General features: G+C 45.0%; 1 protein-coding gene and 1 long non-coding RNA gene across 5 annotated transcripts; both read right to left on the reverse strand.

Moving 5' to 3' along the window:
• Nucleotides 1–1,963: 1,963 nt before the first annotated feature.
• Nucleotides 1,964–2,345, reverse strand: LOC105470671 (small ribosomal subunit protein eS12-like). The gene has a single exon (XM_071080907.1). The coding sequence runs from the start codon at nt 2,327–2,329 to the stop codon at nt 1,964–1,966; it is 366 nt and encodes a 121-aa protein (XP_070937008.1). The 5' UTR covers nt 2,330–2,345.
• A 7,929-nt stretch (nt 2,346–10,274) lies between these two features.
• Nucleotides 10,275–55,531, reverse strand: LOC105470670 (uncharacterized). Of its 4 annotated transcripts, none has more exons than XR_980686.2 (6): nt 55,462–55,531; nt 42,117–42,268; nt 40,276–40,384; nt 20,772–20,976; nt 19,855–19,976; nt 10,275–10,407 (listed from the first exon to the last, which is right to left on the reverse strand). It is a non-coding gene; the product is annotated as an uncharacterized lncRNA (long non-coding RNA). The 4 variants fall into 4 exon arrangements; XR_011614307.1 differs by lacking the exon at nt 19,855–19,976 and adding an exon at nt 22,650–22,749; XR_011614306.1 differs by lacking the exon at nt 19,855–19,976.
• Nucleotides 55,532–72,089: the final 16,558 nt, after the last annotated feature.

The raw sequence follows: 72,089 nt of genomic DNA on the forward strand, positions 1-72,089 counted from the left end.
AGAAATCTTTTCTTGCCCCAAAGTCATAAAGATATTCTCCTATCTTCCAGTGGCTTCATTGTTTTACCTTTCATATTTAGATTTAAAATCCACCTGGGGCTGGACACGGTGGCTCGTGCCTGTAATCCCAGCACTTCGGGAGGCCAAAGCGGGCAGATCACAAGGTCCAGATCAAGATCTCCTGGCCTACATGGTAAAAGCCCATCTCTACTAAAAATACACAAATTAACTGGGCATGGTGGCAGGCGCCTGTAGTCCCAGCTACTCGGGAGGCTGAGGCAGGAGAATCGCTAGAACCCGGGAGGCGGAGGTTGCAGTGAGCTGAGATCACACCACTGCACTATACCCTGGTAACAGAGTAAGACTCCGTCAAAAAAAAAAAAAAAAAAAAAGAAAAGAAAAAAAGAAAAAAAATTCTACCTGGAACTGATTATTCTCATATAGGGTCAAGTTTCACTACTTTCCTTATGGATAGCTGATTTACCCAGCTATATCTGTTGAAAAGACCACTCTTTCCCCCTCTACTCCGAAAGGCCACCTTTGTCATAAATCATGTTACTTTAGATTTGTAGGTCTGTTTCTAGAAACTTCTATTCTTTTTGGCTGGTCTCCTTGTGTATCCTTGCACAAATATTACACTCTGTTCGTTATTGTTATTTGTTAGTAAGTCTTTCCTCCAACTTTGTTCGTTCTGTGGTTGTCTTGATTGTCCCTGGACTTTTTTGTATAGACATTTTTGTATAAATTTAAGAATCAACTTATCAATTTCCACACACAAAAAAGAAAGCTGTTGAGATTGTGAGGATTGCACTGTACCTGTAGATTTGGTGAGAACTGATAGCTTTACAATATCGAACCTTCCAATTCATGAATATAGTATCTCTCTCCATTTAGTTATGTCTTTTAACATTTCTCTCCCTAACATTTTAGAGGTTTCTGCAGAGACTCTGACATATCTTTCAGTGGATTCATGCCTAGGTATTTGATTTTTGATACTATTGTAAATAGCATTGCTTTTAAAACCTCATTCTATAATTGTTCCCCTTTGTTATATAGAAATGAGGTCAATTTTTGTATGTTAAACTTGTATCTAGGGACTTTGATAAAATAAATTATTCCAATAATTTATTGGCAGATTCTTCCAGATGTTCTGATTATGCAAATATGTCATCTGTTGATCATTTTATTTCTTCCTTTCTAACCTTTATACATTTTTGGTCTGTTTTATTGCACTGACTAGGACCTTCAGTACAATATTGTGTACCAGTCATGATAGCAGGCATCCATTCTTTCAACATTTTGGAAGGTTTTTATAGATACACCCTATCAGACTAAGAAAGTTCCCCTCTATTCCTGGTTTGCTAAGACAGTTCCCCTTCTACTCTTAGTTTGCTAAGAATTTTTATACTAATGAATGTTGGAATTTAACAAAAGCTTTTTCTGTTTATATTGAGATAATCAAATAATTGTGTGCCTTTATTATATTAATATGGGAAATTACATTGATGAATTTTAAATGTTAAACTATCTTTGCATTTCTAAAATATTTCCAACTGGTCATGACATATTACTTTTTTTACTTAATTTACTGCACAAATTAACATATTACTCTTAATATATACCAGATTTTAAAATGTGTTAATATGTTTAGAGTATTTGCACCTATACTTAAAAGAGAGATTGGTCTAAAATTTTCCTTTCTTATAGTGTTCCCATCAGATTTTGTTATCAGGGTTATAATAGCTTCCTAAAATGAGTTAGAAAGGAGTCTTTATTATCCTCTGGAAGGATTTGTCTATTTGTATTATTTCTTCCATAGATGTTTAAAAATTTTTTGCCAGAGAAGCCATCTAGACTTTCTTGAAGTTTCCTTTGTTAAATGGTTTAAATTAGATTCAATTTGTGTGTGTGTGTGTGTGTGTGTGTGTGTGTGTGTGTGTGTGTGTGCCAAAGATTTATTTCTTCACTTCTTGCATTTGAAGTACTCTTCGATAACATCCTTGGCCTGAGACTCTTTGCCATAGTCCTTAACTACTACACAACTGCAACCAACCACTTTATGGGGTTTCCCGTCTCTGTCAATTTTACAGAGGCCTACCCATTCTCCTAGTTTCTTGTCGTGGTCAACCTTAATTAGGTTGACTTGGTGTTCAGCACAAAGGGCCTCCACCAACTTGACATACATAGTCTCATCACAGTTGGATGCAAGCACACAAAGATGGGCTTGGCGCTTGTCTAAGGCTTTGGCAGCTCCGCGAATTCCACGTACTAGGCCATCGTGGATGAGGGCGGTCTTCAGCACCTCTTGTAAAGCAGTATTAACGTCCATTACACCTCCAGCGGCAATCCCTCCTCGGCCATGGCGGTGGGTTACGGGTGAAGCTGAATCTTGAACGCACCCAAGCCTCCGCCTCCGCGCTAATCAGCGGCGGCAGGGAAAGAGCAGATTCAATTTTCTTAGTAAAGGACTCTATATCTTTACTTTTTTCTTGTATCAGATTTATGATGTGTTTTTTTAAAGGAATTTGTTCATGTTATCTAAACTTACTGTCCTAAAGTTGTTCATAATATCCTCTTGTTATATTTTTTCATGTTCATTTGACCTATAGTGATACCCTTTTTAAATTCCTGATCCGGATCATTTTAGGCCTTTTCAGTTTTTCCTCATCGGTTGCTAAGGATCAAAAATTAATAAAAACGTTATTAGTCTTTTCAACAAGCTTTGGGCTTTGTGGCCTTGCCTTAGTATATTTGTTTTTAATTTCATTATTTGCTACTCCTATGATCATTATCTCCTTATTTTTATTTTCTTTGTGTGTAAGTTGCTGCACTTTCTCAAATTTATGAAAACAGATGCTTAGATCTGATTTCTACTTTTCATTATTTTATTAATATATGTATTTAAAGCTATACATTTCCTTCTAAGTACAGCTTTAGATATCTCCAATAAGACTTTTCTCCTTTTTTTTTTTTTTTTTTTTTTTTTTTTGAGATGGAGTTTCGCTCTTGTTTCCCAGGCTGGAGTGCAATGGCGTCACCTCGGCTTGCCACAACCTCTGCCTCCCCGGTTCAAGCGATTCTCCTGCCTCAGCCTCGGGAGTAGCTGGGATTACAGGCATGCACCACCATGCCCAGCTAATTTTGTATTTTTTTTTTTCTTTTTTAGTGTTTAGGGGATCAGGGATTCTCCATATTGATCAGGCTGGTCTTGAACTCCCGACCTCAGGTGATCTGCCCATCTTAGCCTCCCAGAGTGCTGGGATTACAGGTGTGAGCCACTGTGCCCAGTCTGTTTCCCATTTTTTATGAAGGTATAATCTACATAAAATGATAATCATACTTTTTAGTGTTCAGCTCCAAGTTTTGACAGATGTATATAATTGTGTAACTACCACCATGATGAAGATAGAGAAGAGCTCTATCACTTCCCAAAAATAACCTTATGCCCCTGTATCCAGGGCAATAATTTTCTCTTTAGCTGCATCTAAGCGGCTATCAAACCCATCCACTGAGTTCTCATTTTTGTACACTTGTTTCTGTTATAGAAATTTAATTAATCATATAATCACCATTATATGTGATCATGTATGTTGTTTCATTTGTTTTTCTATTTTTTAGTAGTTTAAAGCAGAAGGGTAAATCCAGTCCCTGCACTTCATCTTGACCAGAGTAAAAATTCTGACAAGTTTTTATATGTAATCTTTTCATTATCATTTGGTTGAAAATACATTCTAATTTTCATTGTAATTTCTTCTTTGACTCATCAGTTATTTAAAAGTGTATGGTTTATTTTCCAAACATATGGGAAATTTTCTACTTATCTTTGGATTAATTTCTAGCTTAAATATACTATAGCCAGAGAACATATTCTGTGTGATTTCAGTTCTTTGAAATTTGTTGAGACTTGCCTTATGGCCCAACATATGGTCTGCTTTGTTAAATGTTCCATCAGCTCCTCAAAATAATGTGTATTCTGTAGTTGTTGGGTGCAATGTTGTATGTATATCAATTAGGCCAACTTATTAATCATGTTGATCAAGTATTGTAAATCCTTACCTTTTTATTTCATCGGATCATATTAAAATCCCTTAATGTGATCGTGGGCTTATCTATTTTCTTTTCAGTTTTGTTGACTTTGAGATTACATTATTTGATACAAATGAATTTTAAATTGCCAAATCTTCCTTACGAATTATACTTTTTATCATTATGAAGTATCTCTTTTGCTGGGCACAGTGGCTCATGCCTGTAATCCCAGCCATTTGGGAGGCTGAGGTGGGCAGATCATCTGAGGTCGTGAGTTCGAGACCAGCCTGGCCAACATGGAGAATACAAAAAATTCTAGAATTTTTTCTAGAATTTTAGAATACTAAAAATACAAAAAATTAGCTGGGTGTGGTGGCACATACCTGTAATCCAGCTACTTGGGAGGCTGAGGCAGGACAATTACTTGAACCTGGGAGGCGGAGGTTTCTGTGAGCCGAGATCGCGCCATTGCATTCCAGCCTGGGCAATAAGAGCAAAACTCCGTCTCAAAAAAAATTAAAAAAGAAATATCACTCTTTATCTCTAGTAATATTTTTGCCTGAAAGTATACTTTGTCTGATATTCACAAAGCTATTTTAGCTTTCTTTTAATCTATCCTTTTCTATCCATTTATTTTCAATCTATCCTTCTGTTTATGATAGTCCTTGTAAGCAGCATATTGTTGGATTTGTTTTTCTATCCAGTCTAATAATCTTCATCTCTTAATTAAAATATGTAATTCATCTGATTTTAAATATATTATCATCTTGTTACCTTTCTTTTGTATCATCCAGTATAGGCCTTTTTCCCATCTTCATTATTTTCTTTTTGAAAATATTCAATATGTATTATTACATAACACTCTCAATTATCTTATTATTTATACATTCTGTTACTGTCTTATGGATTTACCTAGAGATTGCAACATATATCCGTGATGTATCACAAAAAATAAACCTAGCCTGGGCAACATGTGAGATCCCATCTCTGCAAAAAAAATTTAAAATTTGCTGGATGTGTTGGAATGCATCTGTGGTCCCAGCTACTTAGGAGGCTGAGTTGGAAGAATCACTTCTTGAGCCCAAGAAGTCGAGGCTGCAGTGAGCCATATTTGTGCCACTGCACTCCAGCCTGGGCAACAGAGCAATACCCTATCTCAAAAAATAGTATATACATACACACACACATATACACACATACACACATATATACACACATTTATTTCATTCTGAATCCCTAAGTTGCATCTACACACACACATATTTATATATATACACACACACACACATACACATGCATATATATGTGCATGTGTGTGTGCTTTACCATTTGCCAGAAAACAAAAGGTCCTTGGAAAACTTTAACTCCATTTACTACCTCCTAATTTAAATGTTTTTATTGTCATGTGTTTCAATTCTATGTACAGTTGACTCTTGAACAACGTGCGTTTGAACTGCATAGGTCTACTTATACATAGATTTTCTTTCACTTCTGCCACTGCTGAGAGAGCAAGACCAACCCCTCCTCTTCCTCTTGCTCCTCAGCCTACTCAGTGTGAAGACGGCAAGGATGAAGACCTTTATGATGATCCACATACCACTTACCAAATAGTAAATATATTTTCTCTTCCTTATGATTTTCTTAATAACATTTTCTTTTCCCTAGCTTACTTGATTATAAGAATATGGCATATAATCCATGTAACTTGTAAAATATGTGTTAACCAACTATTTATGTTTTCAGTAAGGCTTCTGATCAGCAATAGGCTATTAGTAGTTAAGTTTTTGAGGAATCAAAAGTTATACATGGATTTTTGGCCAGGTGCGGTAGCTCATACCTGTAATCCCAGCACTTTTGGAGGCTGAGGCGGGTGGATTGCTTGAGCCCATGAGTTTGAGACCAGCCTGGGCAACATGGTAAAAATCTATCTCTTAAATTAAAAAAATTTTGGTTAAAAATTAATCAATAAAAAGTTATACATGGATTTTTAACTGTGCAGCAGGTCACCACCACTAACCCCAGTGTTGTTTAAGAGTCAGCTGTATATTATCTTAATGTAATAATTATAAACATACTACAATAATAAATGTATTATCATTATAAACCTATCATATAAAAAGATAAACATATTAATTTATGCAATCAGTGTTCATTTAGATCTATCCATTTATTTACCCTCTGCATTGTTCTTTATTTCATCCTGAATTCCTAAATTGCCATTGAGGATCACTTTTCTACCTGGAAAATACTATTTATTATTTTCTTTAGTGTTAATCTTCTGGTGAAAAATTATCTTGGCTTTTGTCAAAGAATGTTTCCATTTCTCCTTCATTTTTAAAAGTAGTATTCTGGATAGAGAATCTAAGTTGACAGTTTTTTTTTCCTGCACTTTGAAGCTATCATTTTATTGCCTTTTGGCTTCCATTATTTTTAGCTGTTATCTTTGTCTCTTTGAAAGTAACATATCTAATTTCTGGATGCTTTATAAGTTTTTCTCTTTGTCTTTACCTTTAAGCAGTTTGACTATGATGTGACTAGGGATGATTTTCTTTGCATTTGCTGCATAGGGTTCTTAAAGATCCTTTAATATATGGATGAATGTCTTTTATCATTTTTGAATAATTCTCAGCGAATGTCTTTAATTGTATTTCTTCCATATTCGCTCTGTCCTCTCCTCTGTGATTCCAATTCCATGTTTTAGACTGTTGCACCTTATATTGTGTGTCTCATGTTCTTTCATTTTCCACCTTTTGTCTCTCTTTGCTTCATTTACATATGTTCTTCTGATTTATTTTTCAGATTACTAATTTTTCAGCTGCATCTAATCTACTATCAAAAACACATCCACTGAGCTCTCATTTTCAAGCATTTCTCAGTTGTAGGAATTTTATTTGATTCTCTTCTATAGTTTGTTATTCTCCACCAAAATTCTCATCTTGTCACCTAGTGCTTTGAACATTTTAATAATTATTATTTTAAAGTCCCTGTCAGACAATGCCAATATCTGAATTCCCTATAGTCCTATTTCTGTTGACTGTATTTTTCTTGGTTTTTGTTCTAATCTTGCCTTTTTGTCTTTCCAGGATTTTTGTAATTGTATGCTAGACCTTGTATATTTAAAGTGTAGAATATTTTAACCCCCTACATTGTATTTGTCTTAGCCTGGATTCCCCCAGAAAGGAGAACCTGAGACCTTGATTTGTGTGCAGGTAGTTAATTTTGTTAGTAATCCAAGCGCACAGGAGTGGGATTCTGAGAAGAATATGACAGGGAAAGAGAGAAAGCCAATTCATGGGTACACACTTGAATTGGTCATTACTGGGGGTAACTGAGGATTGATCCAAACTAAGACCTCCTAAACAAACACAACAAAAATCTAATTGCATCTCAAAATGTCCTGCCTAAAGAATGAAGAAGCACTTATTCCCCAACTCGCATTCCCCATTGATCAAGGGTTGCTTATGGGTGGTTAATTCTGTTTCACTTCCAGGATGCATGTACATGATCGAAAGGTAGATTCCCATGGCCAGAGGCATCAGAGTAGCCCTGACATGGGAAGTTAGAGACAGCAAAGGCTGAGGCAGGTGATGCAGAGTTACACCTGCACAAAGTTAGTTGTGGCAACAGTGGCTGGAATAAAATACAGAGCAGTGAGATATGAGGAGGGATGGAAAAAACTTCCAGTCTCTTTCCAAAGAGGATGTATTTTGCTTCTAGCAGGCAACTGGGTTAGGAAAAGATGAACCTGATTCAATCACGGATTTTAATGGCTCAGAGCCGAGCTTCAGTCCTTCTGAAGGATGGTCTGTTCCTAGTTCTCCCTTACTTCTAAGCGGCAGCTCTCCGGGGTCCTAAATCAATCCTAGGGTGTTGACCAGGGCCCTCCTTCTGTGGCTGGCTCTGAATGCCCGTATTTGTTGCCCCAGCTCCATAAATCTGCCTTCAAATCAATGAATGCCTTAGGGGGAAAAGTGGTTTGAAATATCAGACTGAGCGTTAAGGGTTTATTTTCCTTCTGGGGTCTTGGCCCCTTGAATCCTGGTTGCCTTTGGTAGTTTTCCAAAGCCTTAAATCAGATCTTCTTTTTTATGCCCAGACTTTCTAGTTGTTCTCAGAAGGAGGATTTGTCTAAAACAAGTTAGCTGCCATTGCTGAAAGCAAAACCTTCCCATTTGTTTATGAAAAGTTTTTGGAGGTAGACGTGTACCTTCAAGTGTTAAAAACAGCCTTAAAAAACAATCGCCTCAAAGTCAGGGTTGATTTTTGCATCCATGCTCTCCTCTTTCTAGGACCCCTGCCCCCAGCCCCACCATAGCTGTCACAGTGTCTGTCACTTGGCACACACTTAATATGTGTTCAGTGAATGCATACCCTTCAGAGTTCCTTGCTGTGTCCGTGGAGGATGCTGTGGGGGTTGGGAAGACCATCCTCTTCCTTCAAAGTCCCCATGGAGCTGACAAGAAGCTAAGGTGGGGATGAGAGGTCCCACAGACCTTAACACTCATAAGACCCCCCAGGAGAAGACTGATATGAGCTCATTTCTGGACCCCATCCTGGAGTTTTAATTTAAATCTAAGGCCAACATCTACTGGGAAAATATACCCTAAGCAACAATGGCTCCAGCACTAATAATTGCCCAAGACCTGGAATTCTTAATTCAAGGAGGACCCAATTTGGGGACCTCCTATAGAGGATCTCCAGGCCAGAACGAGTGGGATCTGAAGATACAGTATGTGCTGGAATGGTGTTTCCCAAAGCTTGGGAACCCAGGTGACTTTGCATGGTAGAGGGGCCACCACTTGAAACAGCATTGAATCCCAGAGTAAGTAACTCTTTTTCTATCCTCCTTCAGTCCATTCAACTAAATCAAGGAGAAAGGCTCAGGATGGTGCTAGGAGGTCCTTAACCCTTCTCCAACACATGTCCATGATCCTTCTTAACAAAAGACGGGCAGGTCTCAGGTTAAGAGCCTTCTTAGGCAAAAGTATTAGCTAGTAGACAATAACATGATTTTCACTGTATTTCTGTTTACTTGTAAAGTCTATTTATAGAGCATGATATTGGCTTTCCATTTACCTTAGTGACATAAGCTTAAGTAAACTTTTGAGAGTTTATGTCAACAAAAATATTAAGTTAATAGTCGCTTTAATTGTACACAACTGGAGCAAAAACCATGAAGGTTGTGTGCAAAGAAGTGAAATTTGAGGAACAGTGCCCTGAAGCAGTTCTTCTTCACTGGGAACAGACAGATGATGATGAGAACAAAAGATGTGACCCCAGGGAACCTAGGAAGCCAGAAACCCACACCAAGGGGCCTGGCCATTTAGTTCCTACCACCCAACCAGGAAGGAATGAGGGTCAGTCAGGAGCAGACGGGCACCAGCCTGCCCGACCTCCGCCAGAGATAAGTTCCTTGGGGTCAGGACCAGCCATTTCCTAATGATGCTTGTTTCCAGTATAAACACTCCTTTAAGGAATCCAACATTTTTTCTAGCACCTCTTGAGACTGAAAGAGACGGATGTGAGAGTCTGAAGGAGAAGGTGAGAAGCAGGTGGGGGCAGTGAGAACTTTCACATGGTACTCAAGAGAAGTGGAAAGAAGTTTGTAAAAGGAGCCACGTGCGTTTAGGCATTCACAAGACGTTTTCTATGGGCTCTGTTTTCTTTTCCCTCTGTGTGTGTGTGTGTTGTGAGACAGTCTCACTCTGCTGCCAGGCAGTGAGTGCAGTGGTGCAATCTTGGCTCTACTGCAACCTCCACCTCCCCAGTTCAAGAGATTCTCCTGCCTCAGCCTCCCACGTAGCTGGGACTACAGGCATCCACCACCATACCTAGCTAATTTTTGTATTTTTAGTAGAGACGGGGTCTTGCTATATTGTCCAGGCTGGTCTTGAACTCCTAACCTCAAGTGATCTGCCCACCTCAACCTCCCAAAGTGCTGGGATTACAGGCGTGATTACACCACGCCTGGCTTGTATGGGCTCTTGAACCTTCCTAGAGGGATACCTAATACTCATCAACAGTGAGGCAAATAGTCCCACTTCCAAAACCTTCCTAGGTTGCCTGACATGAAGGCCACTGATTGGTTCTTTAAAAATTTGCTGCACAAACGTAAGGCCTGCATAGACCACCGCCATGGGAAGGCAGCCCAGAGGTGACGGAAGGCCAATGGTCCTGCCTGTCACATTTGCCTGAGATGAATGGCTTTCATTTCCCTAAGCCACTAAGACATAATCACCCACCGCAACTCTGCCCAAGTTTAATTTCACATCATGCAGCTTTCACAGATAAGTGATTGGGGGCAGTGTTTATCGAGGAAATCTTTTTGTAGCCACCAAACCTGTGGAACCATTTTCTCCTTTAATTTCCGTCCCGTACTTCCTGCAGAAACAAATAAGATTGAGTGAGGGAGCCGCTCTACGAAGACAGGAAATACGTATGTATCCAAACCAAGAAACATCCCATCCGTTATGTAAGTGGGAGGGGCTGAGAAGAACGAGGAAAAAGTTGTAAAATGGCAGCCCGAGGGCCCACACTGGCAGGCAAAGGTGTTTTGTTTGGACTACGCAGTGTTTTGTTGTTTTGTTTTATAACATTAAAAATATGTAAAAATTCAGAGATTTAACATAAAAATCCAGCTGTCAAGCTTCTCCTGGAAAAATCAGATCTGAACATACTGGGCCAACAATATGGCACCAACCAGATGGAACCAAATGACCGGGGCACAGGCTCCCCAGTTTGCCTCAATCCCTACCCCCACTTCGCTCCTGTGTGTTTCCAATGGAGTAACCAACTCATCCTGGTTGGCATCAGATGGTTCTGGCCTTAACACTGAAAGTCTCATGTCCTGGGAGCCTTCTCAGTCCCAGATGAAATGAGATGGTCAGTTATCTTGGGTAGCACCTGGCCCCAATAAACATAGTGGACGATATTCATACTATTTGCATCTTCTGCTAAGCACAGCTCTACGCGTTGTAAGTGAGTTAGCTTGCTTAATCCTTGCAGCAACTCTATGAGGCAGGTACTATATCATCCCAGTTTTACAGGTGAGAAACTGAGGCACAGTCCGCTGAAGTATATGCAGCCTAGAGGACTCAGCTATGAGTTGGGACTTCAGTCTCTTTCCCTGGGTGGGGTCTCTCTAATCCAGGGAGTCAGGGCATCTTATTTTAGGTCCATGCAAGAGGAGGAAATTGACTGATCTGCTTCTAATCCACGTATCACGATGGCCCTCTTGGTGGCAGAGGTGGTTCCTACTCACCCAACATGTAGTCCCTCCTCTTCCTGCTTAAGATTACAGGGCCTCGATTTTGTGCAGGGCCCATCATGTACAGGGAAGGTGAGCGCCTCCCCTACCCAACCCAAAAGAATGACAGTAGATGGTCCGCAGCATGGTAATTTTACCCCCCTTAGCTTGGTTTGATTGGTTTAGGATTTATGGCCTAGTTCTGCATAATGAGACATTAAGAGGAGATGTGGTGAGGTTTTTGTTCCTTGGAAGGTTTTCACTTCCTGATAAAAGTAGCCATAGGGATGAGACCTTCTCCTATATTCTGCCTTGAATGAGGTTGTGTAAGGATGGGATGCTTGGAGCTGTGGCAGCCGTTTTGTGACCAAGGCACAAACCTAAGGGTGAAAAGTCAACAGATTCAGCAGGGTGGGCCTGAGGGGCAGAAAGAGCCTTGGTCCTTGGTGACACAGTGAAGCCACCAAGCCAACCCTGGAGTAACCCACCTCCAAACTCCTTTACTGATTGCTTAGGTCACTGTTAGTTCATTACATTGTAACTTGCAGCTAAACGTATCCTAACTGATATACCATGGGACCCTCAAGAACACCTTTGCTTTTCCCATAAAGTCTAGAGCAGCCCGTGCCCTAGTTTCCTCCTGTCTGAGCCCTCCCCCGACCCTGTAGGGACTTCCAAGGTTTAGGAGGCACCCCCAAGCATGAGGCACCCCCAGGGCCAGTCTCACCATGTCGGCCACATGGAAGTGAACAAAACAGAGAAATATCGATTGGCTGAGGAGCCAAAAGCTCACCATGTGGAAGAAAGATGGGTCAAGAGAAGTGGCGTGTTTCTCCCAATGTATTCTGCAAGTAATGGAGTGAGCGCTAGTGAGGGTGAGACCTGTCCCTGCGACGGTTCCTTCCCATCTCCCCCAAGTGCTCTCCCCCATCATAGCCTCTGCAGGTCCTGGCTTTGACACTCACTCACCGTGTGACTTTAACGGGGTCCTTTGCCTTTCTGTGCCTCAGTTTCCCCATCTTTAAAATGGAGATAATCTCATCCTCATAGTGTTGTGTGGTAATTGAACAAAATGATAACTGTAACATTTTCTCCAAGGTGCCTGCCCCATAGGCGTATTCTATAAATGTTTGTGATTATCTTTATTATGGAGGTGGGGAGATGGAGTAAGTGAGAAGGAGTTAGGCACCAACATTCCCATTTTGTAGGTAAGGAACCTGCAACTTTGAGAGGCTACAATGGATTATCCTCAAGACACCCAAATAATAGGCAAATAACTAAATTTGAATTTAAACCTGGATCTATCCCTTTCCAAAATCTGTTCTAGAAAGCAGAGTATTATTTTGAAGCAGGTACTAAAGGCAAGGAAAAACCCAAAAATTTCTATTCATATTTGGGATTCTTTCAATAAAGAAAAGCAAAGAGGTTTTCTGGATGGCAGGCTAAACTATTTTTACTGACACCTTTAATTAAAGACAATCACCCTTGGTGATAGAATGGCTGATCTCAGCTCTCAGGAAAATTACCCCAAATGGCAAATGGAATTAAATATCCACTCAACTACTGACAGATGCTCTCCGAAGCAAGAGAACCACAGGACTTGATTACAATGACAAGAATAGGGTCTGGCCCCCAGATTGGAGGAGAACAAAATCCACTTTCAAATGATTCTCCAATGACTTCAATTAACCGTGGGCTAAACCAGGCAGTTAGTTGTATAAGGTAGATCTCTTTGTGGTTCAAATTAAATTTCATCTAGTACAAATGCTGCTTTGAGATTTTCAGAGAGAAGACACAATACTCAGGAAAGGAATTTGGATTTCGTCTGCGTGTGTTGTGTAATCAGAGATCAGGTGGGCTCTCCTCATTCCTCAGGGCATGTTTAAGATATTTTGTTTGTTGATAATTATTTATAATAATTATTAGCAACATCCTCATAATACTCCCATTCCTACTGACCTGTCCAGTTCCCATCTGCCATAAAAGAATCAGCAAACTCTAGGCTCTGAGCCAAATCCGGCCAATGCTTGTTTTTTTGTAAATACATTTTTTGGAGCACTCCCATATTCATTTTATTTACATATTGCCTCGGGCTGCTTTCCTGCTGCAAGGGCAGAGCTGAATTGTTGTGTAAGTTGCAACAGAGACTGTGGGTGGCCTGCTAAGGTGAAAATTTCTTTCAGACTCTTTAAGAAAACATGGCTTATGCCTGTAATCCCAGCATTTTGGGAAACCGAGGCAGGTGGATCACCTGAAGTCAGGAATTTGAGACCAGCCTGGCCAACATGGTGAAACCCCCGTCTCTACTAACAATACAAAAATTAGCCGGGTGTGGTGGCATGGGCCTGTAATCCCAGCTGCTCAGGAGGCTGAGGCAGGAGAATTGCTTGAACCCAGGAGGCAGAGGTTGCAGTGAGCTGATATCATGCCACTGCACTCCAGCCCGGGTAACAGAGTGAGACTCCATCTCAAAAAAAAAAAAAAAAAAAAAAAAGTACAAACCCCTGCAGAGACAGTAGAGAGGAAGACTTTCTGAAGGACAGACATTGTTGGCCACGCTCAGAAGTTGAGACTGCCCAGAAGGCAATAGGGAGCTCCTGGAAGGTTAGAAGGAGGGGAAACACGGCCCCTGCAGCAGATGCCATCAGTGCCTCATCCTGTCCCCTGGTCATCTCTGCAAGGATAAGGTCACTTACTAACACCTGTGGGCATGCAGCCCTGCCCTGTCCATGTTCATATTAGTGATCCAGGGGCTCCAACGTCCAGAGAGCCCAGGCTCAGGAGTCAGCTAGACCTGTATTCAAATTCCAGCTTCTCACATATCCTCCTGAGTGACCTTAAGCAAGTTGCTAAACTTTTCTGTGGCTAGAGAGATGGGCAGGCCAACTTTTCAGGGCCTTGGGGTACATGTGAGGAGAAACAGACAGCGCAAATGTTAAGTTCAATTTGTGCTTGTTTAAAAGACAAGGAGGAGGCCAGGTGCAGTGACTCACATTCAAAATCCCAGAGTTTCGGAAGGCCAAGGCAGGAGGATTGCTTGAGCCCAGGAGTCCAGGACAAACCTGGGCAATGTAGTGAGACCCTGTCTCCACAAAAAGTTAATAATTAGCTGGGCATGGTGATGTGTGCCTGTAGTCCCAGCTACTTGGGAGACTGAAGCAGGAGGATCACAGCTGCAGTGAGCTGTGATCATGCCACTGTACTCCAGCTAGCCTGGGTGATAGAGACAGACGCTTTCTTGAAGCAGAAGCAGAAGAAAGAAGAAAAAGAAAGGAGGAGGAGGAAAGAAAAACAATAAGGGGGAAATAAAACTGTTGTAAGAAACCAGTGTAACTCCTGACAGTGCCCCTGTCCAACACAGTGGCCAGCTCAGAGAACGGAAGTCTGTGTCTCATCTTTGCTCCAGGATTTGAATAAAGTCAGTTCCACCTGCTTAAGATCCTAGAAAATGGGGGCCATTTTTATTATGTTTTGATTTCAGCAAATGACCACTTTCCTCAGGAAAGTCTACCAAAATAATGGACAGGAAGTTGTAGAAATTCAGGAGAGAGACTCATTTTGCTCGAATGACAGCAAACCACATTTGAACTTGAGCTAATTTAATTCTCTGCTCCAGTTCAATATTTCCAGCGAAGATTTTGAGAAACAAAATTAGATTTTCAGTAATGAAGATGAATTTCAATACATGCCACAGCTGGGCAGATTCAACTGTTGCACCCACGGCGTTATTTCCTGGCCACATTGAAGAGTAAAGTCTGAAACACAGTTTAAATGAAGCCAGGAAAGAAAATAAACCCTTTAGCACTAGGCAGGATGGAGAGGGTTTTAGCCAGGCCCTTGAAGTACTCCATTTACAGGATCTTACTGTGCTGGGAGAAATAGTGACCCAGCTCTCAGGAATATAGACAGTTTGAGCTGGAACAGTTTTTAGACATTACCTAGGGCAACTAAGGTTCCGTAAAACAAGAACCGTAAGATTTTGTTTTGTTTTGTTTTTTATAAAACAGGGTCAGGCACAGTGGCTCACACTTGTAATCCCAGCACTTTGAGAGGCCGAGGTGGTCGGATCACAAGGTCAGGAGGTTGAGATCAACCTAGCCAACAGGTGAAACCCTGTCTCTACTAAAAATACAAAAATTAGCTGGGTGTGGTGGCGCATGCCTGTAATCCCAGCTAGTTGGTAGGCTGAGGCAGGAGAATTGCTAGAACCAGGGAGTCAGAGGTTGCCGCAGTGAGCCGAGATGGTGCCACTGCACTCCAGCCTGACAACAGAGCAAGACTATGTCTCAAAAAAAAAACAAAAAAAAAAAACAAAACAAGATTTTACTCTGTTACCAAGGTTGGAGTGCAGTGGTGGTGGTGCAGTCATAGCTCACTGCAGCCTTGACCTGCCCTCAAGTGATCATCCTGCCTCAGCCTCCCGCATAGCTGAGATTACAGGCACACACCACCATGCTCAGCTAACTTTTCAATTTTCAGTAGAGACAAGTTCTTGCTATATTGCCCAGGCTGGTCTTGAGCTCCTGGGCTCAAGTGATCCTCCAGCCTCAGCCTCCTAAAGTGCTGGGATTATAGACATGAGCCACCACACCCAGCCCACCATGAGATGTTTCTAAGAGTACAAGAGCCCAGCAATGAGTAACAAAATCTTTAAATCCACCTATCAAGAAAGACATTCCCTTTTCAATTCATCTTTCCCATTACATCGATGAAGGAGTCTCTGTTTGACGTTACTAGTTCTTTAACACTTCATTTTGAAACAATAGGCCTTAGGTCAGCGGCCACGCTGCCCAGCTAGAATTTTCCTTATAGATCAGGAGTCAGCAAATACTTCCCACAAAGGGCCAGAGAGAGACGATTTCAGACTCTGCATGCCACATGGTCTCTGTCACAATCAAAGGCAAAGGCAGCCATTGACAAAAAGTCCTAAAGTTTATAGACAAAATGTCATAAAGTATGAGTGCGGTTGTGTTGCAATACACCTTTACTTATGGGTACTGAAAGTTTAAATATTCTTCACATATCATGAAATACTATTCTTCCTTTGATTTTTTTCCCAACCATTTAAAAATGAAAACATCTTTCTTAGCTTGGGAACAGCACAAAAACAGGCGGCAAGCTGGATCTGGCCACGGCCATAATTTGTAGACTCTGTTGTAGAGTAGGGTGGTGGCCACAGAAGAGAAGTCCACTGTGCTCATCACCAGCTTGGACTCTGCAATTCCAGCTCCTCAGTTTATCACTTCTGTGACTCCAGAGAGTTACTTTGCTTCTTTGAGCCTCAGCCTTCCCCTCTGTAAAGTGGGAATAATAACAGCACCTACCTCAGCAGGTTGTTATGAGCCTGAAGTGAGTTAATCCACATTAAGTGTTTAGAACATGACATGGTATGCAGTGTTAAATCGATATTAGCTCTTGTTATTGTTTATTTTTACTTTTACTTTCTCGTTAGAGCAAGCGATACTGATTTTTCAACCATGGTGATAATATAGTTTCTTTTTTACCTAAACTTATTTAGGTAAAAAGTCAATTTAAAGGGAAATATCATTTGAATGTATATAGTCTTATGCAAATAGGGCAAAAATTATAAATGGGACACTCAAATGACTGAAGGTTCAGAAATACTTTGCTAGTTCCTCATCTTCACTATACAAGGCTGAGAAATAAATATTAAAGATCAGACAGAGTCTTCATATAAAAAGAGAATTAGGCCAGGTGCGGTGGCTCACACCTGTCATCTCAGCCCTTTGAGAGGCCAAGGCAGGTGGATTGCCTGAGCTCAGGAGTTCGAGACCACTCTGGGCAACACGGTGAGACCCCGTCTCTACTAAAATACAAAAAATCAGCCAAGCATGGTGGTGGGCATCTGTAATCCCAGCTACTCAGGAGGCTGAGAATTGCTTGATCCCTGGAGGCAGAAGTTGCAGTGAGCTGAGATGGCATCATTGCACTCTAGCTTGGGCTACAGAGTGAGACTCTGTTTCAAAAAAATTTTTTTAATAAAATAAATTAATTTAAAAAATAAAAGAGAATTCGAGTGCATTTCATTGTCTGTGACTTTTAACTGTTAGAGTCATGTGTATGGATTGTCTTCCTGCCCCTCCTACACCATGAGCTCATAGAGGGAAGGGACACATGGTTTCTGAACCCCTAACCCTCAGAATGTGGAACATAGCACACAGACAGTGACCACTGATATTTGTTTTTTGAATTGAGGCAAGGTGGACTATTCCATCTCAACTAAGAACTAAAAATAAAATCCTAAGGCCCCCAACCAACTGAATAGACCCCCCTTGGCCAAGAGAACCTCAGAGAAACTGTAAAAACTGAGTTCCAGGCCATCACGGGACAGGAGGTCAGACCCACCCTGTTATAAACCCCTTCCCTTTTGTGGCTTGAACACAATAACTGACCAACGTTAATGTGAACATAGAGATCATAAGACTGATCGAATGGACTCTTTGTGGCAATAAGGTACCAAATTATAAACAGGATCTAAGGCCAAGCCAAGCAAGGGTTACGTGACACAACCCCATCCTTAAAGAAACTACTGTAGTCATGTTCTAATGACTCTAAGGTTTCTCTAGCATCTGAACAAGCACTGACCTCAAGATCGGCAACACTAAACAACTTCAACTCACGCCATATGCTGACTAACTGCCCCCCTGTTCCGCAAGCCACAGCTTCAGCTTTGACTGGACAGAGGCTGATTTCAGTACTTCCTCCTGATAAGAGACCACCAGCTGTAAACAGGTTCTGGCCGGTTTATAGAGGCTGCACACTGAGTGCCTTCAAGGCCCTACTTTACCTTTAGACCTACACGGCCTAACTAGAATGCATTTAAACACTGTCTCCTTCCCAAAGAGAACATAAGGCACACATAACACACACGTTTGTTCATACATACATCAGAACCCCTTTCATGAATGTTCATAGCTCCTCCTGTAACTTGTTGAATATGTCTACTTGGCCAACCCATCCGTGAATTCCTGTCTCATCTTTCCCTCCCTCAAAGTACCTGCTAATGGCCGGCCTCTTCCAGAGGCAATGTTTTCCAGTCTGGCAGAATGGCCACCTTCCAGGCTATAATCCTTTATAAGAAATAGTCTCCTTTCTAAATTTATAAATTTGTGATTTTTTTTTTCTGTTGACACAATGCATATGAACCTTCAAGTTACTTCCAGCCTCCCAAAAGACCAGGAGTCCGATTTTTTTATTCATTCATTTCGCAAACACTTAAGATCCCCAACCAGGAGCAAGCTATGCTCAGAGAACCCTGAGAAAAGCAGTAAATAACCTAACCATTGCCCCTGGTCTTTGATGGTTGGCTCTGAATTATCTGATCACGCATTCCTAACTTTAAAAACTGCTAAACACTCGCCTTTAATATGTATCAATTATTAATATGTATTCAGCATTATTTATTGTTATGGTATTATATAATAATAATTATGTTATTATATAGTCATAATTTTTTTTTTTTGGAGACAGAGTCTCACTCTGTCACCCAGGCTGGAGTGCAGTGGCATGATCTCGGCTCACTGAAACCTCCGCCTCTTGGGTTCAAGCAATTCTCCTGTCTCAGTCTCCTGAGTAGCTGGAATTACAGGGACCTACCACCACACCCGGCTAATTTTTGTATTTTTAGTAGAGATGGGGTTTCGCCATGTTGGCCAGGATGGTCTTGAACTCCTGACCTCCAAGTGACCTGCCCAGCTCAGCTTCCCAAAGTGCTGGAATTACAGGTATGAGCCACTGCGCCCAGCCATGTAGTCATAATTACACATAATAATATATTTTATTATAAGATATAAAATATAATTATAAAATATAGTATCTGTTGTTATAATTAACAAAGTACTATTTATTAATTAGGAATAAAAAGGAAGAAATGACCATAGCTCCTGAGCTGCCCCTGGTGTGATGAACCAGGAGCAGCTCAGAAGCAATGATCATTCCTTTTTATTCCTAATTAATACTTGAATTATTAATTATATATGTATTTACTTATAAATTGCTTGTGGATACCACTTTTTTTCTTTTTTTTTCTTGAGACAGAGTCTCTCTCTGAAGCTCAGGCTGGAGTGCAATGGCATGATCTCGGCTCACTGCAACCTCCGCCTCCTGGGTTCAAGCAATTCTCCTGCCTCAGCCTCCCAAGTAGCTGGGATTACAGGTGCCCACCACCGCGCCTGGCTAATTTTTGTATTTTTAGTAGAAATGGGGTTTCACCATGTTGGCCAGGCTGGTCTTGAACTCTTGACCTCAAGTGATCCACTTGCCTCGGCCTCCCAAAGTACTAGAATTACAGGCGTGAGCCACCACACTTGGCCATGGATACCACTTTTCCAGTCTATCCCACACATTATAAAACAGGCAAAAGACTGTGAACCAAAGTTATAAAGTCCCCAGCACTGCTACTTTCTTTCCACGCACCCCACTTTGAAGAGGACCCTGGGTGTGGCGGAGGCCAAGCTCACACCTGCACACAGTCATAATGCAGGGGTAAGCCCGTGGTCAAAGTGTGACTGTGTTTGCTGGATGGGGAAGATGGGCCAAGGTTGGGGACATCTGTGACAGACCTGAAGCTGAGCTGGAGCTGAGATGGAAGTAGATTTTCGGAGGCAGAAAGTCCAGAAGGAACAGTCCCTCCCAAGCAGGGTCCCCGTGGTTCCAAGCTGTCTTCCTCCTGCCACCTTCATAGCTTGGGAATGGGAGGGAGGAGGGGAGAGGCAGGGAGAGCTGGCGAGTTTGAGATGCCCTTTATCTGGCACATTATCTTAGCATGGCCAGAATAACTCCCACATCATGACATTGGCCATGGGGTTTTTCTTGTTTCCCTCTCTGTGTTCAAGGAAGGCTGCACATCGCGGCAAAACTTCCTGCTGTCTTTCTGGCAAGGAGCCCAGCTTCATCATCACCAAGCGCTGCCCTTTGGTGCCCGTGCAGAACACGACAATAAAGCCTGACAGTGGGATCAGGATTTTGCAGACCCTCGACAGCAGGTCTGTGGAGCTTGGGAGCCTTCCAGGGGCCCTGCCTGTTACAGAAGCTGGGCACACAGCTCCATAGATATTTGTCTAGTGAATGAATGCAGGCACAGAAGAGTGAATGGAGGAATATTTGCTCAAGTCCTAGCTCCACTATTTTCAGAACAAAACCACTAATAGAAGGAGGAGCTAGATTGCATTATTTCCAATTCTTACAACTGCACAGCAGAAATTATTTTGGCCCTGTGAATATTGGGACTGAGAGGAGAGAGGACTCCCAGCATCCCACCTGCTAGGAAAGGGGCAGAGCTGCTGCGAGGCCCCAGGTAGCCTGACCCTGAGCCAGCTTCTCATCCCCTTTGCCAATGGCTTCAATGTGGAGACTGAAGGGGATGCCACTGGCTAGGTCAACCCAATCATCTCACTGTCATATATCACCCCCATACATCTGCTATCTGTTTACCCACAAGCTACTGGAATACCTCCAGCTACGGGCCTCCCATTTTTACCTTTGAATAACTAGGAGATTCTTCTTAATTTGGAGCTGACATTGGTTTCCCTGTGACGCTGTCTATGGAGTCCGTCTTTGGGAGTTTTAGAAAACAAGTCTACTCGCTTTCCCTGCTACCCACAGAGGGGGTCCACAGAGTGTTGTTCTGGATTCCCGTCATAACTCAAAGGGAAACTTTCACAAGGCCCAGAGCCCTTGATGTCCTGCAAATGAAAAAGGAGGATGTCCTTAAGTTCCTTGCAGCAGGAACCCACTTACATGGCACCAACCTTGACTTCCAAATGGAACAGCACATCTGTAAGAGGAAAAGTGGCGGCATCTATGTCATGAATCTAAAGAGGACCTGGGAGAAGCTTCTGCTGGTGGGCTCGCACCATCGTGGCCATAGAAAACCCTGCTGATGCCAGTGTCATATCCTCCAGGAGCACTGGCCAGAGGGCCGTGCGGAAGTGTGCTGCTGCCACTGGAGCCACTCCTATTGCTGGCCACTTCACTCCTGGAACCTTCACTAGCCAGATCTAGGCAACCTTCCCAGATCCACAGGTTCTTGTGGTTACTGATTGCAGGGCCAGCGACCAGTATCTCACAGAGGCATCTTATGTTACAACCTACCTACCATTGCTCTGTGTCACACAGATTCTCCACCGTGCCATGTGGACATTGCCATCCCATGCAACAAGAAGCTCACTCAGTGGGCTTGATGTGGATACTGGCCCAGGAAATTCTGCCCATGCAGCGGCTCAATTGCCTGCAAACAGCAGTGGGAGGTCATGCCTGATCTCTACTTCTACAGAGATCCTGAAGAGATTGAAAAAGAAGAGCAGGCTGCTGCTGAAAAGGCTGTGACAAGGAGGAATTTCAGGGTGAATGGACACTGCTCCGGCCCCTGAGTTCACTGCTACTCAGCCTGAGGTTGCAGACTGGTCTGACGGCATGCAGGTGCCCTCTGTGCCTATTCAGCAGTTCCCTACCCAAGACTGGAGTGCTCAGCCTGCCACGGAAGACTGGTCTGCCACTCCCCCTGCTCAGGCCACTGAATGGGTAGGACCAACCACTGAATGGCCTTACACTGTTCTTGCACAGGCTCTGAAGCAACATGGAAAGAAGGTTGACAGAAAATAAACACCAGTTTCTAAAAATGGTTTTAAAAAAAAAAAGAAAACAAGTCCACTCTTTTAGATATGCGGATTAATGTGTGTGTGTGTGTGTGTGTGTGTGTGTGTTTAGAGAGGTAGATAATGCTAGCATTCAATATTGATAGAATGTTTATATATTATTAAGATTTATTGCATGCTTATCATGTGCCAAGTACTTTACAGAAATTATCCCACTTAATCCTCACAATACAACTGTGAAGTAGGTATCCTCAGACCCCCTTCTTCGGATAAGGACACCAAAGTTCAGAGAGCTTGCACCACCTGCCCAGAGCCCCACAGACAATTCCTGTCTGAGCAGAAGCTACACTCAGGCCTACAGTAACCCCAGCACCCTCCTTTCAGCTGCCATGCCACCCTCTTGCAGGCCTTACTAGCCTGGTCTCTTGCCTCTAAAGACAGTCCATTTGTGTTATTCAAGTTATCACTTACCCTTTAAAAAATGTTAGAAAGCATGGGATTTATCCATAACCCCATCACCCAAAGATAACTATTGTTAATATTTCCATGCATTTTTCACATCTAGATACAGATAGTTTGGTTTTTTTTTTTTTTTTTAACAAAAATGAGCTCATACTATACATGTTATTTTGTAACCTATATTTTCTACCCAATTATATACCTGGAACATCTTTCCATAACAACACATAAAAGCCAGCATCATTTTATGACTGCCTGGAATTTCATTCTATGGATATACCAAAATATATTTAACTACTCACCTCTCATTGCACATTTAATTTTCTCCAAATACAAATCCCCCAACACATATCCTGGCACATAGATCTTTGTCGTATATCCCACTATTTCGTAGGTTATTGCCTATAAGGAAAATTGTTTGAGTCCAAGGTTATGCCCACTCAAAGGTGTTGCTGCAGAATCCTGATACTCCTCATCAGTGTAGGAGAGGGCTTGTCTCTCCACCCTCTAGCCCACAGAGCTGTCATCTTTTTTAATCTTGGCCAACCTAAACATTATAATAAAATGGCCGGGCGCAGTGGCTCACGCCTGTAATCCCAGCACTTTGGGAGGCTGAGGCGGGCGGATCACGAGATCAGGAGATCGAGACCATCCTGGCTAACACGGTGAAACCCTGTCTCTAGTAAAAATGCAAACAATTAGCCAGGCGTGGTGGCGGGCACCTGTAGTCCCAGCTGCCTGGGAGGCTGAGGCAGGAGAATGGTGTGAACCCGGGGGGCGGAGCTTGCAGTGAGCCGAGATGGCACCACTGCACTCCAGCCTGGGCGACAGAGCAAGAACCCATCTCAAAAAAAAAAAAAAAAAAAAAAATTATAATAAAATGTCCAGGGAAAATTATAATAAAATGACATCTTGTTTTCATGCACTTAGCTTTTATTACCAGTGAGGTTGAATTTATTCTAATATCAGACAGTTTCAGTCCATCTTAGGCATAGTACATCAATTACTATGGTGTCCCTAAGAGCACAAAATACCCCAGGTGGGATTCGGACCAGCATAGATTTCAGAGGCATCTGCCCAGTGGGTCTCAGCCAAGTGGTTAACGGTCCTCACAGGGTGCTGCCAGCCACCAGGGCCTAAAATGTGCTCAGGCTCCAGCCGTGGAACAAGACTGTCTGGTTAACAGCACATGTGGCCCAGCCATCCCAGTGTGGCATTTACAGCTCTCTGGTTTCTGTCAATGCTGCCCCTGCTAAACTATGTGGCTGTCCAGTCTGCACTAAGTGCAAAGCTGGCTCCTGTGCCGGCACCCACGCCCACAGGAAAGGCTGCCTTGATTTGAACCTCTATTTAGGGCCTGCAGAGAGGGGTGCCTGTGTGTAAACACACTTGTGGCTTTTTGTTCTCCTTCCTGCTGATTATTTTAAAGCTAGGAGTTAAGTAAGATTCAGCTTAGCGATCGATTCACTCACGAGGCTGCCTAATCTGTTGCTTTTTATAAACTCAGGAAATTTTTCTCATTGATGGGTCTCAGTGTTGAGGGTGTGACAGACCAGCCCCCTCCCATAATGCTGTGCATGTCTGAAGGAGGGGATGTGGTGTGGTGAGCTCAGCTGTGTCCCGATAACCAGCATCCCTCCTCCTTTCTCAGGGGAACTGCAGCTCTATTTTTCTTGCCCAAGTCCGTCCACGACCCGCTTCCTATGCCCCACCTCCAGCCTGTGGAACAGGCAGAGTTCCAGACCCGGGTTCAAGTTCCCCACTGCCAGGTGTCAGATATGTTACTTATCTTCTCAGAGCCTCAGTTTGCTCATCAGTAAAATGGGGATGATAATAATACCTACCTCATAATGTGGTTGTGAAGATAAAACAAGAGTACCTCCACACACGTAATCTTGGAAATGACAGCATGTAGAGCTGATTTCGTTTTTATTTTACAAATACTGATTGAATGGCCAGTTTCATTCCACTGTAATCACGCTTCAAATATAAGCGAGGCATAGGAAAACTTACAGAGAAATTATAATTATCTGATCTGGCTGCCCCCACAGGCCTTTCTGTGGCCTCAGATATGGGCCCTGATGCAAGATACATGATCACTATTATTTGCTGACTTGAATTGAGCGAAGGTGGTCAAAGCCAGTGTTTATGAACCATTGAGTTCCTTTCAGCTCACAATAGCTCAGGGGTGCATGACTCAGTGGCTGCAGCATGTCTTTCATTCACTCATTCAGGAAGCATTGATGAGCCCAGATGTCAAGTCTTGTGCTGGGGAAGGCCCAAGAGGAGCAATAAAGGGCCCTGTTGTTGAGCTGTTTGTCATCCAGAGGAGAACAAACACCCACACATACTACTACTGTCCAAAGCCAGTGGCCAGAACATATACGATGATACACTCTGACCTGCAGCCTCTGCAGCAGTCAGCCCAAAACGGTCAGGACTTGGCTGATGACTGCCAGCTTCCCAAATCAACCCTTGGATTCCCTTTCACAGTCCTCTCATAGAGCACATGCCTCCATAGAGGTATCACTGCTAATGGTGAGATCGCGAGGCAAATCCAGAGGAGACGCTCCAACCACTGAGCTATGCTGCCTGGCCTGGGAGGAATGAAGAAAGAGAAGACGGAAAATGAAAGGAGAGAAGGAGAAACCTAAGTCCTAAACACAGAATGACTCATTCTCTCCCACAAAGGTTATGAACAAGCCACATCTTCCTCATTCTAGCCTGTCAAGCTTTGGTGTATTTGAATCACCTAGGAGGCTCGTTAAACACTTGGATCCTGGGACCCACCCTTAGAGGTCCTGAAACCAACAGTCTGGGTTGGGGCCTGGGAATCTGCAATTTTACTCTAAGTTCTCAAAGTCCTTGAACCTCAAAGCAAGGTCTTCAAACAGCATCTCGGCTATCAACTGCGATAGCTCTGCACCTGCCAATGCAGACTCCCAGGCCCGCCCTTCAACCTATTAAATCGGAATGTGTACTTAAACAAGATCTCTAGGTGTTTTATATTTACATTAAAGTTTGAGAAGCCCTGCTTTTGGTGATTCTCATTTAAGACGTCCAAATACCACTTGGAGCATAATAAATAATACTAACAATGAACTAAGCAGTGTTTGGAGTGTTTAATGCTTAATAATTCATTTATGAGTCAAAAGAATCCTATGAGGTAGAGTCTATTATTATCCCATTTTATAGGTGGGGAAAACAAGGCACAGAAAGCTGAAGTAACTTGCCAAAGTCTCAAAGCTGGCACGTGTGAAGGATGAGGTTGTAACCCAAGCTGACCAGCACCTGCCGCTCCCATTTGCCTGCTGAATTCACCTGGAAATTGACAAGCCCTGCATCATCCTGGCTGCCCTCCTGGGCCCTGACTTCTCAAACAAGGCGATCAGCAGCTCCGCAAAATCAACAAGAGCTGCACTGCTCTAGGATGTCCTGTGGCCAAATAACACATGCAAATTACATTGATTCTCTGGGAAGAAAATGGCTATGTGGGTCTGGGCAAAGTTATTACATTGTTAAACTCAACCAGTTTAGAAAAAAAAGTTGTGCATACAGAAAGACATGCTAGGGGCTCAAATGAGCCCTACAATTAAATCAATTCATTGCCTCAAATCTGCACTGAATATTATTAGGTTGGTGCAAAAGTAATTGCAGGAAGAAAAGCTAGGGAAAAGAAACAAGAAAATTGCAAGGAAGAGAAAATTTATTTACTATTCATCAGAGGAAGTGGATCATTAAAAACATCTTTACCCTGTCTTCATGTTGAACAGGCTGACTAGGAGGAGAAAAGGGAAGGGTTGGTCCTGCTGTCTGAGCAGTGGCAGAGGCAGAGGAGGCGGAAGGGAAGGCAGGTGAGGCAGGCACACTGAGTGTAACTTCGGTTAAAAAAACTCCTTGTACAAGTGGACCTATGCAGTGACTTAGCATATTCCATAAGGTTCTGGGGCAAAGATGATGGCAAAGCAGGTAAAGAGCCACTTGTAGTGTCTTCCACCCGGAAGGACTTGTTTGGAGACTTTTGTGCCCTCTGCCATCTGGACTAAAACTATTTTATAAAACCAAGCTATGTTCTCTGAACTTAAGATGTCAAAACATTAAGAAAACCTGTACAGCAGAACTGATTGCTTCAGTGTGCCTCACCTCTGCTGTAAGCACCCTTCTCTCTGGGACGTTGCTTGTATGTGGTGGCTCTGTTCTCCCACCATTGCTGCAACTGAGTTATTGGGTAGTTATGTTCCCAAGTGAGATCAGGCAAGGCTGGAAAAGGCAAACTCAGCAGTGGAAAGCTTCGGGGCTTTCTGATGGATTTTTAAGGATATGAGGACTTCAGAACCTTGGAAGTTTTTTGGTTTTGTTTTGTTTTTCCAGTTCCGTGAAACACGAAAGACAAGGGCAATCAACGGAGATGGCACACATGCAACCAGGAACAGAAGGGACCGAGTCCCAAGGCTAGAAAAGGATCTCCCCTTGATCAAAAAGGATTCTGTGTTTATACATTTCAGCAGAGAGCCAGCTCCACTTCCAAAAGACAGAGAGTGACAAAATGGGCCTCTGAGCAGCCCTGGGCCTACCCATCAAGGCTGAAATCCATTTGTCTTGGGTTTTGGCAAAAGCAACGGCCAGGCAGCCAGAAACACAAGCCAGAAGACCGTGCTTTGAGACAGGCCTCAGAGGGGCCAACTGAGCTCTAGCGCAATGTTTAATAAAAGATAAAGAGTTCATTGCAGGACTATTTATAACAGCAACAAAAACTTGATCAGCATAAGATTGACTAAGTACATTTGTGTATATCTGTACAGTGAAAATTAGATTTTCAAGGAATATCTAACAACTTAGAGAAATGTTTATTCAGTTGACACTTGAACCATGCAGGAGTTAGAGGCACTGATTCCCAGGCAGTCAAAAATTTTCAGAGAGCTCTGGACTTCCCCAAAACTTAACAGCCTACTACTGACTAAAACCTTACTAATAATAGTCAAGTAATACATATTTTTGCATGTTGTGTGTGTTATATGCTGTATTCTTACAATAAAGTAAGCTAGAGAAAAGAAACTTAAGAAAATCATGAGGAAGAGAAAATATATTTACTCTTCATCAGATGGAAGTGGATCACTATAAAGATGTGTATCCTCTCTTCATGTTGAACAGGCTGACAAGGAGGAGAAAAGGGAGAGGTTGGTATTGCTGTCTTGCGGGTGGCAGACGCAGAAGATGGGGAGGAGGTGGAAGGGAAGGCAGGCAAGGCAGGCACGCTGGGTGTCACTTGTACTGAAAAAACTCCTTCTGTAAGTGGACCCACACAGTTCAAACCCATGTTGTTCAAAGGTCAACTGTCATATAATATTAAGTGGGAAAAAAAAAAAAAAGCAGGACCCACAGCACAAAACAAACTTTTCTGTACAGAGATAGATAGATAGATAGATAGATAAATAGATAGATAGGGATATAATTGTTTTTGTTTTTGTTTTTTGAGACGGAGTTTCATTCTTGTTGCCCAGGCTGAAGTGCAATGGCACGATCTTGGTTCACCACAACATCCGCCTCCCAGGTTCCAGTGATTCTCCTGTCTCAGCCTCCCGAGTAGCTGGAATGACAGGCATGTGCCACAACGCCTGGCTAATTTTGAATTTTTAGTAGAGATGGGGCTCCTCCATGTTGGTCAGGCTGATATCAAACTCCTGACCTCAGGTAATCTGCCTGCCTCAGCCTCTCAAAGTGCTGGGATTACAGGCGTGAGCCACCGCGCCCGGCCAGATATAGATATATTTTTAAGGAAAAACCTGGAAGAGTAATCACCAAATGTTAAAAATGTGAGTAGATTTTCTTTCTCATATCTGCATTTTCTGATTTTCCATAATATACATACATTCTTCTTACAGACAGGATAAAAGGAATTTATAATTCTTCTCATTATAAACCAAAAATACATTGCTGATATTGTTTCCTGATACAGTAAATACAGTAAAAGTTACTATTTATCCAGCACTTAGTATGTACTTTAGATAGATGATTTTATTTTTATTTATTTTTATTTTAGATAGATGATTTTTATTTTCTTGTGGTTACAATAACCGCAGGAAACAGGTACTATTATTACCTGTATTTGCTTATGGGAAAAGAAGCATTTACCATTGGAAAGTTAAATGTCTTGCCTGCAGCTCAGTTACCACATAAGGGACAGAGCTGGGTTCCAAGGAGGATGTCTGTGGTGTGTTAATGTCCATGCTATTAACTCTGAAGTAGCCCCAGAAAGTGAGACCCAGGTAGGATTGCCAGATAAACTACAGGACACTCAGGTAAATTTGAATTTCAGGTACACAACCAGTAATTTTTTTAAACTGTATCATGCAATGTTATTCATTGTGTAACTACATTTCTAATTTAGGCATCCTGTTGGTTGGTTGGTTGGTTTTATTAATTAGAGAAATGACTTATTTTGCAAATTGCTATAGGAAGGGGTTGAAAGCAATGTAGCGGTCCAGCAGTTTTAGGAAAAGTCAGGTTCAGGCCCCAAAGTTCTTTCTTTTTTTTCTTTTTTCTGAGACAGAGTTTCACTCTTGTCACCCAGGCTGGAGGGCAATGGCATGATCTCAACTCACTGCAACTTCCACCTTCCGGGTTCAAGTGATTCTGCCGTCTCAGCCTCTCAAGTAGCTGGGATTACAGGCATGTGCCACCACACCCAGCTAATTTTATATTTTTAGTAGAGATAGGGTTTTTCCATTTTGGTCAGGCTGGTCTCGAACTCCCGACCTCAAGTGATCTGCTCACCTCAGCCTCCCAAAGTGCTGGGATTACAGGTGTGAGCCACCATGCCCGGCCTCTTTCAGTAAGATCTGGGAACAGTGAGCCCCCCAACAGGCAGAGAGAAAATCTATGTCTTGGATTCCCTTTTGTTACACCCTCCTATGAAGGAAAGGGAGCTTTTGCTAATACAAATTGGATGCCTGGAGCAGACAGCCCCTTAAAAGTGAGGGATGCTTGTGATTGGAAGACTCCACCAAGCAATATTGCTGAGCACTTGAAAGCCACACTTCAGGCATGCCCACACTGGGTGGTAACAGATTTTGAGTCTCCTCTATGAAGTGACTTGTCTGGCTTTGCTGTCAGTAGTCAGAGTAAGAAGTGATTCACAGCCCCCGTCCTCAAGTCCTAGCCCCAGTCCTGGGGCTCACTGTGACAACCACACATCCAAACTTAGACCATTTGACTGGTCTATTAGGATCATCCAGGGAGTTTTAAAAAAATACTGACACCTGGGCCCACTCCCAAAAATTCTGATTTATTTGGCTGGCTGGTGGTGGGAAGTGTGGGTATTTTACAGCAACTCCCCAAGTAATTCTAATGCCCAGGTGAGGGTTAAACATCACTGCACTGAACCAACCACAATAAACCAGGTGCTAGGATACCCATAACAGGGGAAAATGTCACATACATCTGTCAAACTGAAATACCAAAGTCAACCTCACTGGGTTGCTAAAAGGATTAAATGAGCGGCTCAGTACCTGCTCTGCACAGAAAATACTTGACGAGCGTTATTTCTTTCCCAGAATCAAACACCCTCACTGACATTTATTGAGCCTTTTTCTTCACCCAGACTTATGTTATTTCATTTAGTCCTCAAAACAGTTCTATAAAGTAGAGATCATCATTGTCCCCATTTGTAAGATGAGAAAACTGAGTCAAACAAAGGTGACCTCATTCTCAAGGTCATCAGCTAATCATAGTGGAGCCAGGACTTGAACCCAGGCCCTTTGACTCGGAACCGCACGTTCTCAGTCCCTTCCATGTATTGTCTTCTTGCTGACAGAGCCCTCTAGGGCAGAGGAAGCCACCTACATGCCACCTCCCAGCCTTTGCCCTGGCCATTCCTTTGCCCTGAATGGCAATCTCTTCTCTGCCTCTGCAAATTAGAACCTGCCGAGGAAACACCCCGGTCCTTCTGGGCTCTTGCAGACCTCACGGTGAGTGCTCGGTCATCCATTCATTTATTCTTTCTCTGACTAAGCAGACACCTATTGAGCACCTACTGTGTGCCAGACACGGTGCTAGACACTGGATGTAAACACTAGGGAGTCTTGCTGAGGCTTGCCATTCCAGGATGGCAAAATAAACAAAACAAACAAATGTATAACTGCACATTGCAGAGATTGCTCTAAAGGGAACCGGGAGCTTTAACCTGACCCTGAGCACAGAAAACCACAGGGTGGTTTTAAGCGGAGGGCTGGTGTGACCACATTTGTTTTTCTGGCTGCTGTAAGGAGGATGGATTGGCTCGGGGGTGAGGGTAGAGGCAAGGACGCCAGAGAGGAGGCTAAAGGAAGAATCCAGGTGAGACCGGAAGAGGCCTGGCTCATTGTGGGGGTGGCCTGAGGAAGAGGATGGACACCTTCCAGAGAAGAAGCTTGCTGCCAGTTGGATGGGGGAGGTGGCAGGGGGGTTATTGCCACTTGCTCTGGCCCTCATGACAGACATTCTGTGCACTTTGTACCGTGACTTATTTCATGACTGTATACATTGCCTCTGGAGTAATGTTCTAAATATTTAACCATCAGTGTCATGAGGGAGAAGCAAGTATTGACTAAATCAGAACAAACTGTGACTCCAGCTTTGGGCAGCATTCCCTGCTGGGCTAGGCATTAACCCTTTAGTTGCTGGACATCAGTGAGGTCCAAGGCATCCCAGGTGAACAGCGTGGGTGGAGGCAGAGGACTCCGAGGGTTTAGAATGACGCTATTTGTTAGCAATATTAAAACCAAACAGCACATGCTCCCTCAGGATGCCTCCCCACTCGATTTTAAGCTTCTAGGAAGCAAGGCTAGACTTAAGAAAATCAATTAGCTAGAAATTTGTCCAACAGGTATCCCATCCCTTGCAAAGACCTGGACTTCCCTGGGAAGATGTCCAGGCTGACATTTCAATTTTGCATTTCTGTGAAGAGATACAGAGTCCTCCAGAATCAACCCCGAGCCTACGAGGGCTACATGTTCTGTGAGCCCAGGCCTCGGGAAGAGAACATGTTATCTGCGGGGGATTGCTGCTGGCGGCCCTGGAGAGACTGTTCCGTGCTAGGGCGCACTGCCTCAAGGATGCGCAGATCTTGGCAGACAGTCCTGGGGAGCCCAGCCAGGAGGACACAGCGGGCGGCAGAGGGAGCTGAGCCACTCCTCCCCAGGGAGTGTCCTGAACTTTGTCATGTTGAAGTTCTGACATTTTTAACGGTGGAAAGAAATTTTAAAAGATCCTGATTAAGAACAAAGCAGCAAAGAAATCTACGTGAGTGAGCACAGTTTGTTCTGGAAGGCTCTCCCTTTGCACATTCAGGTTCTCGTTCTCCACCTGCAAAGGGGGTAGATTTGCTTTTGCGCTCTTTGTACTTTACAAGGATGATCTGAAGATGGATGAGGGCCTATTAATAGCCATCATGTTAATGGTTCCCTCCCTTCTTCCTCGCCTTCCCTCATTTCCTTCCAGAGATGTTCTACTGATTTAGATAATGGAACATGCAGGCACATTGTGGAGTCTGAACTCTTCTAGTAGCCTCGTTATTATCTCCCTTCATCCTGACATCCTGGAGGTGGGGCTGTTACTGTCATCTTATGGAGGCTCAGAGAGGAGTATGACCAGCTGTGGCCATGCTGCTGGTGAGAGGCAGATCTGGAAATGGAACCCAGACCTCTCTGACTCCCCAGACCAAGTTTTGGGCTGGCTATAGATTGTCCCTAGCACCCCCTCCCATGGGGAAGTCCATTTTAAAAAGGAAGATGCCCTAGAATTTTAAACCATGGTTAGTCTAAACTGCTTAGAAACAAAGCATGGAAGAAAGAAGGCATGAAGGCTGGACATGCATCAGCCTGGTATTGAATCCCCTTTTTCCACTCACCAGCTGTGTGACCTCAGGCAGAGTGTTGAACCTCTCTGCTCTCAATGCCTATTGAAGGGACAAGGATGCTCTGGCGTTGAAGGCCATAGAAAGACAGTCCCATAGCCTAAAGGTTTCAGAAAAACGGAAAAGCCCAGTGGCTGACGTGAAGAAACTGCAACAGCTTTGGTCAGCCCTGGAGTCCAGCCTAGTTTGGTAGCCTAGTAGCTGTGGGGCTTTGGACAAGGTGCATAACCACTCTGCGCCTGTTTCCTCATCTGTAAAATGGGGACAATCACAGCCCTTGCTGCAAAGGGTCAGCATAAGAATGAAATGTGATCATTCACACCAAATCCTGCCATTAGGCTGGTCCTGCGTGTTCATCCTCAAGGATGAAATAAGGTCTAGGCTGCCTGCAAAGGCCTCCAAGCATTTTGGCCAGTACAGCAAGCTCGTGTTGCCACAGCCATGAGGACACGAGACAGTGGCGCCCCTGGTCCCTGACCTTGAGTGGTGGTTAAGAGCATGGAGTTGGAGCTAGATGTTCAATTCCAACTCCGGCTCTGCTGCCTTCTGGCCCATGACCTTGGGCAAGTAATTAGCTTCTCTGTGCCTTAGTTTTCCCAGTCATAATATTAGTACATACCTCCCAGGGTTGCTGTCAGAGGTAAACAAATGTGTGTATGTAAATGCCTTGGAATAGTGCCTGGCATATAGGAAATTCCACTGAGGTCTTTCCTGGTATTATTTTTCTCCTCACTTCACATGTTGGTAATCTCCAAAAGAACCAGCTATCTCTGCCGTGGGAAGATGCTTTCTGGACCACCTGACATTGCCACTAATGACCCAGAACACCAGCTGGATCTGAAATATCCATCTCCTCTCACCCCTCAGAGCCACCGCAAGCTTGAACTGTAACCTACCGGGTTCCGGAGAGGGCACACCTCCCTCCAGTAGGAGTCCCTGGCTCCGTGTCACTGGTTCTAAGAGGCTTCTTCCAAAGGCTACATTTCTTCTCATAACTATCCCACCGCGGGCTCTCCAGGCCTGCCTGTTATATATAAATACACTTAACTTTTATGGGGTATGCAGTGCTGTCAGCATAAACCATCTCCTCTGTCCCACAGGACTAGGGGAAGGGCTGAAACATGGAGAATGTGCACATGTGACAACACCAGGACAGACTCTGGGACCCAGATGATTAGAACCTACACCACAAGGTATCACCCTAGAGACGTAAAACATCACTGAAGTCTTTCAGTCTCCCCCACTGCATGTGTGCAATTTGGATGTGATCCTCCCAGCCTGGATCAGCGCATCCCATCCCTCTCTCTCATCCTCCCAGCCTGGATCAGCGCATCCCATCCCTCTCTCTCATCCTCCCAGCCTGGATCAGCGCATCCCATCTCTCTCTCTCATCCTCCCAGCCTGGATCAGCGCATCCCATCTCTCTCTCTCTCATCCTCCTCCGCCACCACTGTGCTTATCAGACCACTGGGGAGGCCTCCTGGCTCCCAGTCCTGCTTCTGTTCTGGCACCTCCTTCACTGTGCTGCCCACAAGCCGCATGGGTGATACAGTACAGCAGAACCCCACTGGTCACCGCCCTGCTCCACAGGCTCCTGAGGCCCTTAGAGCTGCTCTTAGAGCCAGCCTGGCAGGGCCTTCCCAGTCATCTGACTCTGTCTTTCCATCTTAATGGGTAACTTGATCTCAGTCATCAATGGTTAGATGCAGGTGTTTTGTTTCTGGTTTGCAGATGAAGTAGCAACTAAAGCCATCAGCTCATTCATTCATTGATTCATTCAGTCAACAAATACTCATTGAGGGCCCACTATGTGTCAGGCTGTGTCTCCGATGCTCAGGGGACAGTGGTTAGCAAGACAAAGTCCCTGGCCGGGGCCAGTTGCAAAGCCGTAGGGAGATGCAGAAGAACAGCAGCCGGGCCTCAAGAGGGCCAGAGCTCGCTTTAAGGCTCTGCTGTGGCTGTCTGGAAACTCTTAACTGTTTTTAGACAAGGGCCCTGATTTTCACCCTGCACTGGGTCCCACAAATTTTATAGCTGCTCTGTCCCTGCCCTCAGGGAGCTCACATTCTACTGGGAGACAACAGACACTCAGTGAATCTGAAATGTCAAGCCCCAGAGGAGAAGTGCTGTGAAGAAAGTGAACCAAGGTGGTGGGTGCCAACCAGTGAGGGTGGCCTGGCCAAGGCTGTCAGGGAAGGCTTCCCTGAGCGGGTGCCTAGAGGGAGCCAGGCAGCCACACAGCCACACAGCCACGCAGTGGTGGGAGGTGGGTGGGGAGAACCTTCCAGGCAGGGGGAGAAGAGCAAGGGCTGAGTCCCTAGGGCAGGAGGGTGTTTGCTAAGCTGAAGAGACAGGGAGGAGTCGGTGTGGCTGCAGCCTGGAGAGTGAGTGAGAAGGCACTGACCTAAGCAGAGCAGGGGGCCATTCAGTGCAGCTTGAGGGGAGGATCCTGAACCCCTACCCACCAGTTCATGGTCGGACCTTGCCCAGATTCACTGCAAGACCTAAGGCTGGTCCTGAAACCCAGATCCTCCCTAACAGGATCTCTGCAATGAGAAGGGCTGGCTGGACAATGTTCAACGATGGCCCTGGGGGGTTTCTCTTGTCCACATGCCATGGATACAATGCTGGGGTGGAGGGGACAGTCACCACATCTTCCCTGCTGGGGTTGAGGGGTTCCTGGTTCCCCAGCACAGCCCTCAGGTTTCAGGGAGCTTGCCTACTCTTTCTGAGAATCTGCTACAACTTTTTGCAGACCCCAAATGTGAGTTCCAGCCACATCGTTCCCCCTACTTCTCTCATTCAAGAACATGTTCCTGTTACCGCCTTGTCCTTACACTGCTGTGTTGTTACTACTTCACGGTCAGGAATTGGATTCGGACTTTTTCTTAAATGTTCTTATTTTAAAAGGAAACATTGTATCATTGCTATGTAATACTTGCCATAAATAGAAAGTAACCGTGAAATAAACATTTTGCAATATCCTTGTTGTCAAATTCTAGCTAGATACCATCCTAGCCTCAGGCATGCTCTGTCTTTGTTTAAAATGGAAATTTGCAAGTGCTAGAAACGGCTTAAAGGGGCTAAGGGCTCCAGAAGCAAACAGAGACTTTCTCCTAAGTATACAGAAAGTCTGAGAGAGAATGAAAAAGGACCATTTCACCCTGTGACTCAATTTTGGTTAATATCATGTATGAGTACATCTTAGAATTATCTTCCTAACAAAACCAAACAAAACCTAAACCCAAACAAACCTTTGAAACAAAGCCCAAGCCTGTCTGACTTAAGGAAAGACAAGAGGCTGTAAAGAAGTGAACGGTGAGTTCACCGAGACTCCGGGAGGGCCAGAGACTCAGGGGCAGGGCTCAAAGCATCCTGCAGAACTGTCCCAGGGAAGGTTCCTGGAAGCTCGTGCTGGGCACAGGTGTCACCACCACCATCAGGACTGCTCACCGGCCTCTGACAGCAGAGCTGCTGCCATTGCCACCACCCCTAGAAATAGAATGCAGCTGCTGCAACCCCTCACTACCAGTGTGCTCCCAACTTCTTTCGGAGACAATTGTCTTGATTTGTTGCCCAGACTGGAGTGCAGTGATGTAATCATGGCTCACTGCAGCCTGGATCTCCTGTGCTCAATGAATCCTCCCACCTCAGCTTCCCAAGTAGCTGGGACTACAGGCGTGAGCCATCACTCCAGGCTAATTTTTGTGTTTTCTGTAGAAACAGGGTTTTGCCATGTTGCCCAGGCTCCACCTTCTTTATGTTACTAGCTTCTAATTCAAAATTTGAGTGCTTCATCTGATTGGCAGGATGGGGGTCATGTGACTGTCCTCTAGCTGCAAAGCTGGCTGGGAAAATGAGTGACATTTTCAGCTTCTATCATGAGAGGTGGATTTTTGTCTCAAAAGATGGGAGATTCCCCAGGCATGGGAAGGGAGGTTGAATACCCAAATGTCAACAAAAGAATGAGAGATGACCGTTACACAAAGAGAGCACAGCAAGCCCAGTCACCATCCTTTGGAAGGCAAGAAAAAATCTCTATGAGGTTGGCCCTTGGCTAGAGTCTGGGAACTCAGATTTCATGAGGGTCCTACCCACCGTTAACTGATAAGAATGGCTTCTGTGCCTAAAATACCTATACAAAGAATAGCATTTGTGCTGAACGCCTGGGCTCCCGCTGGGAGTCTGGAATTTTGGTACCTGCCTGGCCAAGGCTGCCACGTGATCAGCCTCCAATAAAAATCCCAGGCCCCGAGTCTCTAGTGAGCTTCCCTGATGGACAACATCTCACATGTGCTGTCACAGCTCGTTGCTGGGGAATTAGTTATCCTGTGTGATGCAGCGGGAGAGACTCTTGGAAGCTTGTGTCTGGTTTCCGCCTTCACCTATTAGCCTCTTCCTTTGCTGATTTCACTTGGTGTCTTTTCGTCGTAAGTCACAGCCAGGAGGATAACTGTATGCTGGGGCCTGGTTCCTACCGAACCGTCAATCCTGAGGGTGGTCTTGGGGCTCCTCCAGCATGCCATCAGTGTGACAGCCTTTGAGAAAACACCCACTCAGCCTCACTCAGCAGCTCTCAGAGAGGAGGAAAGTCCAGACACTCTTGGGATTTGTAACTTCTAAACAGTGACAGTGACTCTTCAAGGCATGTTTGTGAACTGGGTAAGGCAAGTCTGGATAGCCCTGTTCCCAGAGGGGGAAACTGAGGCTCAAAGAGCAGAGCGGCCTGCCCAAGACTCCAGGTCCAGTAAGCTGAGAGTGGAGATGAGAGCCTGAGTGGTTCAGACTCCTAACCCAAGGCGCCTGCACCGGGTCGCTTCCCGAAAGCGCTCTCCAACCTTATGAAGCCTACATAGGATTCATCCCGCCAGTTGAGGGCTTCATATTGTACAAGATCATTCCAGGCAACCAGAGCTTTATTTGTTTGTTGTTTGTTTGTTTGTTTATGAGACAAATCCTCATCCCTGTCCTAATCCCTGGGACCTGTCAAAATTACCTTGTAAAGAGTGGATATTACCTTATATGGTAAAATAAGTGATTAATTTAAGGATTTTGAGTGGAGGTTCTTATCCTGCATTTATCTGGGTGGGTCCTATATCCAATGACAGGTGTCCTTATTAGAGTGAGGCAGGCAGGCTGGGTGCAGTAACTCATCCCTGTAATCCCAGCACTTCGGAAGGTCAAGGCGGGAGGATTGCTTGAGGCCAGGAATTTAAGACCAACCTGGGTGAGACTCCCATCTCTACAAAAAATTAAAAAATTAGCCAGGGTCTCACTCTGTCGCCCAGGCTGGAGTGCAGTGGCACAATCATGGCTCACTGCAACCTTGACCTCCCAGGCTTAAGTGATCCTCCTACCTCAGCCTCCCAAGTAGCTGGGGCTACAGGCACATGTCACCATGCTTGGCTAATTTTTGGTTTTTTGTTTTGTTTTACTTTGTTTTTGAGACAGAGTCTTACTCTGTTGCCCAGGCTGGAGTATAGTGGCATGATCTCCTCTCACTGCAACCTCTGCCTCCTGGGTTCAAGTGATTCTCCTGCCTCAGCCTCCCAAGTAGCTGGGACTACAGTAGCTGGGATTACAGGTGCCCACAACCATGCCCAGCTAAGTTTTGTACTTTTAGTAGAGATGGGGTTTCACCACGTTGGTCAGGCTGGTCTCGAACTGCTGACCTCAAGTGATCTGCCCACCTCAGTCTCCCAAAGTTCTGAGATTACAGGCATGAGCCACCGTGCCCAGCCTAATTTTTGTATTTTTTGTAGAGACAGGGTTTTGCCATGTGCCCTGAGTGGTCTCTAACTCCTGGGCTCAAGTGATCCTCCCACTTCAGCCTCCCAAAGTGCTGGGATTACAGGTGTGACCCACCACACCTGGCCAACCTGAGCCTTCTTGCAAAGGTATATGTAGTTATTTCAATTATGTCTGCCTCAAATGGAGTATGAGGCCAGAATTTTTTTTCCACTACCACTGTATAGTAATTAAACATGCATCACCCACCCCCTAACATCAGCATTTCTCCACCTGTCATTCTCAGACCACCTGCATCTGAACCGGAATCACCTGGCATGCTTGTTTAAAATGCAGATTTCTGGGCCTCTCCGAGATATGTCCAGTTAGAATTCCCAGGAGGGCACCCGAGCGCATGCACTTAACAAGCTCCCCAGGGAACGTTCATGTTTAGCACAGTGTCCGCCAGAGTCCTCAATAAATCAAAACAGGACCAGAGAAAGTGCAGGCTGGGGGGACTTCAGAGTTAAGCATCCGTATTTCAGCTTGCGTTGCAGGATCCCCAGCGGCATATTTAGATCTCATTCTACACATTTATTCAGAGCCAAAATTGTCAGCAATATCTAACATAACTGGATACTGTGCTTGCAAGTTCAACTCAAAACGGAGGCCAAGTTTTGTCTTTTATTGGTGCTTTTAGCGTCCAGAACCTGCTACATATTCCTCAGCCATAATAGTGGGCTGACTGGTAGCCCCGAAAAGATATGTCTACGTCCTAATCCCTGGGACCTGTCAAAATTACCTTGTGTAGTAAAGAGTGGATATTACTTTATATGGTAAAATAAGTGATTGATTTAAGGATTTTGAGTGGAGGTGTTTATCCTGCATTATCTGGGTGGGTCCTATACCCAATGACAAGTGTCCTTATTAGAGTGAGGCAGGCAGGCTGGGTGCAGTAACTCATCCCTGTAATCCCAGCACTTTGGAAGGTCAAGACGGTAGGATTGCTTGAGGCCAGGTATTCAAGACCAGCCTGGGTGAGACTCCCATCTCTACAAAAAATAAAAAATTAGCCAGGGGTTGGGCACGATGGCTCACGCCTGTAATTCCAGCACTTTGGGAGACCGAGGCGGGTGGATCACCTGAGGTCAGGAGTTCGAGACCAGCCTGACCAACATGGTGAAACCCCGGCTCTACTAAAAATACAAAAATTAGCTGGGTATTGTAGTGAGTGCCTGTAATCCCAGCTACTTGGGAGGCTGAGGTAGGAGAATCGCTTGAACCCAAGAGGCAGAGGTTGCAGTGAGCCGAGATCACACCATTGCACTCCAGCGTGGGCAACAAGAGTGAAGCTCCATCTCACAAAAATAAAATAAAATTAGCCAAGCATGGTGGATCATGCCTGTAATCCCAACCTTTTTGGTAGCTGAGGCAGGAGGATCACTTGAGCCCAGGAGTTCAAGACCAGACTAGGCAAGACTCCCATCTCTACAAAAAATAAAAAGGTAACTGGGCATGGTGGTGGCATGCCTGTAGTCCCAGCTACTCAGGAGGCTGAAGTAGTAGGAACACTTGAGCCCAGGGCTTCGAGGCTGTAGTGAGTTATGATTGCATCATTGCACTCCAGCCTGGGTGACAGAGTGAGATCCTGTATCCAAAAAAGAAAACAAAAGAGGAGAGAGAAATGGAGAGAGGAAGGGAGGAAGGACCCTGTATCCAAAAAAGAAAAGAGGAGAGAGAAAGGGAGAGAGGGAGGGAGGGAGGGATGGAGGAACGAAGGAAGGAAGGAAGGAAGGAAGGAAGGAAGGAAGGAAGGAAGGAAGGAAGGAAGGAAGGAAGGAAGAGGCAGGCAGGTAGGCAGAGGGAGACTGACAGAGACGGGGTAAGGTTGGAGTGATAGCAGCCACCAGAGGTGGAAGAGGCAGAACACGGACACTCCCCTGGAGCTTCCAGGGGGACCATGGCCCTGCTGATGCCTTAATTTCAGACCCTGGCCTCCAGGGCTACAAGAGAAGAAATTCCTGTCGTTTCAAGCCACCCTATTTGTGACCATCTGCGATAGCAGCAGCAGATTTCAGGGAAACTAATACAACCCTGAAAAGTACTCCATGCTTTGAGAAGGAAAGATAAGGCATTAAACTTGCCCGACCCCAGGGCCCTTGCACAAGCTGATGGTTCAGCCCATGTGCCAGCTCGCCACATGCCCAGCTCCTCACAGATGCTTTCCTTGACACCCCCACCCACCATAGAAGGAGCTGCCAATCCCTGTCTAACCCCTTACCCTGTGTTAGAGTTTCCTTTGTGCTTACCATGACATGAAATGACCTGTTCATTGGTTTGCTTGTTGGTTGTCTCCATGAGAGTGGAAACCTTGTCTTGTTCACTGCTGCCTTTCCAGTGCCAGGCACTGAGTGGGAGCTAAAGAAACACGTGTTGAGTAAAAGTAATTGCCGTTATGTTACACTAAAACATCGAGAAATTCAAACTCTGTCTGATAAAGCTTAATAGCCCAAAGCATTTTTCAGCTACAAAGGATCTTTTGGCTACACTCCAGTCCCTGGGGTATGCTGTTACTCCCTTCTGCCATAAATTCACTTGAATGGGAAACTGAGCACCTGACCTTTGCCCTCTTCCTGCTAGTCATGGCTGTGTGACCTTGGGTTTATGTCCTTCTCTGAGCCTCAGTGGCCTCATTAGTAAAATGATGACTTTGATTTACTGTTAGCAGTGGGTCTCTATTTAGAGGGCAGTTTCCACTTTGTGCCCCACTTTGTGCTAAACCCTTTACAGGTGAACTTCCGTGGGGTCCTCATGACAATCCTATGATATAGGAACTATTATTGGCCCCACTTGACAGATGAGGAAACTGAGGAACAAGAAAGTTTCATCACTTGCCCAGAGTTGCATAACTAGCAAGATAGAACACATGCGAGGCTGCTATGCCACTCAAGATGCCCTCTGCTCTCAAGCCGCTCAGTAAGGTTTGAACAGTAGGCCAAAGATGACCTAAATTGCTAACAAACATATATGTACATAACTGCACACTTGCTGGTCTTTAATCACAGCGGATGTCTGGGGAAACTGTTTTCTTCTCTCACTTTAAAAAATATGTAACCGGCTGGGCATGGTGGCTCACGCCTGTCATCCCAGGACTTTGGGAGGCCGAGGTGGGCGGATCACTTGAGGTCAGGAGTTCAAGACAAGCCTGGCCAACGTGGTGAAACCCCATCTCTACTAAAAATACAAAAATTAACCAGAGATGGTGGTACACACCTGTAGTCTCAGCTACTTGGGAGGCTGAGGCACGAAAATCGCCTGAACCCAGGAGGCAGAGGTTGCAGTGAGCCAAGATTGTGCCACTGCATACCAGCCTGGGCGACAGAGCGAGACTCCCGTCTCAAAAAATACATATATGTAACAAAAGCCAGCACGCTGAAAGTCTGATCAGCTGGCCACCTAAATCAAAGAACGATTGCAAATGATGTTGCCCGCTGCACTCTGTAAACATCCATGGGGGAGAAGGTTCTGGTTGTAATGGCCCTCACATTCATTCATGTAAGACCCCTGCTTCTCTCCGACACAGGCAGATATATTGCTGTTTCGGTGGGAGGGATGCCAAGAGCGCTTGAATTATTTACTGTGAAAAGGCACTGAGCTGCCGGCGTCCTCTCTGAATTATTTAGCACTGTCAGGTAGTTCTGTATGTGCAATATGCATACATTGTGTTTGCATTCACTCTGTTAAAAGTGACTTCATTCTAGGCAGTGTTGGGAACATCCCTGTCTCTGGCGTCAGTTACTCAGTCCATTCTGAAGTCAGGAAGAACTAATGGTGTTTGCTAGGGGTGCAGAGGTTCAGAATGAAAGCCAGGAGGAAGTAGAGGGATTCATGTCCCTCATAAAGGTAAGACGACAGGATACCTCTCGCAGGGAAAAAGGCAGAGCAACACAGACAATGAGGTTTTAGCTGCCCCTTGACTGAGAGCCCCCTGGGTGCCTCATGCCAAGTCTTTCTCTCAGAATGTAGGATATCTATCCTGCTTTTCCTACAGTAGCTGGTAGATAAGATGCATGTATATGACAACTGAGGAAAAAGCAAAATGGTGTTCATCTAAACTTCGCTCTTACATCAGGTGACCTCTGACTCTTACCTCTCAGAGTCTTGGATCCTACATCTGTGAAATGGGAGTGATGAGACTTTCCTCGTGGCACATGCTGAAGCAGGTGAGTTTCAAGCAGAATCTGTACACGCTCACCTATCTACACCTAACACAGCATAGGCACCAATAAGTGTGCAGGGGATCTGGAAAATGAATGAATGTGAAGAAAGGCAATTGGTGTCTGATTGGATAAAAGGACACAGAAGAACCTGCCATGATTGAGTCCTGGACAGCAATGATATTGGGGGAGCTGGGAACCCAACGTCCCTACTTTATCATCTTAAATGTTAATTGTTACGCATATGTAGAAGGTATATTTATGGGGTACAGGAGATATTTTGATACAGGCATGCAATGTGTAATCATCACATCGAGTAAAAGGGTATATCTAACCCCTCGCTTCATTCTTGCAGGTCCCAAGTCCTTCTGCTGTGCTAAGGACTGCCACATGTGTGGGATGCAGAGAGGCATTTAGTAAACATTTATTGAGCACGTACTATGTGCCGGGCACTGTTTGAAGCTGTGGGAATATAGTCATTAATTACAAACCAGGCCAAAATACCCATCTACTCTAGAATAAAGAAAATAGAGGTGCTGTCCTCGGAGCTTAGAGAGAGAGGCGGGTAAACAAGTCATAGCATAAGATGCTGCAGATGCAAAAGGAGCAGGGAACGGAAAAGGCAACAGGCGTGGGGATAGGTGGGCGGGGTTTCAAGAGAAGCGGCATAATGGAGGTCGCATCTAAGCTGGAGTGAGGGGCTGTCAAACCCTCACCTGCGCTATACACTGAGATGCTTGGGAAAGATGCTGGGCTTTGGCTAATGGTGGAATTCTCAATTCATAAAAGGGCAGTTTCAAAGATGGGGCCTTGTGCTGCCATAGTAGATGAATTTCTGTGTTAACTTGAGGAGATAATAAAAATTTTAATTAAACATCGGCTGAGTTACAAAAGGCAGCCATCATGAAAAAGTAATCTCTGTCATTTCCTCTTGAAACTGTCCAGTGGAAAGTAAACGGGGAAAGGAGCCTGATAAAGTACAAGGCAGCATCTTAGCCGGGGTGGAGATCTAGCATGGAAAGCATGCATTGGGAGATGCTTTTTCTTCTCCTTTCTCTTCATCCTTTTCTTGAAGTTATCTGTTTTCTCAAGGGCTGCCTATAAAAGAACCTGCAGTCAGCCCATTAACAGAATTCAGGCAAATCCCAGCACTTCTGGTGGGCAGGAGGAGAAGAAGTTGAGAAGAGCTTCAATGTGAAGGGCAGCATTGGGGCTCATTTGGTTGCAAATGATGGAAACTCAAACTGTCTTCAGGCATGGATGCATCATGGATCCAGGTACTCATGCTGCAATCAGGAATTTATCTCTGACCATCTCTGGTCTCTGTCTTCCTCTGCATTGGTTTCATTCTTAGAGGGCATCCCCCATGTCCTAGCAAAATGGCATCTGTAGTCCCAGGCCTACATCCTACCAGCTGAGCACCCACAGCAGAAAGATCCTCTCTCGTTTCATAATGCCTGCAAAAGTCCTGGGATTGGCTGTGAGTGGCCCAACTTGGGTCACGTGTGCATCCCTAAACCACTCTCTGTGACCAGAGGAGTATGCATTCTCCTATGTCAGGCGTGGGTCACACATCCCCTCCTAGCACCAAGGGTCTGGAGTCAGCCCTTCTTGGACCACAGGGTCTGAGAGCAGAGAACTGGTAACTCATCAAAGTCAAACTAAGGCTCAGTTACCAAAATAAGGAGGAAGGGATGCTGGTCAGATCAGAACCACCATCACCCAGTAGAGGCTCCGGGAGAGTTTATCTCAAGGAGAGATGACTTAATGCTGCCACTGTGTGAGCCTGGGATCCCAAGGGAAGGCATGATTCTCAGTATACATTGGTATCTAAACCCTGAGCCCCACCTTAGCCAGGTGGCCTTGACCACGTGTGCTCACCCTGAGGAGGAGCAGGCTGTGGGTATAGTGTATAGAGCCTAATCCCCAAGCACTGTGCTGCATCGGGGTCCCAGCAGCCCACTGCAGTAGCCCTCCACAAAAGCATATGGCAAAAGTCAGGAACCATCCCCTCCTTAGCTGCTGTGCAGATCACTTACCATGAGCTTAGAAAGCGCTGGTGGCTGGGTGACCAAAGGGACCTGCTCCCCAGCACAGGCAGAGCAGCAGGACTTAGAGGCTTGTCTCAGGGGAGGCATCAGAAACTGTGGCCACGGAAGCCACACGTGGCTGGGGCTGATATGTGTGCACATGTGAAACCCCTGGATACAATCAGAAGTGTCTGATGAGTGAGCAGATCCAGGCAGGGGTAACAATAACAACCATAAGCCACGTCGTACCAGGCAGGCACTGTACTGAGCCCCTGAGGACATCATTTCTTTTCATCCTAACAGCAACCCCAGGAAATAAGAATCACAACCCTTCTTCTATAGATGAGGAAACGGAAGTTGAAAGAGATTATTTCACTTGCCCAAAGTCACACAATGGTAAGTGACAGAGCTGGGATTTGAACCCAGGACTCCTGGACCACATAGGTCCTGCTATTCTCACTTCAGTATGGAACCCCCCCCCATACACACACACACACACACACACACACACACACACCAAGCAGGTAAACACTTTGCACACACCCACAGTGAGGTACCAGATCATGCAGGTTACAGAGAAAATGAAGCATCATCCATGGTCCAGAAGCAGACGTTTTAGTGCTGGGGGCTGGGTTCAGGTCCTGATTGCAACCGTGTTAAGCTGCTGGCCTCTTACAAGTCACTTAAGTCTCTCCTAGCTGTTTTATCCCCTGTGAAAAGGGAATAATAGTATCCTGGCCACCCCGAGAATTCCATAGGATCATGGATGTGTTTGAAAACCGTGAAGTGCAACACAGATGTAAATAATCATAATAATATTCTGCAAAGAGGAGGCCGATTAACGTATTAAATATTTTTGAAGGAGAAAATGGTTTGTGTTGATACCACAACAGTTTCTCAGCACGAACAATACCATCTGCCTGCAAATATTGTGATGTGGGAATGAAGAAACAATCTTTACCCAATTATCCTCCTTATAAAGATATACTGAAGTACAATTAATTCTCTAACTCTTCTATAATATTCTCTTAATTAGTGGTAAAAATAGGCATTTCTTCCCAAAGCTTCTGCTGTTATATACTAAACGCTGTTTCCTCATTCGCAATATGCTAATATGCTAGTAATTAAGAGCTTTGAGATTCTGTTTAATGACTGTGTTTGGTTTGTTGAGAATAATTGCATCTCTTACCCACTATTCTGGTGTTCCCAGGCAGAATCTAGGGGCATAAATGGGCACAAAAGGAATAAGGGGAGCCCCTCCCCTCTCTGGGTGGCGGCCCCTTCCAGACCTGTCTCCTCTAGACTCTGAGGAGCATGAGCTTGAGCACTTTCCCTACTCCTTCCTGCAAAGTGCAGTGTTGCCATGGCACGCGCATTTCCTCCTGTCCCTGCCTTTGGACTTGACAGTTCACTCCTTCCAGATTTCTCACCTGCAGCCTGCAGCCTGAAGGTATCACCTAGCACAGGCTTCTCAGCCTCAGCCCTGCTGACATCTGGGGTGGGAAAATCCTCTGTCATGGGGCCGTCCCCTGCACCATAGGATGTTTAGCAGCATCCCTGGCCTCCACCCACTAGTGAGCAGCACCCCATCTCCCAGGTATAACCATCAGAAATCTCCCCAGGCATTGCCAAATATCTCCCGGGGCAGGCAGGGTACAAAATCAGCTCCAGTTGAGAACTGCTGACCTGGTGTAAAAAGATTAAGAACAATGGAAAAGTCTATTCATAGAGGGTCAATTAAATAAATCACGGCACATTTCTCCAGTGAAATTTCTTCAGCAGTTAAAAAGAGTAAGTCAGCCCTATACAAACCGATGTAGAACAACCTTCAAGCAAAAAAGTCAAGGAGCAGAACAGCATCTATAGGAAGCTGACTTTTATGTTCACTGTATTTGCATTCAGGAGAAGGGCACAAGAAGACTGTAACAGTTGTCACCTCCTTGGAGGACATTTTAGTCTGTTCTGACCACTATAACAAACTACCATTGACTGGGTGGCTTGTAAACAACAGAAATTTATTCCTCACAGCTCTGGAGACTGGAATGTCCAAGGTCAAGGTGCCAGATAGATTTGGGGTCTGGTTGATATGGTTTCACTGTGTCCCCACCCAAATCTCATCTTGAATTGTAGCTCCCACAATTTCCATATGTTATAGGAGGGACCCAGTGGGAGATAATTAAATCATGGGGGAGGTTCCCCCATACTGTTCTCATGGTAGAGAATAAGTCTCACGAGAGCTGATGGTTTTATACGGGAAACCCCTTGCACTTGGCTCATTCTCTCTTGTCTGCTGCCATGTAAGATGTGCCTTTCACCTTCTGCCATGATCGTGAGGCCTCCCCAGCCACATGGAACTGTGAGTCCATTAAACCTCTTTTTCTTTAGAAATTACCCAGTCCCGGGTATGTCTTTATCAGCAGCATGAAAATGGACTAATATGCCAGTGAGGGCCCATTTCCTGGTTCATGGATGGCCATCTTTTTGCTGCATCCTCACATGGTAGAAGGGGAAAGGGAGCTCTCTCGGGCCTCATTTATAAGGGCACTAATCCCATTCACGAGATCACTCTCATGACCTAATCACCTCCCAAAGGCCCCACCTCCCAATATCATCACCTTGGGGGTCAGGATTTCAACATGAATTTGAAAGGAACACAAATATTCCATCCATAGCAGAGGGTAACCAGATAGCTGGACATCAACACAGAAGAAAGCCTTGATATGTCTCAATTTTTGTATGAATTTGGTTCCATGGACATGCACTACTTATTTAAAGAGTAAATATAATTAAAAAAAAAAAAACACCTAGCACATTGTTTGACTTGGAACAGCCTCAAATTCTACTTTTGTTCACTCCTCAGGGAGCCTCTCAGACAGGATTTTTTTAATGTCACATTCTGTCTTCTTGAACATAATCAACAACTCACATCTTGAAAGCAGTTTCCAAGCCATGCAGACTGACGTGTTCTGTGTGAGGCCAGGCCACTGCTGGGTTTTCTGAGAGAGAAACTGGGGTCTAAGGCTTGGGAACGTCAGGTTCCTAATTGTGAGATGACCTCAAGTCCTCTGTGACATTTCGCAGCCAGGGTTGATGGGAAAGCTGAAATACGAAACCCGGAGACACAAAGGATCACCTGGAGGGGGGAGTTTGATTCATTGCTTTATGAAAAGAATTTAAATGGGACTGCTCCAAATAGTGAGCCCCTTTGGCAGAAGAAAAATACATCTTGCCTGAAAAGAAGTGTGATTTATTTCACCCTTTTTAGGACCGTCTCTCTCTGATGATAGACATTTAAGTCCTGCCTCATACATGGGTCAGATTACCGGTAATGAACATGGCATGAGAGGCTTTAAAAGCCATTTAATCTTTCTGGTATCAGTCTCCTCATTTGTCAACCACTCAAGTCATTGAGCCAGACCCATATTTTCCAGTGTGTTTGGTACAACTCTGCAGAAAAGTATGAGCTGTAATGCAAGAGACAAGGCCTCATGAAAAACTAAGCTTGAGAAAAACTGGCTTGAAGGAAGTTAGGCAAGTTGCTTTTTGCAGGATTTCTCAGAGCCTTTACAGAGAGGGACAATCTTTTTTCTTGAAAAATTAATATGTGAGGTGTTTTTCCTTCCTACATTTTCCAGGGTCTTTTTCCTAGAAGGCATGGAGACCCATTTCTGCTTCCCGGCCCTGGGAACTATTGCAGGATAGGCAGAGAAGCAGACTCAAATCAAAGTTGCTTTCTGCCTTTAATAAGTCAGGTGAAATAGCACGGGAATGTGACATGTCTTCCAGCAGCAGGAAAACGGTGATGAGTTTCAAAGGCAAGGAGAGAGATAAAAGAATCTTCAAAACTAGAGACAGAAGATATTCTGGGGCTTCAGTGCCCCTGCAAAGTGGTACCCTCCACCCACCCCCACCACCGCCCAGCCACAGGCCCCCACCAACCAAGTGGATAACAAGACCCAGAGAAGTCGCTGACAAAGAATTCCATTTGTCAGAGGCAGCAAAGCTTCCAAACAAAAAGAGTGATCACTCAGAGGATGCTTGATAACTGGAGGAGCCCCCCCCAACCACCCCATGCCTTGTTGCAGTCTGAGATGCCCCTCCCAAGACTTTGTGCAACACCAGGTGAGGAAACGCCTGTGATGACCAAGGCTGAATCTTCCAGTAGCCCTGCGGGAGAGCAGCTCAGAGAAGGATGAGTGGGTTTAAAATGTATTTTTTTAAAAAATCAATGACAACAACAAAATGCAGGAATTGGGGCACACCTGAAGTTTGCCAGCTGAGATTCATGTCTATAACAAGGGCTAAAGGGCAGAATGAATCTCTAAGAGGGTACACATGCCTTCCCAAACTTCCGTTTCTGTGTGTGGGTCATAGACGTCGTGATGAGTCAATGAGGATGATAAAGAAACAACATAAATTGCCGAGACTAATGGAACACCCAATGCGTTCTACCGGATGTCCTATAGTTCTATCAACTAATAGATCACCCCAGCCCTTCGGGGCTCAGAGGAGGACTCCATGGAGGAGACAAAGAGAAGAAATTAGGCAGCAAAAGTAAGCTGCTTAGATGGTGCCCAGAAACTGAAGGGTAATTTAGCATTTCTATCAAGAGCCGCAAAAAGGTGTGTGCATTTTGGTCTAGTAATTCTTCTGGGAAACTGTGATAAGGATTTAATGTAGAATGCTAGGGGGATCTTTAGGTAAAATAATTAAGTTATTCATAATTGGGGATGCAAGGGAAGGAAATAAATTGAAGTCTGAGAATTGGAGAATGAACAAGTAAATGACAGCATCTCCATCTGATGAACTACTACGCAGCCATTAACAGTGAGGCTTACGGAAAGATGCTAGTGATATGAAAATATTTAATGTAAGGGAGCAAAGCAGGATACAAGTTGGTACACTTTGTACATCTCAACTGGGAATAAAATGCATGGAAAAAACCCTGAAAAGAAATGTACCAAAATGTTAACTGGAGCAGGCAAGCGGGGAAGGATGGAAAAACCAGAGGAAATGGTTTTATACACCGAGGGCAGCGTGTAAGGTGCAGGTGGGAATTCACTCTGTATCACGATGTCAGGCTGCAAGAACCCACCTGGAAAGGAGAGATGGGCTTGTCAGAGGAGGGCAGGGCACAATGAGAAGATGGCACAGCGTACGTCCTCTCCCAGATTCTGAAATAGGGCCCTGTATTAGTTTTTTACGCCTGCCGTAACAAAAATGCCACAAACTCAGCAGCTCAAAACAACACATATGTATTGTCTTACTGTTACTGTAGGTCACAAGTCCAGGCAGGCTTGACTGGGTCCACTGCTTAGGGTCCCACAAAGCCAAAGTCAAGGTATCAGCAGGGCTGTGTTCCTTCCTGGAGGCTCTAGGGGAAATTCCACTTCCAAGCTCATTCGAGGTTCAATTTTGTTTTCTGTGGTTGTTGGACTGAGGTTCCCATTCCTTGCTGGCTGTCATTCAAGGCCGCTCTTTGCTCCAAACAGCTGCCTGCATTCCTTCTCACGTTTTCCATGGGACACTCTCCACTTCCAATCCCACTGACTTCACCTTCTGTCCCATCTCTCTGCCTCTGGCTAGAGAAATTTCTCTGCTTTTAGGGGCTCTGGTAATTAGACTGGGCCCACTCAGATAATCCAGGAGAACCTCCCTATTTTAGGGTCCATAACTTAACATCCACAAAGTCCCCTTTTCTATGCGACATATGGTTTGGCAGGTTCCAGAGATTAGGGTGTGGGCATCTTTGTGGGCCATTCTGCCAACTACAGATCCCATCTCTCTTGCCACCTCATTTCAAGAGCACCTGACCTCACTTTCAATCACCCGACACCACACATCAGACTAGGCCTGCCATACTGCATCCAGTCCGAATGAACCCCAGCTGTCTGTCTCCAAATGTGTGCCCAGAGCTGAACACACCTCGCAACTCCAGCAACCTGAATGGGGCACCGCACGGCCCTGATTCGTTGTCTTTTCCTCAAGAGCCTCCAGAGATTGTTATGTCGCCAACACCAACCAGACTGCACCTACTCAAATCAAACATTTATCAGGTGGCAGTAAAAAAAAAAAAAAAAAGTGAGAGAGGGCCAGGCATGGTGGCTTATGCCTGTAATCCCAGCACTCTGGGAGGCTGAGGAAGGCAGACCACTTGAGGCCAAGAGTTCGAGGCCAGCCTGGCCAACATGGCGAGACCCTGTCTCTACTAAAAATACAAAAACATTAGTTGAACGTGGTGGTGACTGCCTATAATCCCAGCTACTTGAGAGGCTGAGGCACAAGGATCACTTGAACCCAGGAGGTGGAGGTTGCAGTGAGCCGAGATCTCACTACTGCACTCCAGCCTGGGTGATACAGTGAGACTGTCTCAAAAAAAAAAAAAAAAAAAAAAAGAGAGAGGAGGAGGAATGGCAGTTCCTGTGCTGCCCTCATCACTCTGCCAAACTCTCCCAGCCTCGGCCGAATGCTCCTTGGAATCACCTGGGGAGCTGTCCCTGAGAGACTGGTTCCTGAGCCCCACTCCTCAGACCAGCTAAATCAGACCCTCTGGCCATCGAGGCCCTGGAATCTGCATTTTCAATGTGTCCTCACTCTCCCCAGGTAATTCCTCTGCACACTGTTTAAAAGGGTGTCTCTAACTTGAAATCCTGAAGCTAGTGAATGAGAAAGGTGCATGCCTTGAGTGAGAGAGAATCAGAGGGCGGTTGGACTCTTCTCTGAACTCGAACTAATCCAGCATCAAGGGGAAATCTTTTGGGAAACAGTGAAGAAAAAGAGAGACTGGCACTGCAAAGCCAGACAACAGGGTTCTGCTGAGGAGAGTTCACGGCCCAGGGCACGTGGGAAGATGGGCAAGACAGCCTGAGTGGTGGTGATCTTGGCAGCGTGGCTGGAGGAGGAGCCTCACGTAGAGCTAAGCTGAAAAGTTGGCACAAGACCACTGCAGTGCCCAGGTCTCGGGGCCGGGCGGACCTGGGGTCACCAAGTTCCCCAGCTGTCTTATGCTGGGAAATAGCTCATTCTCTCTTAGATTGCTTCTTTATCTGTGAAATGGGGATAATGATAGTCCTTTCTGGATAGGGCTTTTGGGAGAATGAGGGAGGTGGTTCCCTTAAGGCTGTTTTGCTTGTATCAGTGAAGAATGCGCTTGGTTGCAAGTAACAGAAAACCAATGACAGAAGTCCCAGAGGTCTGTTCTTATTGGCAAGCCTTCTTTGGCAGCTCCACAAGATCAGGACACAGGTCTCTGGCCCTGTAGGCAGGGCCTCCCAAGTGTGCACACAGATCACCTGGAGACCCAGGTACAGATTTGAGTGTAGTAGGTCTGGAGTGGGGTTCACATTTCTAACAATCTGGCCCGCAGACCACACTCTGAGTAACAGGAGCCTTTCTTTTTCTTTTCTTTTCTTTTCTTTTTTTTTTTTTTGAGATGGAGTCTCGCACTGTTGCCCAGGCTGGAGTGCAGTGGCACAATCTCTGCTCACTGCAACCTCCACCTCCCAGGTTCAAGCAATTCCCCTGCCTCAGCCTCCCAAGTAGCTGGGATTACAGACACCCGCCACCACACCCAGCTAATTTTTTGTTGTATTTTTAGTAGAGACGGGGTTTCACCATGTTGGCCAGGCTGGTCTCAAACTCCTGACCTGGTGATCCGCCCGCCTCAGCCTCCCAAAGTGCTGGGATTACACGCATGAGCCACCACGCCCAGCCTGGAGTCTTTCTTTCATGGCTACAAAACTGCTGCTTTGCCCCAGTCATCACATTTTCAGGGAAGGCACAAAGAGGCACAAAGGAGCTACGCCAGCCATATCTGCTCCTGTTATCTAGGAAAAAAAATGGAGCTTTCTCATGAGCAACCAGAGCAGACATCCCCGTGGGTTTTGTTGGTCTAAAATGGGCCTTGCAGCTAGCCACAGCTACACAGGAAGCTAAGAAAATGAAAAACAGGATTGTTAGGATGGGCTTAAAGTTTAAGCCTTAAATCAACCACAATTCACCCAGAGCTGGGCACTCTGCCGCCCAGTGTAAAATCAGGTTGGTTTAGCAAAAAGGAAAGGATGGATGCTGGGGAGCAAAGAGCAGCATGCTAGCCACATTCCACTGCTTGTTTTATGAATAAAGCACTTCACATAAACTTTCAATAAATGGTAGCATTTCATCTGCAGCATCTCATTAACATGTATTAAGAGGACAAAATGCCAGTTGCCTCCCACACTCCCAAATAACATAACCTCATGCAGAACAAGGTTGGGGTGGGGCTGGCATGAGGCCTCCTGGACTGCGCAGAGCATACAGGGTCATGGGAACCGCCCTGGGCAGCCCAAGGAAAGTGTCTACACAAAGTCAATATCTAAGCTCCCTGGGCTCATGGGTTACAGAGGTAAATCCCAGAGCACACGGCCAGGTTTCCTCCCCTTCTCTGTAGCTCAGACTTCCCCAAGGGGCGATTTCCAACTTCATCCTTGCCCTCTTTCTTAATCCCAAGATTTATAAAAAGAATCCCAAGATTCATAAAAAGAAAATGCAGGGCCTTCCCTGAGATTGTATCAAAGTAAAGCTGCTGCCTTCTTTTGAGTTGCAAGGAGGGAGACACGGATCGGACCCACCTCGTGAATTCAGCCAACAGGAGAAAGTATCTTCATGGAGAGTCTTGAGTCTGCTTCTGTTTCCAGGGTCAGAAAGGAGGAAGCCCCAGAGAATCTGGAAGCCCTGGAGACAAAGCTTCAGCTGCCGGCTTCCTATTGGAATGCACAGGGCTGGAGCTCCCCTCCAGTTGGAAGCCATCTGACCTTCCAGGGCCCAGTGGACAGGGACCTGGTTAATTCTGACCTCCCTGCAGCTTGTCCCCTAGGCTTTGTTTTTAACTGAGTTTCTGCCATGAGCAATGTTACATCACGGTTGTTGTCAGAGTCCATTTTACAGACAGAGAAAAAAGCAAAGAACCAGAAAGGTGAGCTCTGAAAACTCAGTCTGAAGTTGTCTAACCTTGAAGGATGTTGTGTTTAGATCTCATTAACAAGCAATCACTGGTGTTAGAGTTTTTACAAATGAAAAGGGCCCTTCATTTTTCATTTGTAAGGAAGGAGTTATGGGCATAAAGAAAATTCAATGAGATTTGGAGTCCAAAAGCCTGAGTTTACATCCTGTTTTTTTCCACTTAGCAGTTCTTTGATGAAACTGAGCCAGTTTCACTGACTTCATCTATATGGATATTGGTGATAAGAATGGAGATATTAATATAATCATCATAACTAACACTTGAGAGGATGCTTAGTGGCACTGTTCTAATTGCTTTACATGTATTAACTCATTCTGCCGCAATACTGAAGTCGATGTGGGTTATCATCATCCTCATTTTTCTTTTTTTTTTTTTTTTTTTTTGAGATGGAGTCTCGCTCTGTTGCCCAGGCTGGAGTGCAGTGGCACGATCTCAGCTCACTGCAAGCTCCGCCTCCTGGGTTCATACCATTCTCCTGCCTCAGCCTCCTGAGTAGCTGGAACTACAGGCACCCTCCACCACACCCGGCTAATTTTTTGTATTTTTAGTAGAGATGGGGTTTCACCATGTTAGCGAGAATGATCTCAATCTCCTGACCTCGTGATCTACCTGCCTCAGCCTCCCAAAGTGCTGGGATTACAGGTGTGAGCCGCCGCACCCGACCCATCATCATTTTTCAAATGGGGAAACGGAGGCACAGAGAGATTAAGTAACTTGCCCGAGGACACACACAACTGATAAGCAGCAAAGCTATTATTCCAACCCAGGCTTATTTCCACTCTACACCACTGCTGTTTGCAGCCTCGAAAATGCTAGACCACATGGGGTATGATTTTGATATTCAGGTATCATTATCCCCATCTTATACTGAAAGAACATGTGACTTGCCCAAAGACATAGAGACCACCCACCTCCGGAGGCCCAGGGAGACACAAGAAGGTAGCTTCTCCGTGGGTTCCCTCCTCCCCGCCCTTCTGCAGCCCAAGTCCCCACAAATGGCCCCCTTGATGGAGCCTCATCCTCAGTCCTCATAGCCCCCACCCATGCTGAGCACAGCCCCACAGCCCATGACCTCCAATCAAGAGCATAAGCCCCTATTCATCCCACTGGCAGGAAAACCAGTTACGCATTTTGCTATTTTTATTTCTGCCAAGCCATCGGGTGATGCAAAGAACAATTTCTTTTCCTTTTTCCTTTTTTTTTTTGTCTTTATTAATACATAATTACCCTTCCTCCATCATTCTACAGAATGTGTGCTTTTCTGTCTAACATTCAGTCTATTTAAAAGCTGGGTTGAGATGTATTTTCAATGCCCAGAAAAAAAACCTTGTTTGGTCCCTAGGGGGGAGAATGAGCAGAGATGAATATAATGTTTGTGTTACTGACTGTTGTTCCTCATGAGAGGCCGTAACGAATAAGAAATAAAAGGCAGGGGGTGGAGGGAGGGGCAGAAAGCCGGAACTGTGTAACTGCTGGCTCCTGGCCCTCTCTGAACCCACTGGCCTGGCTAAGAATCAGCCTCGGGTCCCCACATCACTCCACTGTGGGGGGTACAGGGTACAGGGTATTCCGTGCCAAAACTCCACTGCTCCTGACCAGTGGGTTCATTGCTATTCAGGTCTTCCTTCGAAAATGATGAAAGTGTACCTAATCCATGGAAAGAAAAAAAAGCACACAAATCAAATATTCCCAGTGGTATTAGCACAGCAGATCTGACAGGGGCTGGCCTGTGCAGTTGAATCTCAATTGAAGGAGATTAGTAGGGAGGGAGGCATCAACAGGAGATTTATAAAGATGAAGAGAGAAGCCTGCCTACACAGTTTATGTTATATATAGATTGATAAGATTAATGATACAGAAACCTATGTAGGAACTATACTAGAAGCATCAAAATAAGGATGGTGAGAAGTAAGTCAGAAAAGGTACATACCAGGTCAGGCACTGTGGCTTTCACCTGTAATCCCAGCATTTTGGGAGGCCAAGTTGGGAGGCTCATTTGAGGCCAGGAGTTCAAGATAAGCCTGGGCAACATAGCAAGACTCCAACTCTAAAATTTAAAAATTAGCTGGGTGAGATAGCACATGCCTGTGGTCCCAGCTACTCAGGAGGCTGAGGTGGTAGAATTGCTTGAGCCCAGGAGGTCGAGGTTGCAGTGAGCTGTGATCACGCTACCACACTCCAGCCTGGGTGACAGAGCAAGAACCTGTCTCTAAAAAAAAAGAAAAAGAAAAAAGAAAATGTACATACCACACTGCACACGCCTGGCTACATGTTAACTCTCAGTCACCACGATGCAACCAGCTTGGTAATATGAATGATGATGTCACTGTGTAATAGAGTCATTCTAACCACACCTAACATTTATTGGAGAGTTCCACGTTCTGAGTGCTCCACTGCCCACAACAGCCCCTAGAGATAGGTACTCTTATTGTCTCCATTTCGCCAATGAGGAAAGTGAGGCACAGAGAAGTACATTACTTGTTCAGGTCACTCACTGGAAAATGACAGGTTCTAACTCAAAGACTCTGGCTCCAGAGTCTGTGATTTCAGGAACCATCAGAACAGCAGGGCCTTAGCACAGTGGCTAAAAGAGCAGACTTTAGACTCAGACTGACCTGGGTTCAAAAGACAGATCTGTGACTCTTTTTTTTTTTTTTTTTTTTTTTTTTGAGATGGAGTCTTGCTCTGTCGCCCAGGCTGGAGTGCAGTGGCGTGATCTCGGCTCACTGCAAGCTTCGCCTCCCGGGTTCACGCCATTCTCCTGCCTCAGCCTCCCGAGTAGCTGGGACTATAGGCGCCCGCCACCTTGCCCGGCTAATTTTTTGTAGTTTTAGTAGAGACGAGGTTTCACCGTGTTAGCCAGGATGGTCTCAATCTCCTGACCTCGTGATCTGCTTGCCTTGGCCTCCCAAAGTGCTGGGATTACAGGCGTGAGCCACCGCTCCCGGCCAGATCTGTGACTCTTATTTCCCCTACAGAATCACAGTACGCTTAAACCCTGGAGAACCATGAAGATGGCAGACTGAAACTCCTTGATTTCCTAGGCAGCAAAGAAACTTGGGAGCATAAGAGAAACCCCTCCCCGAGCTCATGCAGCTAGACATTGACGGCCTGCTCTGAACTGGGCCATGATCGTTTCTGGCTTACCTGTCTGGAAGATGACCAATGGGGCCACTCCTCACCACCCCAATGCAACCTGTGCCTCAGCTCTGGGGTTCTGCAGCCTGCTTCCCCCAGACCCGGACAGGGGAGTTGAGAGTGCAGGGGCCTGAGGACTCCTTGAATGTCATAGCCACCATCAAGGATCCAAGGAATCTGCCATCATCTGGTGTCTCCCAAAAAGCCTCCCAAGAGTGAACCCCAAGTGCTTCTCCCCAGATGGACACTTCCCTGCACTTTGATACTTGGTTTGATCAAAACCTACTGAGACGCCGAGGAGGGAACTATAAAACAAAGTTACATACAGCTCCAAGGAGGCTACTCCTTGTAAATGCGTGACAAGATTGATCTTTTCGTTTTAAAACATCAAATCTTACTCTTTTCCTCTGCAGGTTCCCCACTGGTGAGAGGGAGACAATAATAGTACGCAGCTCTGGGGTTGCTATGGACATGAAATGAGCAAAGACACAGCGCTCAGAACAGTGTCAGTCTCCGGGAAATGTTAGGTGTGGTTCTAATGACTCTATCACACAGTAACATCAGAACCGTTCATATGAGCATGCTGGTGCCTAGAAAGGCTGAAATGATTAACATGTAGGCAGGCGTAGGTAAAGTGTGCTCTGTAGGAGGCCCTGGCTCTATGATGACGGCTGATATTATAGAGTGCTGGTACCATGCCGGGGATCCTTCTAAGGGATCCAATGAATAGATCCCAATGCTCACAGCACACCTATGGGGAAGTTTAACTCTTTGTCCCCATTTCGTCCTCATTTGGCAGCTGTGGGAACTGAAGCACAGGCAGGTTAAGTCACTTGCCTGAGACAAACAGCTAAGAAACTGCAGAGACAGGATTCGAACCCAGGCAGCCTGACTCCAGAGTCCCAGTGTGTAACCACTACAACACACTACCTCTTAGGTCCACAAAGGAATTTATGTTTCAGGAAATAGTCGCCAGTGACATCACTTCAGCCATGCCCACACCCCAGCCACGGCCACCGCACTCGTTGCTGGCTCCCTACCAAACTGATTTTTTTTCCCCCTCTGTTTTCATTGTTCTATCTGTTTTTCTGATTTTTTAAAGGAGAAAAAAATTAATCCTGAATGAAACCAAGTTTCATTGCAAATGAAACTGAATTGTCCACAACTGAAAGCATATAATTAGAGAATGTTAATCTCCTGGCAATTCTTCTCCCCACCCCACCCCTAACCAAAAATACATGAACATTTGCAAAAAAGAATTCATCTTTACCTAAAACTATAATTAAACGGCTGCTGGCGGTTACCTTGGTGACATTTAAAAAAAAAAAAAAATCCTTCACTACAGCTCCCCACTCTGGATAATACAAACTTGGCAGCCAAATAAGTCAACAGGTTGCCCAGGAAACTGTTTCCTTGACAACCATGAAGATGGAAGGGGACGAAAGAGTTAGGGAAATGTCAGAGTAACAATGCTATATTAAAGAAGAAAGAGCCCCTTTGGCATGCTGAGAAGCTTCCCAACTTGTACTGAGCAGCAGAGCAGAGAACACAGACGACTCTGAACATGACGAAGGCAGCTGGAAGAACGGCAAACCCCAATTCTCCCTTCAGTGGCTCACCCACCGGGTGGAGTTCCAGTGGTGGGCATGGAGCAGCTGTGCACTGAGCACCTACTACATGCCAACATCGTCCACGTCCCCTGGCTCTAGTCTTGGATGTTTCTCTCCACTTTGGAACCTTGGCCAGGTGGGCCTGGATGCTGGGAATGACAAATAAACGGCAGGACCGTTTTTTGAAATGTTAGTGTCTGGGGTTCTCCCTGTGTGTTCACTTTCCCATCGTCTGCTTTAGCCAGGCTAGCTCTGTGCTTTCTGGCCTGGTCTGGGGAGGAGAGAGTGTTTGCAGGATTGGGAAAGCTGAAACTTTATTTTCAAAGGCCACATAGCTCATGGATGGGATTGGTCATGCGTCCTGAAATGCCAGGAGAGCAGACATGAGTGTCCCCAAGGGATACAAGAAGGGAGAGGGAAGGGTGACCCCAGAGCATCAAGCCAGGGTCCTGGGCCCTGATCCTTGGCCATGCTGCAGGTGGGTAGGGGAGTATCATGTCCTCGGAAGGGAATGGCCACAGGGTCTCAGTCCAACCAAGAGTGTCCAGGAAGGAAGCAGCCAACCTGGGACATCATATGGGCTGGGACAATATATGTCTCCAGAGTGACCCATGTGGACAGATGACCATCAGCGCCTGGCCAGGCATCTGGGGTTATGTAAGGTTCCAAACCTTTCTGTACCCAACCAAGAACAAGTGAGGGAGGCTTGAAGTCAATTTAAAGAAAATAAAGGAATGTTCTATTTCTTGTCTCCCTAAGTGTGTGGACAGAGAGCCACACTTGCCAGGTATAATTTTCAGCTGTGTTTTCCAAACAACTTGAGAAAGTCCTGAAGCTGAATTCTGCAAAGACGGGAGAGAGGAGAGATGATGCAGAGGCTTCTAGAACCCAACATTCAAACCTATTTTTTCTTCCACAAAACTCTGTCGCCTCTGGCTGGCCCTGCCATTGCCATTGCTTTGCACCTTGTCCAAACAGGCTTTTAATCAAACTATTCTCTGACCATAAGTGAGAATGCAGTGACAAACTGCTAATCCTCACAGAGCATATGGTAAACTCTGGACTGTCTCTTGTCATAGGGTGAATCTGACACTGGCAAAAGGAGAAATTGATCTGACACTACACACATGTCAGTAGCATATACAGAAAAACTTGCACTTGTATAGCACTTTCACAAAGGGCAATTTCTTTGCTCTTTTCAACAAACCCTGTGTGGCAGGTGCTCATCTTACAGATGAGAAAACCAAGGCACAGGAAAGGTGAAGCCTTGCCCAGGGTACCCTAGCCAAGTCAGCCTCAGGGCCCAGGACCAAGGCCAGGTCTGGTCAGCCCAACTCCACCCATGTCTGTTTCCCTCTGTGCTATACTTCTTTTCTCCCTGCCGATTCTTTCCCGTTTTCCTCTCCCTGGGTTGTTTTATTTATTTATTTATTTTGAGATGGAGTCTTGCTCTGTCGCCCAGGCCGGAGTGCAGTGGTGCGATCTCGGCTCACTGCAACCTCCACCTCCCAGGTTCAAGCGATTCTTCTGCCTCAGCCTCCCGAGTAGCTAGGATTACAGGCACCTGCCACTGCATATGTTTTTGTTGTTGTTGTTGTTTTGTTTTGTTTTTTGTATTTTTAGTAGAGATGGGGTTTCACCATCTTGGCCAGGCTTGTCCTGACCTCATGATCCACCCACTGGGGCCTCCCAAAGTGCTGGGATTACAAACATGAGCCACTGCGCCCAGCCTCCCTGATGTTACTATTTCCGGAAAGGGGTCCCGATCCAGACACGAAGAGAGGGTTCTTGGACGTCGGGCAAGAAAGAACTCAGGGCAAATCCATAGAGTACAGTGTAAGCAAGTTTATTAGGAAAGTAAAGTAAAGGAATAAAGAATGGCTCCTCCATAGCCAGAACAGCCGCATGGGCTGCTCAGCTGCTTATCCTTATAGTTATTTCTTAATTATATGCTAAACGAGGGGTGGGTTATTCATGAGTTTTCCAGGAAAGGGGTGGGCAATTGCTGGAAGTGAGGGTTCCTCCCCTTTTCAGACCATATAGGGTAACTTCCGGGTGTTGCCATGGCATTTGTAAACTGTCATGGTGCTGGTGGGAGTGTCTTCTCGCATGCTGACACATTATAATTAGTGTATAACGAGCAGTGAGGCTGATCAGAAGTCACTTTTGTCACCATCCTGGTTTTGGTGGGTTTTGGCCGGCTTTTTTTTTTTTTTTTTACCACAGGCTGTTTTATCAGCAAGGTCTTTGAGACCTGTATCTTGAGACCTATCTCATCCTGTAACTAAGAACGCCTTAACCTCCTGGGAAGGCAGCCCAGTAGGTCTCAGCTTCATTTTACCCCACCCCTATTCAAGATGGAGTCACTCTAGTTTGAATGCCTCTGACATTTTCAGTCTACTTTCTTTTCTTTTGTCTCCCCAAATACTCCAGTGATTCTGAACTGGGGGGTGACCCCCTTCATCCTTGCCCAGGGTCAATTCGGCAATGTCTGAAGAAATTTGGGGTTGTCATATGGAAAGGGGGATGCTGGCGGGTAGAGACCGAGGATTCAGCTCAACATCCTGTAAGATTCAGGAAAGCCCTGCACAACAAAGAATTGCCAAGTGCCCCGAATATCAACAGCCAAGGCTGAGAAACCCTGCCCTCAGAGGGGGATAAGAGGCTGCACATGGGAAGCACCCGGCCAGGACCTGCCAGGGACCACGCCATCGTAGTGATTGCCAATGATGCCACTCAAGCGCTATCTCAATTGGGAAGTCCGATTTATTCATAATGAAAGAAGAAAAGGTACACTGAGCACTTGCGGGCTTTGGTTCTGAAATTTATTCCTTTAGTAAGAATTCATTGACTTCCTTCCCCGGGAAAGGCCCTGTGGTCCACAAAGGAGTGAAATGTCTTGTTCTGTGGACAAGGGCACACAGTGGCCTTTAAGCCTAAAGGCACAACCCAGAACGTAATTCCCAAGAGCACTGGGGATGAGGATCCCGGGTCTACTGCCACTGGCTCTTTCTGTAAACCTGGGATCAATTGGAATGTTGCTAAATTCTTTCTTCCCAAATGCCAATAGGCATTTACTAGAGGGTGAGAAAAGGCATTCAGGAAATGCAAACACCAGCCACTGCTTACACATCAGAGAAGCTCAAACCTCAAAAACAACCAAAGATAAATTATTTTGCTCAATCACTTTTGTCCCTTACACTCACCACCAACTGAACAAAGAAAAAGTCTGGAAGGTAAAGGAGAAGAATGCGGTTTGCATATCTAACAGCCCCTTGGAAGGTGAAACTAACAGAATCAGAGATGATCACCCTGAAAGGTATAACAAGGTAGGGAGGGTGGGAAGGTGGCAAACCGTTCAGCTTCTAAAAACATGAGCTAAAAATACCCTGCACGTGTCATTTACAAATTCATGGCGCTGTTTAGACAATACTGTGATCAGACTGCAATTGATACATGTTTTCCCCTCAGTGATTAAACATAGCCTGATTTTTAAGTACCAAACAGCTGCCTCCAGGTTTGTCTTGAAAAACCAATCTTTCATTTATATTTTTGATTGACACACCAGGGGTTCCCAATCACAGCTCCTTTATCCCCAGCGCCTAAAATCAGATGATATTCGGCTTTGGGAAAGGGCAGCTGAAAGGAGGCAAAGGGGAAAAAGGGAGGAAGCAAAAGCTCCTGTGAGAGAGGCTTCTAATCACAGGCAAGGAAGATACCAGTGCCTTCTACCCAGCAGCTTTCTCCCAAAACCACGAAGGGCGGTAGGGGTGGAGATCAAGGAGATAAAATGACAACAGCCTGTGTCTCTGGAAATAATTAAATATTCCCCCTTCACACTGAGAAGGAGGGCAATAAATAGTTCAATATAATCAGGCAAAGCTTTCTAGGGACCTGGAGATTTTCAGTGAATGTGAGCAAAATGGTTCTGCTTAAGAGCCTCCCTCCCCACCTACCTGTAGGGGCAGTGGGCTGACCTGAAGGTGGTTTCTGCAGAAGTTGAGAGATGGATGTGTCCAGAACCTCTGCATTTCTCTGAGAAGAGGGGGCGTCTGGGTTTTCTTTTGGGGTTGATGGAAAGGTTCTAAAGTTAGATAGCGGTGATGGTTGCACAATTTGGGGAATGTACTAAAAACCACAGAATTTCCCACTTTTGAAAGATGAATTTTATGTATGTAAATTACGTTTCAATAAGGCTATGTTAAAAAGAAAATAGATAAAATCAAGAAGTTACTCTACATAATTGTTTTTTCTTTCGAAAAAGAGAGGGAGGGTGGTTTCGGCACAAAGACTCTGGATTCAAATCCTGCCTCTCCAGACTTGTAGCCATGGGATTCTGGGGACCTACTCAGCCTCCCTGAAACCCAATTGTTCCATCTGTAAAGTGGGGACGTTAAAAATGTCCTTCCCTCATAGGGCTCCTGCAAGGATGTGTGTGATGCTGTTTGTAGGAGCCTGACACAAGGGAAGAGTTCGCTGAGCTCTGCAGAATGAGAAATGGATGGTTTGTAGGAGGCTGGAAAAGCTCCACCCACAGGTGCTTAGGTGGAAAAATGGGCTGGAAATGGGGCCAACCAACAACTTTCAGACGACAGGACTAGGGAACCCTGTGGTGAGAGCGTAGTCTCCTCAGACCCTTGCACGATCACTTGCCCTAGACATGCAGCACCCGTAACAACAGCTGGCGCTTGTCGAGCACTTAGTGTGAGGTGCTTTGTATGCACCTAATCTCACTGAATCTTTATTTCAACCCTAGGAGGCAGGCACTATTAGATCCCCTTATTACCAATAGACACAGTGTAGTCACTTGCACAAAATCACAGAGACAGTAAAAGGCGGGGCCTGTTCAAACCCAGGCAGGCAGGTACCTGAGCGCAGGTACTTGAGAAAGCAAGTTATTAAATATCCAGGCATTCTAGTGATTAGATACGGGAAAATGGAGGGTCTGACGTGCCTCATCATACCCTGTAGCTGTAGCTGTGGGACCTGTAGCTGTGGGACTCTGGGCACATACTCAGCCTCCCTGAATCTCAATTGTTCCATCTGTCAAGTGAGAATGTTAAAAGTGTACCTCCTTCATATGGCTGCTGTGAGGTCAAGCATGATGCTGTTTGTAGGAGAATTCTACAAGTAGGTTGTTAATCATTGGTAGCCGCCTTGGTAGAAATCAGCCATGATGTGAGTATTTACACCAAGGAAACCAGCAATCGCTATAATCTGGGCTTTTCCCCAGCCCTCCCCACATGCAGTTTCCCAGCACATCATGGATGGCCACACTGGGACGGAGCTTTTGGCTCCTCCTTCCTACTTGTAATGATAAGAAACCCCGACATGCTCATGGCTCTTTAGGGTTTACAATATGCTTCTAAATCCACCTAAACCAAACCAACAAAACTGAGGGAAAGATTATTTGCATCCTCACTTATTTGTGGGATCTAAAAATCTAAACAATTGAATTCAAGAAGATAGAGAGTAGAGGATGGTTACCAGAGGCTTGGAAAGGTAGTGGGAAAGTGAAGAGGTGGGGATGGTTAATGGGTACAAAAAAATAGAATAGGACCTAGTATTTGATAGCACAACAGGGTGACTATAGTCAATAACTGCACATTTTAAAATAACTCAATTATTTAAATATTTAAATTAATTTATTTTAGTCAAATAAGTGTTTTAATCTTAAATAACTGAGTTATTTTAAAATGTACAATTAATTATTGTACTTTTAAATTAAATGTACAATTAATTATTGTACTTTTAAATTAAATGTACAATTAATTATACTTTTAAATTAATTGTACAATTAATTATTGTACTTTTAAATTAATTATACAATTAATTGTTGTACTTTTAAATTAAATGTACAATTAATTATTGTACATTTTAAATTAAATGTACAATTAAATTATTATGCATTTTAAATTAAATGTGCAATTTAACTGTACATACTGTTATTTTAAAACAGTCTGATTATTTGTAACACAAAGGATAAGTGCTTGAGGGGATGGATACCCCATTTTCCATGTCATGATTACAACAGATTTCATGCCTGTATCAAAATATCACATATATCCCATAAATACATATACCTACTACGTACCCACAAAAATGTTTTTAATTTTAATTATTTGCATTGATGATGATCAAAACAGCCTCCATGAGGCGATCAACCCAAGGGCCTAAGAGGACCGCAGACCTTCTGAGTTCTAGCCAGGCCCTTTCATCTTGAAAGGCAGCAGCCCCAGAAGTGGGTAGCAGGGCCTGTTTAAAGCTATCCAGCATCTCCATGGCAACAGGCAGTAGCTGCCCCATGGGCGTTGGGGAGGGGACCCTCTGCCTCATTCCACAGACTGATTCCACAGGTCCCACGGGTCCCGCTGACGAGTCAGCAAACGCTTTCTGCAGTTTCCACATGGAGACAATCTGGAGGTGGAAGTTAAGTGGGTGTAGATCTCAAGGCAAGTGAAACTCTGAAGTCTGACTGAGCCCAGTGCTTTGCATAACAGAAAAATAATAAATGTTTCATGAATGAACGAATGAATAAGTGAATGAATGAAAAGTCTTGTCTATACTCAGAGATTTACAAACTCAGTCTCAAGCATTGAAAGAGGGGCTTGTTCATTGGTGAATTTCACTAATGGCTTCCCTGCATTCATGCTCTGTTGCAGCTTTCTGGTCCTACACTCCCTGACTCTGGGTTCAGGCATATGACTTGCTTTGGCCACTGGGGTATGTTAGCCCATCTGATGCCAGCAGAGCTTGAAAAGCCTGTATATATTACCACTTGTCCTCCTGCATGATTGGGATACTATAGCTCTCTCTGGGACCACTGCCACCACCATGGGAACGTGTCAGACTGTGACAAATGTGGTGGTAGGTGGAAGAGAGCCAACTGGTCCCAGCAAAGACCATGCTAGACCACCAGCCCCCAGCGGAACCACCAGCTGACCACAGACACATCAACAGGACCAACTGAGATCAATACAACTGCCCAGCCTACACATCAACTCAGGAGAAATAATCATGATAATAAAAGGTTATTGGGGCTTTTTCATTTTTAAAAAAGATTTATGTTTTAAAAATAAATGTTACTGTGTATATTTGAGGTTTACAACATGATGTTATGGGATACATACAGATAGTATAATGGTTTAAAAATTGTTTGAATGGACATCAAGATGGAAATAATAGGCACTGGGGACTCCAAAAGGGGGAAGGGTGAGATGAGAATAAGGTTGAAAAACCACTTATTGGGTAGAATGTTCACTATTTGGGTGATGGGTCCACTAGAAGCCCAAACTTCACCATTACACAATATATCCATGTAACAAACTTGCACAGGTACCCCCTGAATCCATAATAAAAAATATTCTTTAAAAGGTTATTTGTTTGAAACCACTAAGTTTTGGGGTTATTTGTTATATGTCAGTAGCTACCTGATACGGGCTGCCTGCTTTGCAGTTCTCCAAAAAGCTCAGAAGGGCCTGCTTCTTCCTTCCTTCCTAGTCTGCTGCCTCATTGAGAATTCTGATGAAAGGCTTCAATGTAGCTGCTGCTTCTCTGAAGACTCAGGTACAAGATCATCTCCCAATGAGGGAAACAGGGAAATCTGCCTTCAGCTAAATGAACAAAGACATCACCAAATACCACCACTCCCTTGGGAGACACATTTGCATGGTCCCCATAGCTGAGAAAGATGCAAAGACATTCTGAAGAAACAATAGGCTTCGTTTTCATTTCTGCTTTAGAAGAAAAGTTTGGCCCAAATCATTCCTGATCTGTCTCTCCCACAGCCACCATTTACCGGCAGCCAGATCCTCTGCCAGGGTTAGAGGACATCAGCTAGTCTAGAACCGATGACTTAAAAGGTATTTGGGCTTTACGCTTCTTAGGGGATCTCTTTTTCAGGGATGACATAAAGTCCCAAGATACACCAGGATCAGCGCTGCTAAGGACTGGCAGGATCCAAAATGTGATTTTCAGTCTCTTCCCAGTGGAGGCGGAACGAAGTGGTCTGCACTCTCTCTACTCCATGTGTGGCCCAGGGACCAGCAGCATGGGGATGGGATTATCTGGGAGTTTGTCACAAACACCAAATCCCAGGCCCAGTCCCTAACCTCCTGCATCAGAACCTGTGCTTGAACAAGATGCCAGGGGATGCAACTATACATTTTGTGCGGGAAGCTCTGCTCGACAGCACTCGTCTCTGCTCGTGGAAGTTCATGTAAGTTACAGGTGTTGTAAACCAGAACATCACCTTCATTCTCAGTGTTATAAAGGACACCCTCCGCTAACAACAGAACACAAAATCCCCAACCCCCAATGCGTGCAGTGCGCACGCACACACTTCCCTCAACCAGGCTGGTCAAAGTCCCTCACTTGTGAGCCCTACTTGAAAGATTGTGTCTTCTGAAGCACAGCGCTTTGTACCTTAAAGCACCTCTCAAACGTCCCACCGAGACCCAGGGGTTCATTCACCAGAAGCACTTAGTCTTCTAGGAGATTAAAGGTTTCAAATGATTCCTTTCTGATCCCAACAGGATAGCTGCTTGCCTAAAATACAAGAACCTCGTTGGAAGTAATCTCCATGGAAATCATTAACCCAGTTTATTAACAAGGAAAAAAATCCTTAGGATATTTTAAACTTTTAAAATATCTTTGCAAGCTAATGGTGGTGAAAACAAAGCATTTTTAAGGCAAAAGATTCACTATAACAGAAGTTAAACTCAAAGTAAGATGCTGTCTGATTTTTAGCAATTCTATTTTAGGCTCTTAATAAGCCCTGGAAATCCTGTTAATTTAAATTACTGACCACACACCAACACCTTCCCTGAAATAATTCGCACCTTAATCATCTCATGAAATATTTTTTTCAAGAAAAAAACATATGGGCTGGGCACGGTGGCTCATGCCTGTAATCCCAGCACTTTGGGAGGCAGAGGCAGGCAGATCACAAGGTCAAGAGATCAAGACCAGCCTGGCTAACATGCTGAACCCCCATCTCTACTAAAATACAAAAATTAGCCGGGCGTGGTGGCACATGCCTGTAGTTCCAGCTACTCGGGAGGCTGAGGCAGGAGAATAGCTTGAACCTGGGAGGTGGAGGTTACAGTGAGCCGAGATGGTGCCACTGCACTTCAGCCTGCAACAACAGGATTCCATCTCAAAAAATAAAAAATGAAAAACGTATGTATATGAGGTTACTTATGCGCTGCTAACACATTATTTTCTTGGACTCTCTGAACTATGGGATGAAAAGACAACTGAAAAACAGACCTAGGCACCTAGGCTATGTTTCCAAATGATTTTTCATCCCCTGTTCACGATAACCTTTTCGAGAGGGAGCTGGCGAGGCTGAAGGTGGCTATAATTATATAGTTACCAGCCCTGAAAAGACAGGGTTGTTCAGTGGCACTGATAAGACACGGGTTCAGAATGTTTTAGGCAGCATGCAAATGTATTCAGATTTTTTTCAACTCCCTTCAGAAGGGGAAAAAATATCTTGTTTGAAGTATATTCTTGAGGTAGAGCTAGTAACAGATTAATTAGAAAAGTGAAATGATTGGAAAGGGAAGCCCTAACTGGTCAGCTCCCTCTCTCTGTCCAGCTGGGATGAAGCAAGCTTTTAAGGACCAGCCCCCTAATTTCAGAATATGGTCAAATGGGTCCTCTTCGGCCATTTGGAATCAGTCACTGGAGTGACCAACTGGTGCCTGGATCACATCCATCCCCCTTTTGTCTGCCTCCACCTTCTGATTCTCCACTTTAGAAACGTTCCTCCGTCTCTTAGTCTGTGGGGACTGGGAGATGCTGACCTCACTTCTGACTCCAAAGGGAAACACCTGACCCAGGTCTGGCCAATCAGCTCATCTCCTCCCTTCCCCGTCCCCAGTGATTGGTTTGGGGGTGGGCATGTGACCTAAGTCAATCCACTTAGAACTTTTCCTAGAACTTTCCAGGGAACTAATGGAAAAGAGGTCGTCTCCTTTCACTGGAAGCTGCAGGGGGTAGGACTGGAGCTTTCTGGAGCCTCCTAAGAAGAGCCTGCCTGGGAATGAAGCCAGCAGAGTGGAAGGCAGAGCTGAGAGAGGGAAAAGCGACTTTCTCCATAAGCCCTGGATCCAGCCATACCTGAAACCTCTAGACTTCTAAAATCTGATAATTATCAAATTCCCCTCTTTTGTGTGTTTGTTTAATCAGTTTTGAGTTGAGCTTCTGCTGCTTACAACCAAAGCTGTCTACCTTGTTCTATTCAAAACCCCTCAGGATTTTCACAGCGACGTCAAGAAAAACAGCATATTCCTGTGCCAAAGAAACAAAACCCCTCAAGAGATCATCTAGTCTATCCCTTGTATTTGAGTATGCAAATAATCTAAACTTTTTAAAATTTTGTATTCTTAGTCAACATCCAAAGGAACTGAGGCTCTGCAACCTCCATCCAAAACCAATTTGAGAAAACACTAGGAGATGAAATTTTGAGCTTAAAGATGCAACATACGTCTGTAGGTGGCTTGGGAAATATTCTTCTGGCTGACAAAAAAAAAAAAAAAATCCACCAACAAAAACCAAAATCCTAATATTAGATTTCATATGCTACCAAGTAAACTTTTTCTCATATAGAACAAATTGTTTCTATAGAAATGAATGCTTTTCTAGCAACCCAATCTCTATTAGGGTTGCTATGGGAACAGATTGAGAAAATTGGGGAAATGTACAAAAAGGTAAATGACTGCTCAGTTTCTTTTTTTTTTCCTGGAAACCCACAGAGGGCAAAGGCCTTTTTACTTCTGAGTACCTTAATACTTGGGGCCGACTCCAGGAACACTTAAGAATATAATTTTAACTCTGTTGAATTCTCATTCCCCAGCAAGGGTTTGAAGTCATTAAAATTTAATTCAGAATATGGCAAGTTTTAGTAAGAACCACCCTCCAAAGTTTGCTTTTAAGGACCAAGGGTAGGCAGGACTGTGGAATAAGAAGCTACAAAGCTATGAACGTAAACGTATAATAATAGGTGCTAACGACCACACACATGCTACAGACATCGTCTTTTGGAGAGCAACCCTTCATTTGAAGAAGCATAAGCACACATGCTTTACAAAAGCTTCATTGTACACAGTAAAATCAGCAGGTTGCCCGGCTGTTGTAGTGGAAATGAGGAATACACTGGTGAATGCTTTCTGTTCTTTACCTAGGAATGGAAGGAAATGCGAACTCAAGTTAGACGGTCTCTTCACCATTACTCTGTTTCATCTATTTACAAGTAGGGTATGACATCTGTCTGATAAAGGGAGAGAATTCTCTCTCAACTCTCACCAGCTGTAAGGCTGGTAGGATGGAGTGGAGAAACATTAAAAACCAGAAAGCTGCAATCACCAGTTTAGAACCTCATGACCTTGGGATAGTCATTTCATTGCTCTGAGCCAGTTAAGTTACTGTCATCTGTGAAATAGGATTAACAAGATCTGTGAAGCAGAGATCTCAGCTGGTACAAACCTCACATGTCTTCAGGAGCCAGACAGATCATATAAATGAGTGAAACCAGAAGTGTTTGGAAAACAATAGAGAATAGTGAGGTCTGTGGCAAAATCAGAAAGTAGTATGCTCCTATACAGTTCAACACGAGTTTAACACCTTGCCTGCAGGTTAGATTCACCTTGGAGCCTGCTAGCTGAAACCCCCACGTCTGCATCCACTGTGGAATATGGGAAATGTGACAGAGATGTGATACCACTAATGAAATAGAGCCTACCTCCAAGAAAGCTTGACTGCTGAGGGAGGGGGATATGTAGGGCCACCGGGAATGCCTTCAGGGTGAGAGGAGAAGAGTCCATCCTGTGGAAGTACAGCTCCTCACCTCCTCCTCTGCCTCCACCCTGATCTAAACCATGGTCACCTCTCCCCTGGGAGAGGCAGTAGCTTCCTCGCTGGAGTCCCTGCTTCTACTCCCACCCCCACAACCAGTCCTCAACACACAGCAGAAGGAATCCTTCATAACAAAAGTCAAGTCGCTCCCCGCTCCTCTGCCCCTGACCCTCCGAGGGATCCCCACATCCTTCAGAATAAAAGCTGCAGCCCTGGGGGTGACCCTGTGTGACCATATTATTTCCCACTCTCTGCCAGCCACACTGGCCCCTGTCGCTGTTCTTCAGACACCCTAGGCATGCTCCCGCCTCAGGCTCTCTGCCCCTGCTGTTTCCTGTGCTGAGGACATTTTTCCTCCAGATGTCCAGAGGGCTGGCTCCCCCAGCCCCTGCAGGCTTTTGCTCCACTGTTACTGCCTCTCAGTAAAGCCTTCCTTTGGCCATTCTATATAAAATGAAGACACCCAACCCCAGAACTCAACCTTTCCCTGCTTCACTTTTCTTTACACCTCATATCACCAGCTAGCCTCTTTACTTGTCTCCCTCCTCCACTGGAGATAAACTCCATGAGAGCAGGGATTTTTGTCTGTGTTTATCACTGAATTCCCAATGCCCAGAAGAGCACCAGGCACAAGGAGGCTCTCAGCCCCCTTTGTTGAATGAAGCAGGAGAGCTGAAGAGTGGGAGGAAGGTGCCAGAGCCCATGCTGGTCTAGCCTCCCCGGGGCCAGGGGGAGATGTTTCTGCATCAGGGCCACTCTTTGAGTAAGTGTCAGCCCCCACCACAGGCCAGGCAAGAGGTGCTGGAGACAGGATGCCGTAATGAATAGGACAGGTACATCCCTGCCTCCCAGACTGCTTACAGCCTAGCAGGCCAGGCGGACAATACATGAACCCACAGAATCACAGGCAGTCAAATGTGTGATAAAGAAAAAAAATAACACAAGGTAAGGAGTCGGGGAGCGGGAAAGGAGGCTTGATGTTGACATTGTGGGGTCAGGGGTGGCTTCCCCGAGCAGGGTATACTCAGGCGGCAGCCTGATGGAGTGAGGAACCCAGAGGATGGGCACAGAGATCATGCCTCTGTCCGATCCCTCCACTCTCCCCTTCCCGGCCCTCTCACTTGAGGGGAGCCCCAACTGTGCCTGTTTGTCCTTCCCCCTTTTAGAACTGATAGAGCCTCACACCACAGATGAGGGGCCTGGCTGGAGGACTTAGTCTGCCAGCTCACTCCGTCTCCCTCTTCCTGTTGGTCAAGGGGCTTGCCAGAGAGAGCCAGTATCTCCTTTCTGGGTTGTGTAATCTGGCCTTGTTCTTACCTTCTTTGGTACAAACCCACCTTGTATCTGGAAAGGCAATGCTCCCAGCTAAAACATTACATGTCCCGGCCCCCCTTACAGCTAAGCTGCAGCTTTGTGACCAAGTTCAGTGTTGTGAGGCAGCATGTTCCTTAAAGAGAGGTGCCCCAGCTGGGAAGTGGGCTCCTTTTGCCCGTTGCCCCTTTTCCTTTTCTGATGCCTGGAATGCAGACATGATGGCTAAAGCTCTAGCAGCCATTTTGGTCCATGAGGCAAACTTGAGGGAGGTAGTGTGAAAAAATAGGACCTTAGAGACCAAGGAGTGGCCAGACCTGTCTCAAACTGCCTGCCTACTTCTGAACTTACTTTGTGTGATTAAAAAATATATCCTTCCACTTGATACACTCCGGGGCTGTATTACGACTTTCATGAGCCCTAGGTACATTTGCCTTCATGGGCTCCTCCCTCTATATAAAATTATAATATAAAATTGTAATATAAAATTATTTTAATTATATTTAATTATATAATGTATAATTATATATAATATAATTAATAATATTTTATGACTATGTTGTATAAAGACAAATATAATCTAGGCTGGATTCATTCTTATACATTCATTATTACTATATTCATTTTTTCTTCTGATCTTAAAAGAATTTTTTCTTTTGAGACAGAGTCTCACTCTGTCACCCAGGATGGAGTGCAATGGTGAGGTCTTGGCTCACTGCAACCTCCTCCTCCTAGGTTCAAGCGATTCTGCTGTCTCAGCCCCATGAATAATCAGGACTACAGGTACCTGCCACCATGCCCAGCTGATTTTTTTTTTTTTTTTTTTTAGTAGAGATGGGGTTTATTATGTTGGCCAGGCTAGTCTCGAACTCCTGACCTCAGGTGATCCACCCGCCTCAGCCTCCCAGAATGCTGGGGTTATAGGTATGAGCCACTGCGCCCAAAGAAATGAAAACA

The sequence above is a fragment of the Macaca nemestrina genome, chromosome 15 (assembly GCF_043159975.1).
Source record: "Macaca nemestrina isolate mMacNem1 chromosome 15, mMacNem.hap1, whole genome shotgun sequence".
Classification (NCBI taxonomy): Eukaryota; Metazoa; Chordata; class Mammalia; order Primates; family Cercopithecidae; genus Macaca; species Macaca nemestrina.

Coding starts and splice junctions, on each gene's coding strand:
- LOC105470671 (XM_071080907.1), bottom strand. CDS start 2,329: ATGGACGTTAATACTGCTTTACAAGAGGTGCTGAAGACCGCCCTCATC.